This window comes from Oncorhynchus tshawytscha, linkage group LG06 (genome assembly GCF_018296145.1).
Source record: "Oncorhynchus tshawytscha isolate Ot180627B linkage group LG06, Otsh_v2.0, whole genome shotgun sequence".
Taxonomy (NCBI): domain Eukaryota; kingdom Metazoa; phylum Chordata; class Actinopteri; order Salmoniformes; family Salmonidae; genus Oncorhynchus; species Oncorhynchus tshawytscha.
The window spans coordinates 68,503,941-68,575,032 of NC_056434.1; the positions used below are offsets into that span (position 1 = coordinate 68,503,941).

The following is a 71,092-nucleotide window of genomic DNA, read 5'->3' on the forward strand; positions in this document are numbered from 1 at the left end:
CATGTTGGGTTTATATTTTTGTTCAGTGTACTTATTACCTTGATCAAAATGCCCATCTTTGTGTTCCAAAAATGTACTACCTTGATGGATTATTTTGGGGTTATGATATTTAAAATATAAGCGATAACACATTTAAATAAGTTTTACAGGAATCTTATGAACCATACGCTGTTCGTACCCATTTCCCATATCTTTCATATTTCACTATTATGTGTAAATCTGCTCGATACTGTGTTTCAATACTGTTGTCCTGCTCCATCTTGTCGACCATGTGCTATGGGTTGATTTGCCAATTCTGTCTTCGCTAGGCATATATTTGTTGTATCTTCACTGGGGAGCACCATGCCATAAAGATAAACAGCTGTAAACTGTTTACACTTTAAACTGCCAAATAAAAAAGATAATCCTGTTTATCAGACTCTTTGTACACAAGGCCATTGGGGCATTGCCGACATTTCTATTTCATAGAAACAGAAAGATATTTTATCTTTTTAAGGAGAATGGAGTACCAGTATTTATTTATGACTTATTGATCCTGTGGGAAGTAGAGAAGGAAGATGGAGTGACATGTCCACAACAGGATGTCTCCCACAGAGAGCAGGTACAGGTGCATTTATATCTAATTTATCTTGAAGATATTTATCTTTAGTCTTCAAAGAATAAAGGGTAGATAACATCTGGAAAAATACCTTTCGTGTTCTATTTAGATAGATATCTGAAACCACTGACATCTGAAGTGAAAGATGAAACCTTTCTCTAAACATGGAAATATGTTATCAAACACCACCCCCTAGTGGCGGTCAAATGGCACAGACCAACTACAGTTTACCATTGCCTGGTGAGGATAGGTTGGATAGCTGACCATAAGTACTTCAGGGACTTCACAAAGACTGAACATAAATATTTATCAAATTTAAATAGACCCCATTGATAGCTAGATTTATATCACATATTGCAGACGAAAGCTATCTCTGTATGCCTGTAAATTAATTGTATTTTTTCTCCAGTGCATGTCAAATGATTCGATTTGTACGGAAGAGTTTTAGGGCCAAGTGAAGAGAAGAAAAAAATGGCAAAGGGTGGTGGAACTTGGATTAAAAGTGGCAATATTTCGAGAATAAACTCGAAATGTTTTTCGAGAATAAAGTAAAAATGTTGAGAATAATGTCGCAGTTATATTTCAAGATTAAAGTATGGGATTTGGTTAACAGCATGTCTCCCTGGCTTCTTGTTGCTTTGCGCGCCACCATTGAAATTGCCTGCAGTTATACGACCTGGTGAAACTATACTTAGGAAATCCTTTCTCTTTTAACACATAATAAACATATCATTATAAAATAGGCCTATTAGGACCTGGAAGAGGTTGTGCCACATATTATTTTCAGAAGGAGAAACCACACGGATTTGGATGAGGTATGCTGGTTTGCGCATGCAGGAGTTGAGAGTTGGTCCTTTAGTTTCCTCTCCTCCCACAGACACTTGATTAAAATCCTTGCTGCTTCATTGTTCATTACTCCCTCAAGCGTTGGATAAACCTATAATTTACTTTCACTTGCCCAATGTAATGTACGATTTGCCTACAGGTTAGGGTACTCAATCTAGTGGGCAGCTATAGTTTTATAATTGGCTGCAAAATAGAGGTGTAGTAGCGAATTTGGAGAGCAGCTTGACATGGGACATACACACGCATAACCCCCGGTCTCCAGCATCCTAAAATAAATCGTTTTATTGGGTGTGCTCACGTAGCCTACTAGCCGTTAAAAGCATAGTTGTGATAAGAGGGAAAACCTCTGTTAGTAAAGCACCATGGATAAAGTTGTTAATAGTGGCCATTATACATAGATTTTTTGCAAGGTGTTCTGCTACGCAGCAGAACGTTGTTGCGAATTCGGGGGGCAGACTGACAGGGACTCAACTTCAGTTCTCTTCGCATTCAATGACAGCGCCAAGAACGTGTTTCGTTTGTGCTCATAACGCACCATGACCGTTAGAAGAGTGTATTCATATAGTCTGAAACTGACAGGGAGAAACTTGGTATGTGTGTTTGCGAGTTAGATCATTAGATTGATTCGCGTGAGTGCGTGTATTAGATCACTAGATTGATGGCCATGTGTTTGTTTTCCCCCCTACTTGTTATCGCCCCCCCCCCTCCCCACACACACACACACCTGCATACCACAGGAGGTTGGTGGCACCTTCATTGGGGAGGACTGGTTCGTGGTAATGTCTGAAGTAGAATGGTATCAAACAGGTATTATTTGGTCTGTTCCGGCCATTATTATGAGCCGTACTCCGCTCAGCAGCCTCCACTGCTAATAACACTTATGTATGTAACCACGGTAAAATAATCCGAATACATAATAATAGGGTTATTATGTGCTAAAAGAGCAAAGATTTCCCTCTAACTAAAGCCAATTCTCAAGTATTGTTTCACCAGGTCCTGAGTGGCACATGGGTCTAAGGCACTGCATTACTAGAGGCGTCTTTACAGACCCTGGTTTGATCCCGGGCTGTATCAGGGGGTCCTGTGATCGGGGTCCCATATGGCGGCGCACAATTGGCCCAGCGTCGTCCAGGTTAGGGGAGGGTTTGGCCGGGGTAGGCCGTAATTGTAAATAAGAATTTGTTCTTAACTGGCTTGCCTAAGTAATTTTACTCAGGCATTTCAACGGTGGTGGCGCACAGTAATAGGGAGCCAGGCAGATATGCGTTTCACCAAATCCCCAATGTTAATCTTGAAATATAGCCAAACTGCTACCTTATTCTCGAAATTAAATGTCGAGTTTACTTTCGAAATATTGTCACTTTATTTAACTACATTTAATTTCGACTTTATTCTCGAAATATTGCCACTTTTTTAAAGGACTATCATGCAAAAAAATATCCAAGTTTCACCCCATGTCGCAGTTTTTTAAATGTTTATCTTCACTTGGATTTGATACTCTTCCGTAGATTAGAGCACACCTCTAATACTTTGAAATTGAAATCTTACTCCGTGAGGCATTGGCATTACTATGTGAGGTACAGGCATTGTATCGGGCAGCCCTATCACCGGTAAGAGGTTGAGTTAGGACCCAGCATGCCAACCCAGCAGAAGTGTTGTTCTTTAGTGATATTAGATTATTCTTGCGGTTTAATCAATTGAAGTTTCATCACAGAAATGGAGACAGATATTATTGACTCACTGGAAGATCTGGGGTAGGTTTAAAAAGTTTTCTATGAGAATAGTCTTTATTTAGCTTATCTGATTATATTTTAACTAGCTAGCTCAACTGGTTAATTTAGCTAACGTTAGCTGATACGTTGACTGCCTGTCATCGGACTACTGTCACAGCCAGAGACAGCTGAGCAGTAATCTAAACTCTGCAGGCTCTTTCATACATTGTGGCTAGCTACTATACATACGGCTTTGACTTACTTTAGATTATATTGTGAATGTTAAAGTGACCTAAATATATCTATTTAGTCTGACATTACCTATCATGCCAACCGTTTGATGTTTATTCAGCCGGCACAAACAGAGGACAGGCACCGCCTTAGTGTTATGAATACACTGAAGCTGGAAAGGTCCCACTTATCTCATGACTGGTTGCTATTCACAGTAAAAATCAGTTCAATAGAGCTCGCCGGTTTGTAGTCGTAAAACCGGAAATCAATTAGCTACGGCTGTTTCGTTCAGCCATTCCTATGGGGGAAAAGAATGGGGTTTTGGGATAAACGCCGAAAATAAGGTCTGAGATTAACAGAGGATATTTTGTACGTTTTGTTCTATGAGATAATATCAGTCCTTTAACATGACCTTTATCAATTCTGAAGACGTTAGTTGTGCTTTATGTACCTATTTTTCTTATTTTATTATGTGCTTCAAAATTCACAGTGACGTTAGTTGATGCAGTGATGCAGATTATCTCATAGAACAAAACGTATACGATCTCATAAACCTGAGTTTACCACAGATCTTATTTAAAAAATTAAAAAACATTTATCAAAAAAACAAACATTCATTTTCCCATAGGCTTTGTCCAACGAACCACGACGGAGATAGTGCCTACAAAAATACGCCATTACTTGTCAATTGAAACAGGGCATTTCCATAGAAAAGGACCCATGAGCACCAACATGTGAAGTTCATTTAAGTGTATAAAATTGGGTGTCAAATGAAAGATAAGAGTCGCTATATTTTTGGGAAAAGAAGGCATAGATACATTTAGTCATAAGTAAAATACTATGCTTTCAGGCTAAACAGATGGAAAGGGGGTCTTAGAAAACATCTACCAGAAAGTCTTAAAAGGTATCAGAAATACATCAAATCACAGAATTGTTGATGTAAAGACCCATGCCAACTAATATCAACACTTATATTTAGTTTGGGAAAATTGTATTCTATTGTACTGTGCTCTGCTCTGTAACGCTGTGATGTTAAACTTGTGAAAAATGAGAATGACATTCATATAATTATACATTTATGTGTATGTAACAGTATAACTTTAGTCCGTCCCCTTGCCCCGACCCCACCCACGAAGCATCTTTACCCATCGCTCCACGAAAGCCGCGGCCCTTGCAGAGCAAGGGGAACCACTACTTTAAGGTCTCAGAGCAAGTGACGTCACCGAATGAAACGCTATTAGCGCGCACCACCGCTAACTAGCTAGCCATTTCACATCGGTTACACTCACCTCCTGTTTGACCTCCTCCTTTTCCGCAGCAACCAGTGATCCGGGTCACGGCACCAATGTAACAGTATAACTTTAGTCCGTCCCCTCGCCCCGACCCGGGCGCGAACTAGGGACCCTCTGCACACATCAACAACAGTCACCCACGAAGCATCGTTACCCATCGCTCCACAAAAGCTGCGGCCCTTGCAGAGCAAGGAGACTTCTTTGAATCTTAATTCGGAGCAGATATTTAAGAATTTTGGGATAAACCTAGTAGCATAAAAATCTGAGGGACATTTTACTATTATCCTGTTACCAAAGTTTTAATTTACACAATTCCTTCATTATATTCGCTTTTGTACAATTTTCAGGGGAAATTGTTAAAAGTAATCTTTGTGCATAGAATTGTATGGTTTGTTGAACTTTGAAATCAATCGTTTTTTGTTTGGCATACATTTTTAAAGTGAAAAAATGGAGTCAGAGTAATTCTGTTATCGTGGAATTGCCCAGCATGCACAGCTCCTTTTGATAAGTACATTTTTGGACTTGTATGTTAATAATAATATCTGATGGGGTATGACAGTTGAACTAAGCTCATTATGTATCCAATGATTCTTGAAGAATATAACTTGAACTAAGCTCATGCGGCATTTACAACTGTTGTACCCCCTCAGAACTCCAAATATAACTTGTTTTACTCCCAATGTTTCTAACAAAGTAAATGTAAACAAATAATAAATACCCTCAAAAATGATTTGTTGGTCTGATGTGATTTAATGAGGAGCATTCAGACGCTGCACTTGATGAATTTATGAAATTGCTTCTTACAACTATTGATAAACATGCACATGTTAACAAACTGACTGTAAGACCTGTTAAGGCTCCATGGATTGATGAGGAATTGCAAAACTGTATGGTTGAAAGAGATAGGGCAAAATGAGTGGCTAATAAGTCTGGCTGCACATCTGACTGGCTTACTTACTGCAAATTGAGAAATTATGTGGCTAAACTCAACAAAAAGAAGAATGAACTGTATTATGAAGCCAATATCAATGATTTAAAGAATGATGGGAAAAAACTTTGGAGTACTTTAAATGAAATTATGGGCAGAAAGACATTCAACTCCATCTTACATTGAATGAGAGCTTATTCATCACAAAACCATTTGATGTTGCCAATTATTTGAATGATTATTTCATTGGAAAAGTGGGAAAACTTAGGCAGGAAATGCCAACAACAAACAGTGAGCAATTGTATTCATGCATAACAAAACAAATAATGAAAGAAAAGCATTGCAAGTTAGAATTTTGTAAAGTTAGTGTGGGATAGGTGGAAAAATTGTTATTGATCAATAAGGACAAACCTCCTGGCATTGACAACTTAGACGGAAAGCTACTGAGGATTGTAGCTGACTCTATAGCCACTTATCTGTCATATTTCTATTCTGAGCCTAGAGGAAAGTCTTTGTTAGGCCTAAAGGGAAGCCAAAGTAATTCCACTACCCAAGAGTGGTAAAGCGGCCTTTGCTGTTTCTAACAGCAGACCTATAAACTTGCTGCCAGCTCTTAGCAAACTGTTGGAAAAAATGGTGTTTGATCAAATACAATGCTATTTCTCTGTAAACAAATTAACAACAGACTTTCAGCATGCTTATAGAGAAGGGCACTCAACATGTACTGCACTGACACAAATGACTGATGATTGGTTGAAAGAAATTGATAAGAAGAAGATTGTGGGAGCCGTACTGTTAGATTTCAGTGCAGATTTTGATATTATTGACCATAACCTGTTGTTGAAATTACTTATGCGTTATGGCTTTTCAACCTCTGCCATATTGTGGATTCAGAGCTATCTATGTAATAGAACTGAGGGTTTTCTTTAAGGGAAGCTTCTCTAATGTCAAACATGTAAAGAGTGGAGTACCGCAAGGCAGCTGTCTAGGCCCTCTACTCTTTTTTTTCTATTTTTACCAATGACCTGCCAGTGGCATTAAACAAAGCATGTGTGTCCATGTATGCTGATGATTCAACCATATATGCATCAGCAACCACAGCTAATGAAGTCACTGAAACCCTTAACAAAGAGTTGCAGTCTGTTTTGGAATGGGTGGCCAGTAATAAACTAGTCCCGAACATCTCTAAAACCAAGAGCACTGTATTTGGTACAAATCTATCCTTACGTTCTAGACCTCATCTGAATCTGGTAATGAATCATGTGGCTGTTGAACAAGTTGAGGAGACTAAATAACTTGGCCTTGCCTTAGATTGTAAACTGTCATGGTCAAAACATATAGATTCAATGGTTGTAAAGATGGGAAGAGGTCTGGCCGTAATAGAGATGCTCTGCTTTTTTGACACCACACTCCAAAAAGCTAGTTCTGCATGCTCTAGTTTTGTCTTATCATGATTATTGTCCAGTTGTGTGGTCCAGTGTGGCAAGGAAAGACCTAGTTAAGCTGCTGCTGTCACAGAACAGAGTGGCACATTTTGCTCTTAATTGTAATCAGAGGGCTGATATAAATATTATGCATGCCAGTGGCTAAGAGTTGAGGAGAGACTGACTGCATCACTTCTTCTTTTTTTATAAGAAACATTAATGTGTTGAAAATCCCAAATTGTTTGCATAGTCAACTTACACACACACTTGTCCCACCAGACATACCACCAGGGGTCTTTTCACAGTCCCCAATTCCAGAACAAATTCAAGAAAGCATACAGTATTATATAGAGCCCTTATTGCATGGAACTTCCTTACATCTCATATTGCTCAAATAAACCGTAATAAACCTGGTTTAAAAAAACCCAGATAAAGCAACATCTCGCGGCGCAACGCCTCTCCCCTATTTGACCTAGATAGTTTGTGTGTATGTATTGATATGTAGGCTACGTGTGCCTTTAAAAAAAACTATGTAGTTCTGTCCTTGAGCTGTTCTTGTCTATTGATGTTCTGTATTATGTCATTTTGTATTAAGTTTTGTGTGGACCCCAGGAAGAGTAGATGCTGCTTTTGCAACAGCTAATGGGGATCCTAATAAAATACCTAAGCATGGTTAAAACTATAATTTTTATATCAATGTTTATATCATTGATGGTCAGTCCTTGCACCATAGCTCTATGAATTTGAGTGGTTACATTTTTCCAGCTCCATCCCTCAGCTTTTTACCAAAACAGGGGTGGGGAGGGGGCTTTATTCTTTCAACTGTTGATTGCTGCTTTAATGACTAGCTAGATTAACTGGTAAGTATAGGTTTTTAGTGAAAGTCTTATGAGGTTACTGTCTTTGTTTTCTCAGGTACCAAGGCCCTCTGTTGGAGGATGGAGCACTGGAGGCTGCGGTGAGCGGGGGAGCAGCAGCACCAGAGTTCACCAAGGTGTGTGCCTGGATCGTCTCAGAGCTCAAGCTCTACTGTCACCTGGAGGAGAATGTCCATGCCACCAACTGTGAGTCGGTTTTATTCTTAACTCATCTCAGTGCTTGTGAATTGAATAATAAAAGAAAATTGTATTTCTCTGGGTTGTCATTGCACCAACTCTCCATCTACCCCACCCAGGTCCCAGTGAGGCAGAGGGGTTCCAGCTCGAGATGAGTGGTCTTCTGTCTGAGCTGGCCTGTCCTTACAATGTCCTCACCACAGGAGATGTCACCCAGAGGCTGCTCAACAAGACAAACTGCCTACTGCTCATCAGTATGTGAACAGCATAAGTCAACCTTCTCCCTGTGTTGTCAGTTTCCCTATCATTTATAGAATTCATATTAATACAGTATGATGATTGCCGTTTGAATGATATGCTCTCTCTCTCAGCCTTTCTGATCTCGGAGCTGGAGGCCTCCAGGATGATCCTGGTCAACAAGCCTCAGAAGGCAGCCCAGGAGGCCGGAGGCAGTGTTGTCTTTATGGAGCTGAAGGGAATCTGTGTGTCCCTGGGCATGTCCAAACCCCCAGCCAACATCACCATGTTCCAGTTCTTCAGTGGGATCGAGAAGAAGGTCAGTCCATGTCACACCAGGCTATGTCAGTATTATGTTATGATAGGTATGTGTCTTTTTGTTGAATGCAGCTATACTTTAGCTAAGGTTTGGTTCTCTCAACATTAATATTCTCTCCTTTTTTCCTCAGCTGAAAGAAGCTCTAGCCAAAGTGCCATCAACTCATGTTGGGGGTCCTCTGATGAAGAAGGCACTTGGACCAGTTCACTTTGTAATACCCTTAAAAACAATAAAGATGTGCATAGCGGAATAAATTTCCCACTGCAAACCAAAATATATGTTACATTCTTAAGCAGCGTACTATACTGCAGTCCACTTTGTCCTGCATTGTTGGAGCTCGAATCTCCAAGAATTTCACTGTACCCTGTAATTACATCTGCAACCCTGTACATGTGACTATTAAACGTTCTCATCTAATTTACATTTCTCTTTTACAGGAAAAAATCGAAGCCATCAATCAAGCACTTGTGAATGAGTATGAAGTCCGAAGGAAGATGTTGTTGAAACGTCTTGACGTGACAGTTCAGTCCTTTGGTTGGTCTGACAAAGCTAAGGTGAGAACTCTGTACTGGGAAGATTGTTATAATTATTCAAAGTGTAACTGGTTGTGGTTGTAGTCTGTGTTATTCATTTACAGCATATTTGCAATCACAATGCGTTTGTACTGTAAACAATTGAGTACTGTATGTAGAAATTGAATTTCTTTTGGTCCACAGAAACATGCTGAAAAGCTGGCCAATGTATACCCGCCTTTGCGTTCAACCCTCGCCACAAAGAGCAAAGTCTCGGTGGCTCACCTCTTTGCTGCACGAGAGGACCTCTCCAAGATTATGCGCACAAGTAGTGGCAGGATAAGGGAGAAGACTGCTTGTGCCATTAACAAGGTAGGGAGCAGATTTGTAATTCTCCACTTGCTAACTTTTAACGTTTATCTCAATACTACCTTGAGAGCTGCTGTCACATTCTGTTTTTTCATACTTCATGTCAAGAAAATATTTAAAAACTATTTTGGCTACTTTGGCTGTGCTGTCAGAAAACACCCCTTGGCTTGTACACATTCTGTTGATGAACTTAAATTTTTTTTTTATTTTTTTTGTGCAGGTTCTAATGGGTCGTGTGCCAGACAGAGGTGGGCGACCCACTGAGATTGAGGCCCCCCCACCAGAGATGCCCACCTGGCAGAAGAGGCAAGACGGTCCACAGGGAGGTGGACACTATGGCAGTGGTGGACGAGGAGGCAGCAGGGGGGGCTACGACCAACACTCTCAGGGGGGCCGAGGGGGTTACGAGCGAGGAGGAGGGGGTTATGAAAGGGGCGGGAGGGGTGGAGGAGGAGGGGGTGGCAGAGGGGGCAAGGTGCAGGGAGGCTGGTCGGACGGAGGAGGAGGAGGAGGAGGAGGTGGTGGTGGTGGTGGTGGTGGTGGTGGTTACCAGGGTCATAACCAGGAAGGAGGTGGCCACCAAGGGGGTGGGGGAGAGGAGGTTACGGGGGTGGAAAATTTCAAGGGGGCTTCCAGGGCCCTGGTTACCCTGCAGGTGGGCATCAAGGTGGAGGAAGTGGTTACCAACATGACAACCACAATCAAGAAGGAGGTCGCCACCAGGACAGGGGTGGCAGAGGGGGTCGCGGGGGTAGGGGAAGAGGTGATAGTAGAGGAAGAGGTGATGGTAGGGGAAGAGGACAGGGGGGAGGTTGGCGAGGGGGTCAGAATTTGAACCAAGGAGGACAGTTTGAACAGTTCTTCCAGCAGGGTGGCCAGCAGTACAATCAAGCAGGCTTTAGCCAGGGGAGCAAAAACTACACTAGTTGAAAAGAAAGTGCAGGCCACTGAAGCAGAGATCATGCAAGAGCCATGAAGTGAAAACGCCTTATTTTCTAAATGTGAATATTAATATAAAGCATGGTTATTATAATTTCTTCCCTAAACCGAATAAGAATGTGGAGAGTGACCATGTCTCCAACAGAAGAGAAAAAGTCCAAGTCATGCATGACATGAGAGCTCAAACAAACCAGACTTTTCCACAATTCCATGGCTGTTAACAAATGACTGTTCCCATGTGTTCTTTTGCATATGTGAGTGCTTTTGTGTTTATGCTGTGTTCCACTATCTTGCCACATGAAAGTTGAAGCCAATGTTTGCCATTGTAACACCTAAATTATAAAGCCTTATTTTGAAGATTATTTGAAAAAGGAGTTGAATGTCATGTAACTGCATATGATAAGGTGACAATTGTGGAAGTATTGTAGTCCATCCTTAGTTAATTTAATTAATACTTGAAAAGAAACAAGCTTTATTTCTCCAGTGGTTTTTTTTGTAAGCTTTGGTTTACATTATTGTTACTAGGAATGGGTTAAAAATAAGCTTGAGCCTCAAAAATGTTTTGCTGTTGCAAATAGTTTTGACTGGTATCTCCTCTATTACTTATTTAAAATATGCCACCTAATGATGCTTATAAACAAAATTGTGTACATACTTGGATGTAAGAAAGACTACTTGGAAGTGTGAATGAATGAGAGGTGAGCAATAAAATCTAATTGATTTAACATGCCTGTCATCTTTATTTGGTCATACTTTCAGCTTAATTGTGACCACCAGTATTTTGTACACAATTTGAAAACCAGTGGACCCACATTAGCTCCGCATATCAATTAATGCTTGATCATAATGTAATCAAAGATTATAGTTTAAAAACGTGCTGTAATGCTACTGCTAATCCTTGGTGGGCTTTTATTTTGAAATGCAGGATACCGGATGTTGTACACTTTACAGCTTGAAGTTCTTCCGCTTTCATTCACCCGCCAGCTACTTCAAAGCAAGCGAACTAATGAGTAAATGTTTGTTTTGACATTCGGGGTTTCCCTGATAAGTCTTGATAGCTAGCATTAATGTAATTGCCGTCATCATTTGACGGCTACAATGTTTCGTGGTTTTCACCATCCCGGAGAACTTCCTCGGGGCCCTGCTCCCTTAGGCCACCCATCCCATGTACAGCCACCCGGTCCCAGCTACGGAGGGCCCTTTGGCCCGCCACCCCACGTTCCAATGCCTGGACACTTACCTCCTGGATCTTGTCATCCTTTCTTACCTCCCGGATCGGGAAGTGAATACCTCCACAGGCCCATGAGGGAACATTATATCAATGTACGTAGCTAACGTTGTCAGCTAATGTGCTTCACAACAAATCCATAGCTAGTCGATATATTCTTTAGTTTGTTCCTTGATAAAATGTAATAATGCTTAAACTAGGATACTGGTAGACATGGTGCACTCAGCCAAAACACCATAATGTTAATGATTACAATGGTCAGCTATCTAGTATGCTGATGTTTACATGTTGTTTGTACCTCAACCAGACTCCACACTGCAGCAGTTACTCCATTGACCGCAGCACAGTGATCAGTCTGGGTGGTCAACAGATTCTCCCACCAGACACACAGCATCTTCAGATGCCACAGTGGCCCGCCAATCCTTTGGAATCATGTCAAAGAGACGAGAGGTGGGGAAATGTCAAGATTCAAGGATTTTGTGACATATAGCCTAGTTCACAACCTCTTTCAGCTATGGCTAATCTAAACAGTTTTTACTTATATTTCAGTGAGAACTTGACAGCTGGGGAAGAATTCCTCAGATGCCTTGCAGCTAATAAGCCAGTCCCTGACTTCCTCAAAGGAGTCAACCTGTTGGACGCAGGGAAGGCAGTCAAGGCTCCAGGTGTACCAGAAAACCGGGGTTATGAGAGGCAGAGACTCCGGAGCAAATCTCGCAGTCCAGCGAAGGAAAGCAGGGGCAGGAGTAAGAGCCGAGCAAAGAGCCAGGTAAGAAGCAAGAGCCGGGCAAGAAGCAAGAGCTGTCCTCGCAGCAGAAGTCGTACCCGAGGGAAAAGCCGGGCAAGAAGCAAAAGCCGACCACGAAGCAGGAGTCGCAGTCGTGGAAAGAGCCAGGTCAGAAGCAAGAGCAAGGCTCGTAGTAGGAGCCGGAGCCGAGGGAAAAGTCGGGTGAGAAGCAAAAGCAGATCAAGGAGTAGGAGTCGCAGCTATGGAAAGAGCCGGGGCAGAGTGGACCATCATTCCGACCACAGGGACAAAAGGAGCCCCATTCGGAGCTGTAGCAGCAGGATCAGTAATCACTCCTCCGTACACAATGACCTGCTCGAGGGCCTGAAACGGGTTATGAACAGCAAGCAACTGGAGGACAGTATGCCTTCCATCAAGAATGCCATTCTCACAATACAGGTATAGTATGAGAAAGTCATGGGTTGTTATGGGGTATGTTTAGTTAATGATGTTCTACAAACATGGCGAGACCCATTTTTAATTTATATCTGCAGTGAAGACTAGACAATCTAACAAATGTAAAATCAAACCTCAATAAAACCCATTGATGTCTTTTCTGTTTGTTCCATAGGCCAATAACTTTAGCAGAGATATCCAGAGCAGCAGAGCAATCCAGAGCAACTGTCTTCCATGTGGACCAGTCTTGGCCAGCAGACAGGAATTTCTTCAAGCCTCAGATGGGCCCAAGCCAGTCAGCAGACAGGAGGAGACCGACAGCAATCTTCTCCCCCACGAGAGAGTGGGCTGTGACTTCTCCTGGCTGCAGGGCACCAGGGAGGTCTCGCCAGTTCAGAAGCTGGAGGAGGTTGAGGATGAGGAGAACTTCCTCTATGGGAATGAGGATAACCAGTCAAAACAACACCCTGCCACCCTGCCTTTTGCACCGTCCACATCCATTACCCAGCAGAGCGATGCAGAGATCTCCCCAGCAGGCCCACCCTACTATCAAAGCCAGCCTCTGTTCGGGAACCATGGTGAAGTCCTGGAGTTCAAGATGCCTCCTCAACCGGTCCAGTCCAGTGTGAGGCCTGAGCAGAGGGTGCAGCCTGTTCCTGATGTGAAGCCCGCCCCCACTGTGAAGGAATGTGAGGAGTTTAAGACCATGTTGAAGAACATTGGACTGAATCTGTGCACATCAGAGATCAGTAAGATGATGGTCAAGCTGCAGCAACAGAAGGAGGGGAAGATGCCAGAGCAGAAGAGGGAGGAGAAAGTGCCATCACCATCACCAGCACCAGTGCTGCCTCTTCCTCTTGTAATTGGGGCATCACAGGAGCCCAGACTGGCCTCACCAGCACTCGGGACAGCACCAATACGACAAGCATTGGAGTCATTACAGTTCATTATTAAAGGTTAGAGCAGTCATATATAAATACATTTGATTTGATGTATGTACTTTATTTTTTAAATAAGCATTTTGTGCATATGGAACATTTTTGGGATCTTTTATCTCAATTCATGAATATATATATATATATATATATTACACACACACACAAAACCCATTCACTCTTGCAGGAAAAATGTGAATCTATACTGAACAAAATATAAATGCAACAATTTCAATGATTTTACTGAGTTGAAGTTCATATAAGGAAATATGTCAATTAAAATAAATTCATTAGGCCCTAATCTATGGATTTCACATGACTGGCCAGGGGCACAATCATGGCTGGGCCCGGGAGGGCATAGGCCCACCCACTTGGGAGCCAAGCCCACCCACTGGGGAGCCAGCCAATCAAAAAGTGTTTTTCCCCACTGAAGGGCTTTATTACAGACAGAAATACTCCTCAGTTTCATCAGCTGTCCGGGTGGCTGGTCTCAGACGACCCCGCAGGTGAAGAAGCCGGGTGTAGAGGTCCTGGATTGGCGTGGTTGCATGTGGTCTGCGATTGTGAGGCCCGTTGGCACAAATTCTCTAAAATGACATTGGAGGCAGCTTATGGCAGAGAAATTAACATTCAATTTTCTGGCAACAGCTCTCGTGGACATTCCTGCAGTCAACATGCCAATTGCAAGCTCCCTCAAAACTTGAGACATCTGTGGTATTCTGTTATAATCTCCACCCGGCACAGCCAGAAGAGGACTGGCCACCTCACATAGCCTGGTTCCTCTCTAGGTTTCTTCCTAGGTTTTGGCCTTTCTAGGGAGTTTTTCCTAGCCACCGTGCTTCTACACCTGCATTGCTTGCTGTTTGGGGTTTTAGGCTGGGTTTCTGTACAGCACTTTGAGATATCAGCTGATGTACGAAGGGCTATATAACTATATAAATAAATTTGATTTGATTTGTTGCGACAAAACTGCACATTTTAGTGGCCTTTCATTGTCCCCAGCATCTGTGTAATGATCATGGCTTTTAATCAGCTTCCTGATATGCCACACCTGTCAAGTGGATGGATTATCTTGGCAATGGAGAAATGCTCACTAATAGGGATGCTTCTACACCTGCATTGCTTTCTGTTTGGGGTTTCAGGCTGGGTTTCTGTACAGCCCTTTGAGATATCAGCTGATGTAAGAAGGGCTATATAAATACATTTGATTTGATGTATGTACTTAATTTTTTTAAGTAAGCATTTTGTGCATATGGAACATTTCTGGGATCTTTTATCTCAATTCATGAAACTTGGGACCAACACTACATTTTTGTTCAGTGTATATTAAGGATGCGACTAATTACAATTTTCTTCCTTTCTTTAGCAACAAGGGAGAAAAGGGCCAATAGTGATCCACATGATGGCAACCATTCCCAAAGGAATTCAGACAAACAGAAGGTAACATTTACTCGGCAGTGTCATTCCAATCACACTCTTTTTTTTCCTCTGAGACAAACCTCACTATTACTGATCATAATTACTCCTGATGTTTGTTGTGTCACAGCATGTTGTGATGTCTAAATTATAAAACACTGCATTTTAACATTGTGATGAAATGGGACTTTCTAGAGCAAAGATGACGAGGAGAGTCAGAGGAGATCGAGACATGACCAAATGAAAAGGAAAGAAACTCTTGTGAAGGAACTGGAGGAATTGCTAAAGCAGGATGGTATAGTATTGTTCATTATAGACCTGTCTTTCTACCCAGTCTTTCTCTATCTACATAATATAAATGACTGGTAGGCCGCCATTGTAAATAAGAATTTGTTCTTAACTGACTTGCCTTGTTAAATATAAATAAATATAAGCGTTATTTTTGTTGCCATCATTACTTGGTAATAGAATGACACCTAAATGCCTTTTCATTCGTATATTCAGGGTCTACCTTTTTGATTCCGGTCATCGGGTTCTACTGTCAGAGGTGTGAGGAGTTCTTCGGAGACCTGACCACTGCTGAGGGCCATGCAGCAACCCACCGGCGGAATGAGCCTAGCATGGCATGTACTTAGCTACATTCTCTCGCCCCACACAGTAACCCAACTGTATACACTGCATTGACCAAAGAAACAGCATAGTTAAACCATTGCGTTGTTCAACCTAGATCACCCCTCAGTATAAACTTTAGGTTCCTTTCCAGTCCACTTGTCTTCAGCATCCATAGAAAAGTCAAATTCCCCAAAAGATTTGTGGTATTATAATCCCAAACTGTAGCTACTTGTTTCACCTTGTCTATAGCAGCAGCATGGAGACAGACGACCTGGAGAGGACCGAAGACACCCTAGCCATTACATCGGGCACCCCCTGGGTCCAGAGTGGAGGGACCAGGGAGACCCAAGAGATCAGAGGTATCACAAACTAGACGAGGGCCCAAAGGGTTACAGGGAGAAGATCTACGTGAAAGAGGAACGCCCTGGAAGCCCCAGGATAAAGATGCCGATGGTCCGCGGGCACACCCCACCAGGTCTGCAGAAGGCCAGGGGGAGAGAGGAGGGGAGGGTGGATAAGGGCTCTTGTGCTGCTTCCTCTGGCCATGCCAGTGGGAAATATGGTAGGGTCAAACTGGAGGTGGTGGAGACCAAAGGAAAGCCCAACGTGGAAGTATGTGACAAAAAGGACAAAGATAAAGGAGAAAGCAGTTCTAACAGTGATGACGAGAAAGACAAATCTCCTAAAGGCAACAAAAAGAAAAAGAAGAAGGAGAAAAAGAAGAAGGAAAAGAAGAAGAAGAAGAAGGAAAAGGGTTAGAATTAATAGCTGCTGTACTACATGTCCTGGTTTGATTGTACTGTCTCTCTGGAGGACCTGGCCTTGGGTCATTGTTTGGCATCATTGCAGCTGTTTTCAGAAGTTGGTGCTTTTAATGTTAAAAAGAAGCAGTATTCCTCTGATTCGTTCTCTCCTTTTGGGGTTGTCTTGTTTTTCAACAAACTGTGTTGTAGTGGATAACAGCACATTTTCATTGAATGCTGTTGGAGGACAGGCTGTTCCAGGGTGCATATGCAGCATTTATGATGTCCAGAATTGTTTTGCTGCCAGCTACTGATCCTATTGTTCAGACCTTTAGTTACTGTAGATGTTTATTAAATAACCCTCTTTATATTGGGCCATGTTTGTGTATATTTCACCCGGTACAACCTTGATTTAGTGCTTTGAGTGTTATCAAATGTACTTTTTCCATTTAAAGGTCAACTGCCATTTGAAGCATGTGCTGTCTTATTGTTAAACCGATGAGATGGAATTATTCTGTAATGAAGAAATTCTTATACATTGTCCTCTAATAATCTAGGTCTCGGCAATTGATGGTGCAAGGCTATTTGCAAGCGCACATGATCTTGCCAAAGTCATTGGCTCCTATCAGGATAGGAACAGTTGACATGTTTTTGTAAGGTGATCACTTTTTTTTCTGATTATATATGTTGTTTTTGTCTGCTGTTGCTTACTCTGACTTCCTCTTTCTCACATATTAGGCATTTCCACTGATCCAGGTTTATTTGACAAAAGCAGGGGGGGAAAAATGTTCTGACGTGTAATAGAAACGGCAGATATAGGAGACATTTTAAAGCTCGATAACATTTTTATCCGTTCAATAGGGTTCTATTTTTCTTTAGTTGAACTTTCTTTACTGCAACTAATGAGGGGAAACTGATTTTGAATAAATGTTGATTGTAAAATACTTTAAGGTATGCTGGGCATGTGATGTCATCACATAACTATAGGCTGCACTCCTAAATGCCTACTGCTTGCAAAATAAGTTTTCATTTTAAGCTAACATGGAATTGTTTTAAGATGGTCATACCATGGATCATTTAGCTATTTGATTTTGAATTATGACCCCTTTGGGTATCAAAAATATTTAGTGATTTGATAAAATATTTAATTTCACCTCTATTACTATAGCGCATAGAAACGCATTGAATAAGACATTAATAAATGTCATAAAAGACAAAAATTTAGATCACATGGAATAAGGTTTTAAAGTGTCTGTCCTAGATATACGAAAGCCCAAGAAATAGTTTAGCTTAGAAAGTATCCATTCCCCTTGACTTATTCCACATTTCGTTGTGCCTGAATTAAACAAAACTAAAAATTCTCACCCATCTACACACAATAACCTATAATGACAAAGTGAAAACATGTTTTTAGAAATGTGCAAATTTATTGAAAATGAAATACAGAAATGTCTCATTTACATACACTACCGTTCAAATGTTTAGGGTCACTTAGAAATGTCCTTGTTTTTGAAAGAAAAGCACTTTTTTGTCCATTAAAATAACATCAAATTGATCTGAAATACAATGTAAACATTGTTCATGTTGTAAATGACTATTGTAGCTGGAAACGGCAGATTTTTAATGAAATATCTACATAGGCGCACAGAGGCCCATTATCAGCAGCCATCACTCCTGTGTTCAAATTGCACGACTCCAGGATGCTGGCCTTCTAGGCAGAGTTCCTCTGCACAGTGTCTTGTTTTTCCTATCTTAATCTTTTCTTTTTATTTGCCAGTCTGAGATATGGATTTTTCCTTGCATCTCTGCCTAGGCCAGCATCCCTGAGTCGCCTCTTCACTGTTGACATTGAGACTGGTGTTTTGCGGGTACTATTTAATGAAGCTGCTAGTTGAGGACTTGTGAGGTGTCTGTTTCTCAAACTAGACACTAATGTACTTGTCCTCTTGCTCAGTTGTGCACCAGGGCCTCCCACTCCTCTTTATATTCTGGTTAGAGCCCGTTTGCGCTGTTCTGTGAAGGGAGTAGTACACAGCGTTGTACGAGATCTTCAGTTTCTTGGCAATTTCTCGCATGGAATAGCCTTCATTTCTCAGAACAAGAATAGACTGACGAGTTTCAGAAGAAAGTACTTTGTTTCTGGCCATTTTGAGCCTGTAATCGAACCCACAAATGCTGATGCTCCAGATACTCAACTAGTCTAAAGAAGGCCAGTTTTATTGCTTCTTTAATCAGAACAACCATTTTCAGCTGTGCTAATATAATTGCAAAAGGGTTTTCTAATGATCAATTAGCCTTTTAAAATGATAAACTTGAAGTGACTCATCTGTTCTTTTTCCTGCAGTCTGAACAGCCAAAAAGCACATGGAATTGGATATTTCAAGCCACACAAGGGTAGTATTAAGTCAGAGAAAAAACTGATTCTTGGCCATGTGACTTGTCTGAATGGTCAAATCTGATTCATTTCTGGTTTTTAGACTGCTATTCAGCATATCTTGTTGCTTGTTTGCTACTCTGTTGACAGTTTGACAAGAAATGTGGTAGCTAACTAGCTTGATAATTGTTTACAACAAATTAGTGAATGTGCTTTTATAGCTAAACCGCTGGCTAGCTAGTTTACTACTGTGGCTAACCAAAAAGGACTTGTTTTGAAAGTTGGATCATCTTATCCTGTGTGGCTTTAAAAATGTTCTTACCCTATGATTTTGAAGATTCAAAGCAACTGGGAAATGTCCATGGCAGGCATTGTTGTCATGTTAACTTGCTGCATAACTTTTGAGTGACAGGAAGCAAAAGCACCACCACCAATCAGCCTGCACCACTGCACACCTGGCTAACTATGATAACTAGCGTAGCCTTGTTTTTATTTTTCAAATTGTTTCTATTTAACCTTTATTTAACTAGGCAAGTCAATTAAGAACAAATTCGTATTTACAATGATGGCATAGCAAAAGGCATCCTGCGGGGACGGGGCTGGGATTCAAATAAGAAATGTAGTACGAAACACAAGAGACACCACAACACTACATAAAAAGATACCTAAGACAACACGGTAGCAGCACAACATGGTAGCAACACAAACATTGTTAGGCACAGACAACAGGGCAAAAAGGTAGAGACAACAATACATCACGTGAAGCAGCGACACGTGTCAGTAAGTGTGTCCATGATTGAGTCTTTGAATGAGATAAAACTGTCCAGTTTGAGTGTTTTTTTGCAGCTTGATCCAGTCGCTAGCTTGCAGTGAACTGAAAAGAGGAGGGACCCAGGGATGTGTGTGCTTTGGGGAACTTTAACACAATGTGACTGGCAGAACGGTTGTTGTATGTGGAGGATGAGGATTGCAGTATGTATCTCAGATAGGGGGGAGTTTTATAAATAAGCATCAACCATTTGGTCTTGCGTCAGGAATACAGAGATAGCCAGTTTAGAGTATAGAGTGCAGTGATGTGTCCTATAAGGAACATTGGTGGCAAATCTGATGGCCGAATGGTAAAGAACATCTACCACCTTTACCTGCCTTGAGAGCACCCTTACTTGCCGATCTATAAATTACATCTCCGTAATCTAGCATGGGTAGGATGGTCATCTGAATCAGGGTTAGTTTGGCAGCTGGGGTGAAAGATGAGCAATTACGATAGAGGAAACAAAGTCTAGATTTAACCTTAGCCTGCAACTTGGATGTTTGCTGAGAGAAGGACACTACCGTTTAGCCATACTCCCAAATGCTTGTATGAGGAGACTACATTAAGCTCTAACCCCTCAGAGGTTGTAATCACACCAGTGGAGGGAGGGGCGGGGGCATTCTTCTCACCAAACCACATAATCTTTGTTTTGGAGGTGATCAGAACAAGGTTAGGCGGATGCATTGAAATTGCGATGCAGCCCATACAAAAAACAGATAGCTCTATCTTAAACCAAAGATTGTGGATATACTGACAAGATACATGTCTCTCCACCCTAACAATGAGAGTCCTTGTACACAAAGCGACACGGCGGGCTGTTTAACTCCCACCTATCCTTTCTTTAGATTGGTGGATACATCTCATTATTGTAAACCTTTTTGAATTTTCGATGAGGATTGTTGACGTCAACCGCCTGTAATTCAAAGGAGAGAGATGCTATGCTACTAGCCTCGTACCATGAATATGCACAGCCATCTCAAAACAACTCCAATATAAAGTGTTTTTTTCTCAAAGTTGGCGGGTTGTCACGTGTCCTACTTATGTCAGTACACTCATAACTTAAGCATTCCGAAACTTCTATTCGATCAAATAAACCTCACGTAGCAAATAAACCACAAATGTATGTTGTTGACCAAATTCAACACTCATTGACCTCCATACAAATACTCTTTGCTTTGGTGAGTGAAACAACAACAAAAAACACCTGCTGGAGGAAGACAGATTTTCAGAAGAGTTGGGTGTCTCTACCTCTGCTTAAACTGAATTATTTAAATTAATGTTCATTAGATTGATGCACGGGTGAGTCAATAGACTCATAAGGATGAATTATTTTGTGTCGATAAAAACAGCTGGATGTAATGGCGTCACACCTATAAAATATACATTTTTCGCATAAACCTACAGTCAAATAAAAATGTTGTGTTTGAAGTGTTTCCATGACTCATTTAGGCAAATTGCACATGAATAAATTGATGACAGTCTGTATGCCCTCCCACCTATCTGTTTCATGTCTCAGGTAGCCTGTAAAAGCCAACATGTATAGAATGCAATAATTTACTAATATTTGCCAAATTCGAATAATTCTCATGTGCCAATGTACTGCCATGGACCGTGCCCTGGTGAAACTTGCACTCCTGTATTTCTGAAATAATTGGATAGTAAAACTTGCAGTGGTGTGTATTCATGGATGCCAAGGGAAGCCAGGCTTCCCCTCCAAATGTACCAATAAAAAAATACAAATCTCTGGGTTTCATAGTTTTTCTTCAATTCCCAAGTGGCTGAATGTATCTCACTGGAGAAAGCATCCGAGCGAGCGAAACAGCGTCCCTCTGTCTCTGTATGTGTAGGCAATCTAGCTGATGCTTTTTGGTCAAAAAGAATATGATATTGTTGCCGCCCGTAGCATTTGGCCTCCCTTGATTAAAAAATTATACATTAGTAGCCAATCAACGTTGAGCTAAACTGAGTGAGCTCAACTGTGAATGGTCCTGGCACATCCAAAAAAGTGTCAAGGGAAGACAGTTTGGATTTGGCTTCACACCAAAAAATAAAATTGTTGCATCTAGTAGTAGTGTTGTCCTCCGGTGACTAGCTAGCATACATTGTGCCGCTGGCCTGAGAGGATGGAAGTTCTAAATGTAGTAGGCTAATGTTAACTAGCAGGCTAATCGTTGCCCAAGAAAGGAAGTTAGGCTAGCGAGCAAGCATTTTAGCCAAGTAGCCTAGGACAACTAAAACTAAAAGCTTGTACTGTATGACAGTCATAGACTATTTCGGCAACATGAAAGTGAGGGTGGCATTGGCGTTTCTCTCCAAGTAAGTTGAGTCAACACATTATTTCTATTTATGCACAAACACACACACACACAGAAATCCGTACCATGCAGTGGCGATTTTAGCATGTAAATCTTGATGGTGCTAACTCTCACTTTTTTTGAAGCATGCCAGCTATGCCACTACACAACGTAACACTAAACAATACATTAATTGTACTATAATGGTGACAAATGGTGCCCACAAACTGTTAGGGCCTACATAAAGCTGTCCCAAAAGCAGAGCTTTCATTCAGAACCATGGAGTGAATCCTTACCACCGCTACACCTGACTATCAGCGGAGCCTTGTCTGGCAGAAAAACAGTTCATTGAGCCTCATTTACTGCCTTTAAAAAAAACAAAGCTCACAGTATTCTCCCGGTACACCAAGTTAGAACTGTAGGATAAATAAAGGTGGCACATAAGCAGACAATATTCAATGATTACGTTTCTCTCAAGACAACTGGGAACACGGAAAAAAACAAGGTTGAATCATGACGTCAGTGATCTTCAGGTTGGAGCTCTAGAAAGAGGCATGAGTACCTGACTTGGAATTCAAAGTTGGATGACCTTCAAAACGTAATTTTCCCAGTCAGAGCTCGTTTTTTCAGAGTTCCAAGTTGTCTTGAACGCCCTGAAGTCTGAGATATCCCACTTCCGAGTTTCAGTTATTTTGAACGTGGCAAAAGTCATGCTGGATTGACAGCATGGCCAATGAATTCAATCTTTTCTAGCCCATGGCATGTGAATGTTTATCATTTTAAGCTTGGAAAAGAGACCCATAAACCCAGACTTGGACCACACACCCACTCCACTGAATTGCAGGCTAGTGATTGCTTTGCAACGCTTGCAGTTAGCCGCAGATTCCTTCCAAAACCCCTCATTTTTGATTTGGGATTTCCAACTTGTGTAATGTTTATGTTCAATGCTATTGTTAAAAAGAGAATAGTCTTACATTTGGAACAGTGCTAAGGTTGTCTATCAACTATAGAAATGTAGCGCAACAGAACAAGTTACAACTGAAGTATCTGCTCATCAATGAATTCGAAAAAAAAAATCAATTTGTTTAACACAGTAGCCGCATATCATCGGTAGGCCTTTATGCACTTGTAACCTTTTTTCATTTGGGAAACTATCATTTTCTAATTTATTCTATTTTATGATATTCCATGATATTGTTGTTAAAAAAAAAGTATTTGTGTTGACTGTGATTAGGGCATGGGAATATAAGAGCATCTGCTAGGCTAAATGAACAAACTTGGTATGCATAGCTCACCGTATGATCTTCAAACTAAAGACTGGCCAAACTCGTGTTTCTAAAATTGAATTCAAAGGCACTGTATAGCCTAATAAGGTACATTTCATTTCATTATGAAATTACTTTTTAAATGTCATTTTTTACAGCCCAAATGCAATGTTGATGTGTTGTTGAGCGCTCCTGACAGCCTGTAACTTGTCACAAAGCTTCACAATGTATTTCTTAAATTGCAGGCTATAGCATTGAAATACTAATATAGCCTAATTAATTTTAGGTTACTTGGCTTACTCGTGACTGATTATGTTGAGTTATGAGTTATGTTGTTAAATAGCCTGTTGAAATGTATAACGTCATAGTGACAGAATCACACATTACTTTCCAAACATTGTGTCCTCGGCTATAGAAGGTGGTAGCGCATCCTCTGAATGTGGTGGTAGCGCAGCCTCACAGTGACAAACCAAAGATATCCCATATGCATCGGAGTTACATCGTTCACCGGCAATTTACAACTTCTTTCTAGCATAAAGCATTGCGGTCAAAAGCGTCGTTATAGATATCTTTATATAATCAGGTCCATTAGATTTGTTTCAATCTTAATAAGCTAACAAGGGGTTGGCCTATGCTTTTAAATAATTTTCTTTAACAAAAGCAACAGTTAACTCATCTACCACCTCAATTCGAGCCCCGATTTTAACTTAACACACTGACACTAAGATATTTAAGGAGTGCATGGTGACATGGCTAACAAAATCTATGGATAGTAGATTATAAAGTCAAAGAGGTAGGACTACCTCTTATTTCTTGAATAGGAAGAAATATGCTCCAACACAAAGCCCTCTTAGTGTTAGTAGCCTAAAGTCAAATGAAAATGAACTGTTTAAATGAATTAGACATTATCGAAATAGCCTACTTTCAGCACCCATGCGCTGTCCATCTCCGCGGCCGCCGTGTCATAATAAAGTAGGTTATGTAAATTTCTCGAATATGACTTATTGTGAGGTCAATAACTCTGATAAATAGCTTCATTATGGGCAACAAAACATTGTTTTTATTGAAATCAATTGAAGCAGAAGCAAGTTTAACTCCGGTCCTCATCTTCACGCTCTCCCTCTCAAACTGAACATGACATCATTAGGCGCGTACAGATATTGCATTTTCTTTTTACAAATATTTAGATTTTTTCAGAAGAAGCCTTTGACTTTCCTCTTGAAGTTCCACTGTGAGGCCGTCGGTAAAATTGAATAAAGGCGCAGGACACAGTTCTGAGTAATAATCCACGATTTACTCAATAAATGGTAAGATTCCAACAAGGACCATATACAATAAACTAAAGCACAAACAATTACCACATGACAAACAATAACGCACAAAACAGAGAAGGAAATCAGAGGGTTAAATAATGAACATAATTAATGGAATGGAAACCAGGTGTAAATAATCAAGACAAAACGAAAATTAACGCCACGTTGCACCACAGACTGTCCAGGAGTTGGCGGATGCTTTAGTCCAGGTCTGGGAGGAGATCCCTCAGGAGACCATCCGCCACCTCATCAGGAGCATGCCCAGGGCGTTGTATGGAGGTCATACAGGCACGTGGAGGCCACACAGGACATTACATCAAAGTTGGATCAGCCTGTAGTGTGGTTTTCCACTTTAATTTTGAGTGTGACTCCAAATCCAGACCTCCATGGGTTGATAAATTTGATTTCCATTGATCATTTTTGTGTGATTTTGTTGTCAGCACATTCAACTATGTAAAGAAAAAAGTATTTAATAATAATATTTAATTCATTCAGATCTAGGATGTGTTATTTTAGTGTTCCCTTTATTCTTTTGAGCAGTATATATATATATATATATATATATATACACCCACACACTGATTTTAGCGTTGGCAAATTGGCTTCGTCTCATTGTGAGAAGCCTATAAAACGTTGCTAGATTCACAAACATTTTTTGCAATTCTGAAATGTATTGGAATAAATTACCAAACTATAAAACTAGCTAGCCAGCTACGGGCAACTGTAGCTAGATACTGTAATGACCTGACTAGATCATAAAGGAACAATTGTCCAGACAGAGGATTGAGTTTACGAATTGACGGTTTATTAAACCAACTTTATACAGGTTACTGTTTGGCCGTAACCCACGCCAAATACATGAAAGATAACCCACAAGCCAATCGTGACCTTCTCTTGTGAAGCCCAGACGTAAGAAAAAGAACAAAGGCTAAACCTGGTCTTAACTTCCAATGCTCCATCCCCCCTCCACGCCACTCCGCCAACCGCAAGGATGCCCGGCATCAGAACATTCCGTGATTGGCAGATAACAGGTTGATTGGCATGTCGGACCCCGCGAACACTGGGTACTGGTAAGTACAACACAACCACCTACTAGCCTAACACATTACACACAGCTGTCTGTGCGGGTCGCTACAATACGTTAGCTTACTAGGTACATTAATCGCTTTAGGTTGGTTGTTTTTAAACCCAACTTCAAGATTTCCGCCAAGGACGTTGCCTCTGACCATCACTCTCCCTCGCTTGGGCAAGGGACATTTAAGGTACACTCGGATGTGACGATGTCAAACGTATTTCAAGTGGGCTAAGGGTTTAGGGCTGAGAACTTGTCTACTTTGAGTTTGAAACGCAGCCAATGAGTGAATAGCAGTCAATTGGGCACTAGCTAAAAATTCAAAATTAATTGTCAACAATAAGCACAACATTACAAATATTTTCCAATACATAATTAACTTGCTATCTATAATATTGCATCGTTTTGGAATCGTGACTTTACATACGTTGGCATTCCCTGACTTTGAGAAGAGATTACGTGACGATAGGCTTAGCAACCACGTGACGCTGCATTACAACGTGAAAGCCATTGGTCGACAGTGTGCTGGGGGATGTTATACGTTCGTACGTCAATTGTCCATTGGGATTTCTATCTCCTCCTTTCTCTAATATCTCTGACTCTATTTCTGTCACGAAGGTCCCAGTCAGAAATTCATTGCTGTCCCGATAAAATCATTATAATGTCATTTTTTTTTCTAGGTAAATGCAATTGCACTTTTACATTTTTTTGTATGTATTTAAAATATTTATTGTTTTACCTGTGTTTTGTTTTAGACATGTTTGACGTAGTGGTGTAAATTGTTGATTGCTGATCATTTGTATAATACATATTTGTGCCTGATATTTGTCATTTGTACTTAAAATAAAATAGCTGTTCTGATGTTAACTTGCAAGTAGTCCACCCATATTTCTTATGATTATAAAACATGCGTGATTTCTACCAGTATGAGATATCAATTGTATAAAGTTGAATAAATTGAAAAATCCTCTGCTTCTGGCATTTGTCCACAATTTCGAACAGGCAACATCTTGGACAGCTCAGTATAAAAATCTGTAGTTTCACGTGGAGTACAAACTCGTGCTAACTTTAAATACTTTTGATCTGTTATCTACAATCGTCGTTGCTTGTTCATCAACTGCTATGTACGATTATTACAAAAGGTACGTGCCTAGAATTAAATGTTATCTGTTTAGAGTACATACGCATAGACAATCCTATGGTATAGCGACACTGTTAGCTAACATCGTACTGCTAGAGACATTAACGTCTGCACATACTTCCCCTTTCATCCCACTGAGGTAAATATATCGGTTTCATTTAGCTGTACTACTTTAGCTACTGGTAAATATATATTTTTCCCGAGATAAACTAATGCTAGTTAATGTTGCAGGTGACAGGAGACATGAATAACAGACGTTGCGGAGTGGACAACCGACTCAAACAGAGAGTTGAGCAGGTACATTTTTAGACTAGTTATTGACAGTATCCACCAACTGTCGTCTGTCATATTGACTGATTTCTATTTTGTAACACGCTAGCTAACATAGTAACACATTACTGTACATTTTTTGGGATCTGTTCAAATTTGTCTGATAGTATTTGAGTAACCAGAGTGGCCAGTATGTTGACATTACTTCAATGGCACATGATCTTCAGAGACTCTACAGGTGAGTTTGATTTATCATAATTTCCCCCTGTATTCTTTCTACAGCCTTTCTGAAATCCTTCAGGGTTTATGCACGCAGCTTAATATTGTATCTTCCTCAGAATGGACTATGGCAGGCGAAACAAGACTGCATTCAGAATTCAGGTTGAAAAAGGTGAGTAAAAACTGATACAAGTACCTCATTTATCATTTGACTGCACATGGCATTTTGGGTAGTTCAGCAACAATGCATCTGCCGATCATTTCACTTGTTATTAAAGCATGTTAGCCGGTTTCTCCAAGAGCAAACCAGATCCTACAATTCCTTGTGCATTTTTACACCTTCAGTCCATGGAGTGATATGCGATGAATCTGGACTGAATGATCTGGAGAACAAGCACTTGGCCAAGAGAGCCAGACACAGTGAGAAGGATGCTGGGTAAGGGCCACGCCATCTGCTCATAATCTTTTGTTTTGATTTGTAAATGCCCCTGAGTTGAGTGATTATACAGTGCATATTCTGGTATTTTACAGGGATGGCAGCAGTAACATGGATGACACTACTGATAGTGATGAGGACCTTCCTGAACAACCGGTACATCATTCTCTACTACCTCTTTCCACATATTAATTTGTCAGGTTTACCATCCTTATGTGTTGCTTATTACCATGTGAGTCATTGTAATATAATACATGCCACAGAGATTCAGAACAATAAGCTAATAGATTAAACTTGTTTTTCCTTCTGATTATCCCTTAACAGCCCATCAACCTCATGAATAACTCCCTGATGTCCCTGTACAAGAAGGGGAACCCAGAGAGTGGGGCATCTCCCAGGAGGGACAAGTCTGCATCAGACAGCCCTGCCCCTGAGGCTCACTCCACCCCTCAGAGTGTTGGTACCAAGGTGTCTGCGGGGGGCTGGTTCATAGACAAGGGCAGAGGCCTGGAGCATGACAGCATCCTCATTGACCTGTGTGAAGAGGAGGCAGCCAGTCCTGCAGGAAATGTATGTCTCACATTTTCTATGTTGTCTTTTGTCAGTGGTGGATGACTACATCTCTCTTTGTCTAACAATTCACTACAACAATTTGAATGCTTATATTGACTTCACTAGAAGCAGACAGATGCCTCAATGCTTGAGCCTGAGAAGACACCAAAAAAAGGCAAATTAAAAAAATCTAAACGTCGGAAAGGGGGAGCGTCAAAGGGCAATGATGGTGCCATCGAGGCCAGTATCATGAACAAGAAAGGTAAACGCTGCTTCCCACCTTGCTTTGCTGATGTTTAAGAAGTTTAACATTGTAGCCAGTCAAGGACACAAACAATATAAATTAAACAGCCCTCACATTCAAATCTGGACCACAAAGCCAGTTCCACTGCTTTTTTTGTCTAATCGGGGACTGATTTACATGTAGGACACCAGGTGGGTGCAATTAAATATCAAGTTGATCAGAAAACCAGCAGTAGTCCTGACCTCGTAGGGTAAGATTTGAATACCCTGTTTTACAGTATCACTTGAAGTCAGAATGGTTTGTGTTTTGTAAACTATAAGTTTTCCTCTGATCGTTCTAGCGAGGACTAAATCCATTGAACTACAGTATTCAACATTAAAGTTTGAAGATGTTGGAGGCAATGAGGACACATTGACGGTACGCTTGTTACATTTACATTTCTGTTTGGTCAATTTTAGTGTTGTCAGTGTTCTTAGCTGTCAAACCTCATTTAGATATATTCGGTATGCACGAAACCTGAGAAAGCAGACGAGCTCATACCTGAACTTGTCCAATAAGAATACTCCTATTCATTTCCTGTTTTTGAAAATGTTTATTTTTATTTTTACATTGTATCCTGCTGAACATGACCTATGCACTGAACTGTAATGGCTTGTAGATTGAATTCTTATCTGGCTCTCTGTCACTGAAGGAGGTGTGTAAGCTGCTGATACATATGCGTCACCCAGAGGTGTACCAGCAGTTGGGGGTGGTCCCTCCACGGGGGTTCCTGCTCCATGGCCCCCCTGGCTGTGGAAAAACCCTGCTGGCCCAAGCTGTGGCTGGGGTGAGTCTGGATGGTGTCCATATGATGGTATCCCACTTTACATATAGAGATTGTTTTTCCTCACTAATCTTATTCCACATTTTTCCTCACTGACATTTTTCCACCTTTCCTAATTTAGACAAGTTTTTTTTCTAGGTGAAAAATACTTTATTAATTTCCCTCTGTATGTTAAGGAGATGGAGCTGCCCATGCTGAAGGTGTCGGCGCCAGAGCTGGTGTCTGGGGTGTCAGGGGAGTCTGAGCAGAAGCTGAGAGAGCTGTTTGAGCAGGCTGTGGTAAGTGTCACTCCTACACAGTTCGCTGTGAAATGAAATGAAGAACATTTTATAAGAATGCCCCCTCAAGGACAGCTCGCTCAAATGAACCATTCTGGTCCTGTTACCCTTGCAGACTAGCTCCCCTTGCATCCTGTTCATTGATGAGATTGATGCCATCACTCCTAAGCGAGAGGTGGCCTCCAAGGACATGGAGAGACGGATTGTTGCTCAGCTGCTCACCTGCATGGATGGTAAGAGATGTCGTTTTAGCAGACTCTCTTGTCCAGAGCAACTGAGCGCGCACATTTTTCATTCGTCCTGGTCCCCCATGGGAATCGAACCCACAACCCTGGCATTGCAAGTGAGCCATACAGGACCCACGGGATGTATGCTAGTGCAACACATCTGGTTGATTTCATGACTTTTGCGTTGATGATTACGATACATCTATTTTTTTTTTATAGGAAGATCTCATTTGAGTACTTAAGATGAAGAAATCAATTGACTATATTTTGTTGGCAGGGTTGGGAGATTATCAATTCACCTGCTCTGGTACTATTGGATGATGTTAATCTTCCCTTCACTCTGTCATCTATGATTCTCTAGACCTGAACTCATTAGCGGTCACAGCCCAGGTGATGGTTATTGGTGCCACCAACCGGCCAGACTCTCTGGACCCAGCGCTGCGCCGGGCTGGACGCTTTGACAAAGAAATCTGTCTGGGGATACCTGATGAAGCAGCTCGTCTCAGGTGAGTGGGCTTGTCTCCTATAATAATAGTGGTGTTGACATTAATGTGGTTGCTAGCTCTGGTGTTGCGACCGTGTGTTGATTCCTGCTCTCAGAATTCTGAAGACCCTGTGTCGGAAGCTGAAGCTCCCTGAGGACTTTGACTACCGGCAGCTGGCGCGTCTTACCCCGGGGTACGTGGGAGCTGACCTAATGGCGCTGTGCCGCGAGGCCGCCATGAGCGCCGTCAACCGGGTCCTGCTGGAGAAGCAGGACAAGAACCAGGGGCTGGTCCCCATGGCGGAAGAGAGAGCAGAGTCCGAGGGGCCTCAGGGCGCAGGTCCTCTCCCACAGGGCCCAGAGAGATTCCAGGCCTCAGCAGACACAGTGATCCAGGAGATGACAGACCTTAGCCACGTACCACAGGGAGACAAGCAGCAGCTGCCTCTGGCTACTGAGACAACCTTCAGGGTGATATATTTGATTCCATCAATGTATGCTAGCTATGTTTTTCACTAGGGAAGTATGCTGTACATGGTCTTGGATCCACTGTTCCCTCTGAATCTGGTGAACATCCCACCTTGATGGTCAGTGGTGTGACAATGCTCCACTTCTGTCTTTACCACCAGGGGGAGCTTTGTCGCCTGCTGTCCCTGCTAAAGAGCAGTGAGTCGCTGTCTGAGGAGCAGCTTGCTGGCTTGTGCATCCTCATGTCAGACTTCCAGGGTTCCCTGGCCAGCGTACAACCCTCTGCAAAGCGTGAAGGCTTCGCCACGGTGCCAGACGTCACCTGGGAGGACGTGGGGGCCCTGCATGACATCCGCGAAGAGCTCACCATGGCCATCCTGGTGGGTATCGCCTCAACACAGCTGATGTTCTATCTGATATGTTGGGCTCAGTGTTAGCCACTGCATAACAACATAAGGATTTGGACTTGTTGTATTATAATTTGGGCCAGGAGTTTCTTCTGTTCAGGTCACGTGGTCAGGAAAATTATAATTGACCAGTTCCTTTTCTCTCGTAGCATTTAAGCTCGTAGAATAAAATATCCACCTCTATCACGGTTAAGACATTAACTATTTATTCCAAAAACGTAACACCAAACAACAATTGTTCCCACCCTAAATGTATTTTGTCATAAGAAAATGGGACATATACTGTACCTGTTGTGTGATTTGGAGCATGTCATTCAGAACAACAGTGGTTGATTGTAGGAACGTAACCATATATAATAGACTACCATGTTGTTGGTAAGGAAACCTGACTCGACTGCTATGGTTGAATAAGTAGCAACACAAGGAACCATAGGTTTTCTTCAGGTTAATTTAACAACCGCATGATGTGTCAGTCAATGTACACTGTCAATGGCCACAGAGTTACTCTATAACATTTACAATGTGCCATTAACGTTGTATTTCTGTCGGCTCTATCTAACTCCAAACTCATCCAGATTCAAACTGGATCGTAGGGTGTACTTTGTTGACTTCAGAATGAATACTGCCATTGTGCAGCTTAGATGAATAAGGGCAGTGTGTGTGTGTCCTCAGGCCCCTGTGCGTTCTCCTGAGCAGTTCAAAGCTCTGGGTCTCAGTGCTCCTGCAGGGGTGTTGCTAGCTGGGCCTCCCGGTTGTGGAAAGACCCTGCTGGCCAAGGTACTATTTGCCAGCTGCTAAAATCAGTGGAATGTTGAAGACTTGTGGTGGGTTTTAGTAATTCATCAGTTACAACCGTATACCATGCTGTGTGTCTCCGATTTCAGGCTGTTGCCAATGAGTCAGGACTTAACTTCATCTCTGTCAAGGGGCCAGAGCTGCTGAACATGGTGAGTCAGCTATACAGATTCCTGGAATGCCTCGACATGACTTTGCCCTGTGACACGTTGCCCAGTAATATTAACTCTGTGTTGGTAGATCTGCTGAAATTATATTTGTAACTGAAGTGCCCCACTGAAATCATTGCGTTCTCATAGACGGTAAGCACAAGGGATCCAACAGCCCTGTGCATTATTTACTTGGCGAGGGCTCAGTTACCTTTAGTCACAGCTATCTATACCCTTAGTAGGCATTATATCAGACCCTTCACACTGTGAGGTAACACTCCTAAATCACCTGGATGCATTTTAATGGCCTAACTCATGCCCACAGACTTTATATAACTTAAAACACAAAAGAAACAGACTTTGATTCTGGGGGCCTGAATTATTAATTTAGCATTATGTAGGTTAGACATATGTGTGTCTGTTTTTCGAGCTGTGCGTTTCGACATGTTACACAGCTTCGTGTCTCTTGTTCCTCAGTATGTGGGAGAGAGCGAGCGGGCCGTGCGACAGGTGTTCCAGAGAGGACGGAACTCTGCCCCTTGTGTCATCTTTTTCGACGAGATCGATGCACTGTGCCCCCGCCGCTCTGGGCATGAGGTGAGAAGGGCTAATAATCCGCGATCTGAGGGCCACCATCCGAGTGAAATGGAGGTGAATGATGATGATGATGAGAATAGTATTGTTGACATGAGGTTAATGGTGGCGGTGTGTCCTCAGTCTGGAGCCAGTGTTCGTGTGGTCAACCAGCTGCTTACTGAGATGGACGGACTGGAGACCCGGCGGCAGGTCTTCATCATGGCGGCTACCAATAGACCAGGTGGGCTCCTCGCATCATTTCACTCCCTCGTTGACATAGATATTCACCAATCGCAAAACTTGAGGGAGATTATTTTTCAATGTTATGGTTTATGTTGACGCATACAAATCTGTGAAGTTATTCACCATGGTTGACGCTGTCCCTGTAGATATCATTGATCCTGCTGTGCTGAGACCAGGTCGTCTGGACAAGACCCTGTATGTGGGCCTCCCACCTCCATCAGACCGGCACGCCATCTTACTCACCATCACCAAGGTAATGTGGAATGCCATGGATGGAAGCTCACAATTCAACAGTCCATGAGCCTCGTATAATGTCTTAGTGGCTGGTGTTGCTGTGAGAAGGGTTGTTTCATGATTGTGTCTCATAGGGGGGCAGCAGGCCTCATCTGGAGCAGGATGTGAGTCTGGAGGAGATGGCCCATGACGTGCGCAGTGACTGCTTCACGTGAGTGTCCCAGAGAAGGAAGGAGCAGAATCAATCTTAACCTACAGAGCTCCAGACTAACCCTTTACCCTTGTCCCATTGTTGCCACTAACATTTTCAGTTGGTGGCACCAGCCCATGATATGGTCACACCCAAATGCTGCTGAGGGGTCACGCAATAGAAAAAACGAGTAATCATCTTATATAATCATTCCCAGTGCTACTGAGATAGATAAAACAACTTTATTTCTTTAATCATACTAACATGTCCAAGCAGCAGGATTATTCATACATTTTGGGATGACAATTAGGTTATTGTTGCTAAATCAAAATGTGGCTCCAGAATTAGTCTCTAGTTCAATATAGATTAATTAGCTTACATCTTTGTGTACTAGCATCACATAGGCTAATTCATTTGGGGCTAATTTGAGTTACAAGTTTTTATTGTCACATGCATAGGATACAGCACAGTGAAATGCTTAACTTGCAAGCTCTTTCCCAACGATGCACAATGGAGGTAGTAATATAAGTAAGAAATAAAACACTTGAAGTGTGAGAGAATAAATCAAATGAACAAGGGGGGGGGGAGTACACGCGTGGCTCGCTCATCACAGCTCGAAACAACCACAGGGGCAGGGCAGACCCTTTGATTGCAGAACTGTACTCTTTGACCAAATCAAAAACCTTACAGATGTTCCCGTAGAGCCTTCAACACAGTGGATATTGTGTTTGTTGTTTCATGCAGTGGGGCAGACCTGTCTGCGTTGGTGAGGGAAGCCTCTGTCAATGCTCTGAGAGCCTACCTCCTGACCCAACCCAACCCATCTTACACAGGTAATACTGGCCTAAAGACTTCTAGGTCTTCTCTGCCTCTTGACTCTTTAACAGAACACTGCAACGTTGGTTGATTGCTCCCATACATTTCATTTATCAAGATGGATTTCTGTTTACACTTTCTAAGGCAAGATAAGTACCATACTCAAGGTCGTAGTAATTGTACAGTATCCTCCACCAGGGTTGTCAGTCCACTTCCTCTCCATCTGAGTCTGTACTTACTAACCCCTCAGGTCACAGCTACTCCAACGGCCCTGTGGCCGACATCCGGGTCAGCAAGCAGAACTTTGAGGACGCCTTCAAGAAAGTACGGCCGTCTGTGTCTAAAAAGGTGAGATGCATTGGGACGTGGACAAATTAATGACTGCATGTAACCAAACCCTGAATCCCTGTAGACAGTCTGACACGTATCATTTACCCAGTGAGTGACTCGCCTCAAATCCAAATGGTTAGGAATTAGACAAGTCTTAAGTATTTCGGTATGTTCCCAGAATCCAGAGTGTCTGGTAATGGCTTGTTTTGATTTGCCTCAGTTGTCATTGGGAGCAGCATTTTTGTATGTGTTAATTTAATAATGACGTAGGTTAGCACATGATTGCCCCCCTCCCTCCCAGCTGTCTTTAATCTCTCCCAGGTGAACCAGTCTTTCTTGTCCCCGTCAGTAACCAATGCATTGTCAAAAATAAAATCTTTAATTTATTTGTTGCGTACACCGATCTTGCAGGTGTTACAGCGAAATGCTTATGTTAAACATGTAGGTTCCCACACAGCCTCAGGGGTTTATGGTCACTGGGCACTAACTGTTCCACCATTACTATTTCCATCCATATTTATTATTTCCATCCATATTTGCATGCTGATGTAATCATAAATTAAGCCTAAAGTAAACCGGGTCTAGTCATAGACAGATAATGAAGTTGTGTGCTTTTACTTGCTCATTCGCCGTTTGTGTGATTGGTTGTAGATAGGAGCAGGGTCCCTTTTTTAGGCTTCAATACAAAGAGGAAGAGACTGAACAACAAACAAAGCATGTAAGGATTTTGAATGACTCACACAAATGCTCTTCATTTCCCCCTCTACAGGACCAGCGTATGTACGAGCAGCTAAAGGAATCTCTTACAGGGTGAGAGGATTTGACCAGTCCTTCAGAATGAAGGATATCAATGCTGATAAGAAGACCAATATCTCAATCTACAATAAACATTTATCAGACAAGAGTCCAAATTCCGAGTGATGTTTCAAAGGGTAACTCGGCAAAGATATACCAGCGGAATACATGTATGCATTCAATACAGTGCGGTGTCCACTTACACCCTTGGCTCTCACCCCCTCCCTTCCACAAAGATGTACTCATTACCAATGATCTCTCTGTGCGTATCACAGGACTTCATATCAGTCAGGAGAGGTGAGTTATTGGGAGTAGACATTAAGACATTGACTATTTTGGATTGTTTTGTAATCCAAACCACATTAAGACATGTTTATATTCGTATGTAAGCCTTGTGAATTAAGTAAAAAATGTATTACTGTATGTATTGACTGTTTTATTAAAAACATGGAGATGTATGATTTGATTACAATTTGTTCTCATTGATATGGGATTATAATGACTTGAGTTTGAATGTTGTGGTTGCACATTGAGATTAGTGGTTGCAAGTACCATTCTTCAAATGTGTCATTTAATTTTGCAAGTTTGTGTTGTGAGATTTAACTGTTGCAAACATAACTTGACATGAATACATTCAATGTGATCTGCAAGTATAATTTATTTTCAGAATAATTGGAATAAGTCCACTTACGAGTGAATGTCCTGCTGTGATTCAAAAATACTTAAGATATTGAATCTGCGCGTGCTTGGAGTTCTCACTTTACCAAGAGATTTGTAAAATTTTATAGCTAGAGATCCTGTTTGTTGAACATCTCATTCCAAAATCATGGGCATTAATATGGAGATGGTTCCCCCCCCTTTGCTGCTATATCAGCCCCAACGCTATCATGGGGGACTCTGTTCACAACATCAAACCACACAATGCCATACATGCGGTCCGCCATCTGCCCGGTACAGTTGAAACTGGGATTCATCCGTGTCTCAGTTATGACACCGAACTGCAGTCAGGCCAAGACCCTGGTGAGGACTTTTTTTCTTCTAATGCCTTAAAGTAATCAAAGTAACAATGTAATCAGATCGTTAGTTTGGGTAATCTGTTACATTAATGATTACACATGACAGGTAACTAACGGATTACATAAAAGTAACCTACCCAACCCCAGCCTGAATGCAATTACCAGTACAGCTCTAGCCTATACCCAATAGATCTGACCTGCTATTCCATTTGATGACAGGACCATATAGTTAACCATCAAAAAGGATGAGACAAAACAAGGTCAATTAGTTTAATAAAATCATATTGGATGCAGTTATACAATCATGACTCTTGCTGCAGAATATTCCAAATTAAAATGTTTGAGTTGAGAATATAAACATTATTCTTTCACCCTTAGCATGAGTTCAGTTTGTTTAATACTGATGTAGATATAACCAACAACCCCTCTACATTGTTTCAGAGGCCCCCTGAATCGCAAATCAACCCTAGGTACATCTGTAATAGATTGGATAAGTGTGGCCATATCGAATAGACCTAATCTCCCTCCATACCTATCAGAGGGCAAGATGGAACTATTACCATTCCAGGTCTACATGGAGAGTATAAGGGTCAATTTGTGATTCAGCACCAATGTCAGCAAGTTTCCAATCCACTTTGGACAATATCTATCCACATCATGGTTTGGCTGTGATACACCAATTGGCTTTCTCTCCCTCAGTGGTAGCTACTTTAAAGTGACATATTTGAGAGGCTTTCAAACTCAATGACTAAGGGTGTGGCCCGGTTCTTGAGGTCAATCATCTTAAAATAAGCTATTTTGTCTTTCTCACAAATTAGGCTACTTACGTCATTGCAAATGTTAAGGACACAATTGGAAATAATCAAGACCTTCAGAATCTAGTGGAATTGTAACAACAATCATACTGTACATGGAACAAAGGACAGACTTAAGAGTTACTCTTATCTAGATTTGTTTTCAATTAATTTGGCCTTTGATTGGGTTTCCATTAGACTGTCAGAATAGTGATTGTTGAAAGACTCATTGTCTAAAAACAACATTTGCTATAACATTCAGTAGATTTTAGATGTGCATTTTGAGTTTTTATAAAAGGAGAACCATCACACTAAGTCCTGACAAGTTGGTGTTTAGAGCATACATAAGCTAGAGGCTAGTCCTTTTGTATTTCCACCATCTGACAAGATATGAACGCAGCATCTGCATTACAGTAATTTACACATTTAAGGCCACATTGTCTTTCCATAAAAGGGCAAACATAAATTAAACAAAACAAGGGAATGTTTGATCTAATGCCATTCTTTCTCCCCATTGTGTCAAATTAAATGTAAAATTCAGACAATCAGCTATTGAACAGAGGTGTTGGCAAGCACAATACAAAATGGCACTCCAATCTAAAAAGAGCTAAAAAATAAGCTCAACTTTAGCCAATATGTTCATTCTACACACACTGTGATATGGTAAGTGTAGTAGTCTACAAGAAAGGACAGAACTCAATATTTTACGAGTGAAATGAGAACATAACATTTCTAGCATGGAATTTGCAACTCGCCTCAGTAGACACGTAAGAGAAGTGATAAGCTAGGCTTCTCACCCCCCCAAAGCAGCAAAAAACTGTTTAGGTGGCCTGATCTCCTAACTGGTGCAAGAGTATCCTCCACCCTTTCCAATAAAACATTTTCACAATAAGATATGGTTGTATATTGCTACACCTCTTTCAAAGAGATTAAATAAAACTGATCATAAAATAAACTATACAAACAGGATCTCAAATATTCAACACATTCAGCAACTGATGCTGAACTCCTAAGTAATCTAGAGTTAAATTCTTCATATAAATAAAAAATAAAAATTTGTGAATAGAAAAATATTCAGACTTGCCGTCATCCCTATTACAGGTTTCTAAAATGACCACAACTGCAATAAATGGGCTTTTCAGGAAAAACAAATAGGAGAAATGACAATCTTGTGTAATAAGGACTAATTGGAATGCAAGCAGTAATGGTTGTAATTCTGCTAGAGAAGACTATATAACCATGTTCCATCACCCCTTTCAGTTGTTCCTTAGGAGGAAAACATTAACACATACATGTCACACATACTTTCCACAGACACTACACATTCTGTTCAAATGTCTATTAATATGCAAAAGCTGTTAAGTCTTGGTGGTTAATTGGGGCTGGTGTCAATATACTTCAGTTTTTTTGTTAAGAGTAAGAGAGAGGGAGGGGAAGGATTTACTCCAGCTTGACATCTCCCGTTAGCCTCCTCTTCACACGAGAGTAGGGGCTGAGCCGGTCGTCCATAATGAAGTCATACAGGACCTTCACCCATGATGTGTACTGGGGCAGGTCATCGTAGTACTCCGATGCGATTTTCTTCACCTAGGTGAAGGGAGAAAACAAACAGTGTCTTCAGCATAAGGGGCGGCAGGGTAGCCTAGTGGTTAGAGCGTTGGACTAGTAACCAAAAGGTTGCAAGTTCAAATCCCTGAGCTGACAAGGTATAAATCTGTCGTTCTGCCCCTGAACAGGCAGTTAACCCACTGTTCCTAGGCCATCATTGAAAATAAGAATTTGTTCTTAACTGACTTGCCTAGTAAAATAAAGGTAAAATAAAAAGCTGCAATATGTACCTTTTTGGGTCGACTAGACAAAATCCACATAAATTGAGTTCTAGAGCTGTCAATTCTCAATGAAAGCAAGTCTAATTAGGTACATTTGTTCTGTCTGTGCTATTTCTATGCTGCCCATTCTTAAGTGTAGTTTTTGCATCTTTTACTTTTGGTTTTGTACAGCTGCTTTAAACAGCTGAAAATACAATCTTTTTGGTTATATAAAATATATTTCAGTGATTTAGATGGTACAGGGATTCTCTACACAATGACTGCTTGTTTTGTCACAAACTGAAATTAGGAAAACTATTAGAATTTTTTGCAACAAGGAAATGGTGGGGCGATTGATGCATATTGCATCATCAAGTGTTTCTCTTAAGCTCCAATCAAAGCAAACTTGCAGCATCCTGAAGAATACTCAATGCAACAGTTTTCCCCACAAACCAACATAGGCTAGACGTTCTTTGTACAATGGTAATCTTTTAAATCATTTACATCTCCAAACATAGAATGTGCAATGAAATAAAGCTAGAGGTTAAAGTCAAATGCTTTTCTGCTGAGCCTAGACGTTGGAACAGTCTGCCTAAACATATTTGGAGGAATATGGTTGTTTTACAGATGTCCTTATTTTTTATTACCCTTTTCTTTATTACTTAACCTGTTTCACCATGCACTTCTGGCTGCAAATGTAAGCTGTATACAAATAAAAGTTCATTACTAAGCACTTCATTAAAGGAGCTATGGAACTGTCACTAAGACAATTACAACTACTGCCCCTGCCCCCAAATACCAATGGCCTATTGTTTATTTAACAGTTAGAATGCTAAAATTGGCTCGATAACATGTCTTTCCTCTCCATAAAGCCCCAATGTTTTCAACAGCTATACCGTACCAGAGGTAGCCTACGTCCTGGGATGCTGGGGAAGTCGTGGTGCTCGTTGTGGTAGCCCACGTTGAAGGTGAGCAGGTTGAGGGAGCCATAGTATGAGTACGTCTCATGGCCCTTGAGGAACATGTAGTGCTCAGCGATGAAGTGTCCAGAGATGGGGTGCAAGCCCATTCCCAGCAAGGAACCTGCCATCATGTAGACCACAGGCTTGGCTCCACACAGCCAGTAGAGGGCCACATTGAAGGACAGCTGCACAGCCACGTTGGCCACCTCCAGCCTGGTGATGGGCTTGGGGTTGATGCAGAGAGGGCGGATGGCATAGAACAGAGGCTGAAGGATGATCCAGACAAACTTACGGAAGCGTGTGCAGAAGAACCAGCCCTCAAATTCAGTGGGGATGTCCACGTCCACGCCATCTCCTCCCAGGTAGCGGTGGTGGTCCAGGTGGTAGCGCTTAAAGGAGGCAGAATACGGCAGCCCGATGGGCAGGTTGGCAAACATGGCGAACCAGCGGTTCCACATGGCCCTGCTGTTGCCAAACGCTGTGTTGTGGGAGATCTCATGAATGGCCAGGGTCATGGAGTGGTTGATACAGCTGCCAAAGGCATAAGTCCAGAACAAGACCCATTTCCAGTCTAGGTCTTTGACCAGATAGAATGCTAAAAACTGGATGAGTACCATCATGCAAACAATCCACTTCAGCCTGGGATCAGGCCCCATTAGGGTCTTTATTTCTGGGTACTTTGCTGTTAGAGAAGAGAAAGAATACCATTTTGGTTAATTTATTTTTTAAACGTCTACTTATTTGGCAAAGCACTAATAAAAAAAACACTGATACACAACTCCTTACATCATGTCATTCTAATTCATAACTTTAAATTGTTACAATCATAATATAAAGACTATCAGCCATTTCCTACAATTTGTAACTGTTTGCAAGCCCTCAAGCCCTAGAGTTTTGCATCATTGCTACTTCTGTCAAATGGTCCCTTAAAAAGCTCAGTCAGGACAGGCCCAGAGGTACCAAACTGTCAACCACAAACACCATTGATAAAAAAGTGCCTGCAGGAATAGTCTGGCAATTGCCATTCAAAACAGCACTAAATTATACTGGTATCTTATTTGACTGGCAGCCACAGCAGGACGAGAGACCACAATGATTCATGTACTTTTAAAGAATAAGGGCAATGCAAATAAGATTACCAAATCCACCCTCCATTTGCAAATAAATCAGTCTGCAAGTCACAATTTACATTTTGTGACAATGTCATGTCACCTTGAGAACTTATCTTAAATCTCTTGTAAGTCCCTGTAGGCCTAGAGTAATTATTGCCAACTACATTAAGCGGGCTAATTGGCCTTCAAATGACATAGGCCCGAAAAACATGCCATATTCATGAGAACAAACCATACAGGAGGTCAAGTCTGGGACATGGGTGGAAGGTTGATGCAGGCCTATTAGGTTATGTACCACCTAACTAGATTTTCACCAATATGGGTTAAGGTAAGCAACACCAAAAAAACACACACACAAAAAAAAACTGTCATCCTTATTACCACCTTGATTTCTCAGCCGATGGAGAGTGGGTGAAACTTACCACCCTCTCTTCCAAACCAGTTAGAAAAGTTTTGGACGGGGCCTCCCGAGTGGCGCAGCGGTCTAAGGCACTGCATCGCAGTGCTAGAGGCATCACTACAGACTCGGGTTTGATCCCAGGCTGTATCACAACCTGCCTTGATCGGGAGTCCCATAGGGCGGCGCACAATTGGCCCAGCGTCGTCTGGGTTAGGGAAGGGTTTGGCCGGGGGGGGCTTTACTTGGCTCATCGCGCTCTGGCGACTCCTTGTGGCGGGCTGCGCGCCTGCAGGCTGACCTCGGTCGACAGTTGAATGGTGTTTCTGCCGGCACGTTGGTGCGGCTGGCTTACAGGTTAAGCGAGTGGGTGGGTGTTGGCGGGTCATTTTCGGAGGATGCATGACTCACCCTTCGCCTACAAGGCCATTGGGGAGGTACAGCAATGAGACAAGATCAAAATTGGGGAGAAATAATAAAATAAAAAACACGTTTTGGACACACAAACATGGGGGTGTACAAAGTAATAGGGAAACATTTATCAGGTAGGTGGAACAGTCAATTGTAACAATGCACATGGTGATATAGCCTGATCCACTCACAATTGCTGGGTCCCATACAACATTACCAGCTTGTAGTGGTCTACTTTAAAATGTTTGTTTAAGTGTTAGTAGCACCTGCAGTGGGCAGAAGTTTTGATTATTGTGTGTGTGTAGGCCTATATTAAAATCACTGGGATTTATTAAACTAGGCTATAAGCTAGAAAGTGAAAACCAGGCCATGTTGACCTTGAGTTTACTGTGTTACTTGTAATGGATGTGTGGACAGACAGGACTCATGTGGACAGACTGTTTAGCCTGCGACTCACTGAATGCTTTTTGACTAATGACCATTCACCTTTCTAACCATGGGAGTGGGTGGTTTATCAAGGCACTGTTATAACCAAATCATACTCAACAATTGAAGTTGTTGGCTTTCTGTCCTATCACAGCATAACACACTTTGGTTAGTTTCATCAATGCTACTGATATATAAGGATGATAAAGGCTGACAGAGAGGGAAAAAATAAAATCAGGTGGAAGGTGGCTATAGCTGACAATAGTCCAGCACTCTCATCCAATTGCACAACTTATCACTTTGTGGAGTGATCAAATCAATAGTTAGATTTTGGAGTGATGTCTGGAGTAATTATTATAAAGTCGGCTTAATTAATTTTACAGACAAAGAGCCCACCTTTTGTAGCATATTTTGTTTTGTCAACATTTGTGAAGTTTACCGACAAATGTGCTGTTTTCATCAGGCTTGTCGATACATTTTTCTATCCGACATGTACATCCCTTGCATTAAAAGTTTGGATGGAAACCTGGTTAGTGACAAAGGAATCGTATCCTGTCTGAATAACTTGTAAGCTATGGGAGTACAGTCGTAACCAAAGGTTTTTACACAAATTACACAAATATTAATTTCCACGAAGTTTGCTGCTTCAGTGTCTTTAGATAGTTTTGTCAGATGTTACTATGGAATACTGAAGTATAATTACAAGCATTTCATAAGTGTCAAAGGCTTTTATTGACAATTACATGAAGTTGATGCAAAGAGTCAATATTTGCAGTGTTGACCCTTCTTTTTCAAGACCTCTGCAATCCGCCCTGGCATGCTGTCAATTAACTTCTGGGCCACATCCTGACTGATGGCAGCCCATTCTTGCATAATCAATGCTTGGAGTTTGTCAGAATTTGTGGGTTTTTGTATGTCCACCTGCCTCTTGAGGAATGACCACAAGTTCTCAATGGGATTAAGGTCTGGGGAGTTTCCTGGCCATGGACCCAAAATATTGATGTTTTGTTCCCCGAGCCACTTAGTTATCACTTTTGCCTTATGGCAAGGTGCTCCATCATGCTGGAAAAGGCCTTGTTTGTCACCAAACTGTTCCTGGATGGTTGGGAGAAGTTGCTCTCAGAGGATGTGTTGGTACCATTCTTTATTCATGGCTGTGTTCTTAGTCAAAATTGTGAGTGAGCACACTCCCTTGGCTGAGAAGCAACCCCACACATGAATGGTCTCGGGATGCTTTACTGTAGGCATGACACAGAACTGATGGTAGCGCTCACCTTGTCTTCTCTGGACAAGCTTTTTTCCGGATGCCCCAAACAATCGGAAAGGGGATTCATCAGAGAAAATGACTTTACCCCAGTCCTCAGCAGTCCAATCCCTGTACTTTTTGTAGAATATCAGTCTGTCCCTGATGTTTTTCTTGGAGAGAAGTGGCTTCTTTGCTGCCCTTCTTGACACCAGGCCATCCTACAAAAGTCTTTGCCTCACTGTGTGTGCAGATGCACTCACCTGCCTGCTGCCATTCCTGAGCAAGCTCTGTACTGGTGGTGCCCCGATCCCGCAGCTGAATCAACTTTAGGAGATGGTCCTGGCGCTTGCTGGACTTTCTTGGGCACCCTGAAGCCTTCTTCACAACAATTGAACCGCTCTCCTTGAAGTTCTTGATGATCCGATAAATGGTTGATTTAGGTGCAATCTTACTGGCAGCAATATCCTTGCCTGTGATGCCCTTTTTGTGCAAAGCAATGATGACGGCACGCATTTCCTTCCTTCCAGGTAACCATGGTTGACAGAGGAAGAACAATGATTCCAAGCACCACCCTCCTTTTGAAGCTTCCAGTCTGTTATTCGAACTCCATCAGCATGACAGAGCGATCTCCAACCTTGTCCTTGTCAACACTCACACCTGTGTTAACGAGAGAATCACTGACATGATGTCAGCTGGTCCTTTTGTGGCAGGGCTGAAATGCAGTGGAAATGTTTTTGGGGGATTCAGTTCATTTGCATTGCAAAGAGGGACTTTGCAACTCATCTGATCACTCTTCATAACATTCTAGAGTATATGCAAATTGCCATCATCCAAACTGAGGCAGCAGACTGTGAAAATTAATATTTGTGTCATTCTCAAAACTTTTGGCCATGACTGTACAGCAGCACCAGGAGGCACAGAGGGACACAGCTAGTTACTACTGTTGAGACGGGGTGGACTGGCTAGTATTGCAGTCTGGTGACGTATTTTAGGGTTTATCAGTGCCATCATTGTTGTTGTCCCCTATATTAACTGCAATCCTTATGGCTTCGCCTTCTCAGTAAGTAATACAACAATACAAACCTAAGCACTCTTGAAATATGAATAAAAGCACAGCATGATTTCCTAGAAGTGAAAATGAAACTGTTTCCCAGCACTGGCAGAAATAGCCCTAAGGTAAATATTTTGTAAAGGTGGCTCTGTTTTGTCTTGGAGATTCCTCAAATTTCTCACACATTCTCTCTCCCTGGAGGAATTGTGAATTCCCAGATCTGGTCAGGTGAACAGGTAAAGCAGACTTCATAATCATTACTCCAGAAGTGAAAACAAAACTCGGTTTCCCGGGAACTGTCAGAAATAGCCCTATGGTAAATATTTTGCAAATATGGCTCTGTTTTGTCTTGGAGACTACTCAGATTTCTCGCAGATTCTCTCTCCCCAGAGGAATTGTGAATTCCCAAGAAGCGGTCAGGTGAATAGGTTAGCGAGAAATAGTGGTGTAAATGTTTATGCGCAAATATTTATATAATAACCATCATATTGAAGTAAACTTCAGAGTCACACAATGATATGTTGTGTGGTCGTTCCACATGCAGTTTATTCCGGATGCAGTTGATTAGGCTACAGCTGAAATAATTTATGATGAACTTCACAGGGTGGGGAAAGTGTTCCGTATTTTTTCTAACGGGTGTTATCCATAAATCTAAATTACATTGCACAACCTTCAATGTTATGTCATAATTACGTAAAATTCTGGCAAATTAGTTTGCAACGAGCCAGGCTGCCCAAACTGTTGCATATACGCTGACTCTGCGTGCAATGAACGCAAGTGACACAATTTCCCTAGTTTAATATTGCCTGCTAACATGAATTTCTTTTAATTAAATATGCAGGTTTAAAAATATATACTTCTGTGTATTGATTTTAAGAAAGGCATTGATGTTTATGGATAGGTATATTCGTGCAACGATTGTGCTTTTTTCACAAATGCGCTTTTGTTAAATCATTCCCCGTTTGGTGTAGTAGGCTGTCTTTGTTAGCAAGAAATAGTCTTCTCACAGTACGCAACGAGCCAGGCGGCCCAAACTGCTGCATATACCCTGACTCTGTTGCACAGAACGCAAGAGAAGTGACACAATTTCCCTAGTTAAAATAAATTAATGTTAGCAGGCAATATTAACTAAATATGCAGGTTTAAAAATATATACTTGTGTATTGATTTTAAGAAAGGCGTTGATGTTAATGGTTAGGTACACATTGGTGCAACGACAGTGCTTTTTTCGCGAATGCGCTTGTTAAAAATCTGGAGCTGTCATTTTGTGACTGATGCTTGTAAACGTGTTGATTGCTAGGCATACAAATACGATTATTTCTTGATGCATTTGAAACGAGGTCTAGGTGTGGCCGCAATCGGACTAGATCGTGCACAACTCTTGGCGAAATGCATTGCTTGACTGCCGTGAAGGTGATAAGCACAATATCGTTTGTGAACTGTATCCCCCCCAAACGATGTGTATGTTTTGGTTCTACAATGCTGTGTCCATTATAACATTCAATTTCTGGCATTCATTCTTACAATTAATTACCAGTTCTAAACATGTTGTTCTCCTCCATGCTGCCTGCAGCGTGATCTACTTTCCTTTGTGCATATATAACATACAGTTGTTGGTCGGAGCATGTCTCATTGGAGCCACTGAGCCGAGAAGTGTGCAATTGCGACCCGCAATTTGGGTGTTCCTGCATGTGGGCATTCCTTTTATCTGCAGGAACCCCTCTAAATACTTCCAGGCGGGTGAGCTCCAGCACAGTAGGTGGCATTAATGCACAATAACGGTGGATGCCAGCCACCAATAAGCCCCACAGAAGAAGCGGTGACAACTTATGACTATGGCGTCTTATGTAAATGAGTTCATTCGCTTTCCATTAGAGGAACTGTTAGAATTATGTACTAAAGAACAGCTGTTGAAGATCGCTGAACTCTACAAAGTTGAATGATTGAAAATAGTGAAATTCTGTTACGTTGGGAAGTGACTATGAATTGTTGGGAGTTGTTGAAAAATTAAGAAGGACCCTGATGTTCTTTTCATTGGAATTTCTAGCTGATTCAGTCTCTTATGCCCTGTTCCTGATTGTTTACGTGACTGGCCATTGTTTGGTGTTGTCATGTTCTATCTTTCCTGTATGTTCCCTCCTGGTCTTGTGTTCTTCTTTCCTCTTAAATATTGCTTCCTGTACGCAAAGTTTGCTGAGGTCTGGGGAGGAGGTTGGCTGGGGCAAGTAGAGGTGTGAACACGTAACCCTTCATCAATTTGGGGACACAGAGGCCGGTATGTTGTTCCGGGGTTATTGTTCGTCCCCAGTTTTATGGGGGGGATGTGACGACCCTCCCACTCTGTCTGCCGTATTCTCTCTTTGTTCTTGTTTCTTTATTAGGATGCCGGTGGGCGGAGTTGGGAGGGTCGTCAGCTACATGGGAAACACCTGGGCCCGGTGTGTCCCAGGATAAATACACCACTTCCCCATTCATGGAAGAGACTCTCTCCACGCAGACACCTTTACAGATTGTGTATCTTGGTGGTTTTTGGTTGTTTGCTTTGGCACCTTTCAACACCCTGCATTATCACATTCATGCATGCAAAACACTCACACTACTGACTACTACTGACTATTCTGATATGTCAGATGAGTTATACTAGAAAGTCAGCGCCATTAAGGCGAGGATGCCCCATGGGGGCTTTAGAATGGTCAAAGGAAGTCTCAGAGCAATGGCCCATTGTGTACAATGGCGAAGAGTCTTTGCAGCGTGTAGATGGTGCAGGTATCATTGCCAGAATGATCGAGCTTCGTTACATTGCTCGGCAAAAATACTCTGCACCCGTCTCTCGTCCACATTGATACAAATCATAAATTGATAAGGTACTAAGATGTATAATGTCTCCATCAAATCTAAAAAGTTAACTTTTTCATTCCTAGACAAATTTTCAATGTATGAAACTGGAGTGTTTCTTCAACTGGTAATACATAACTAATGAAGCAGGTTAATAGGTTAAACATTTCACTTTTCATTCCAATGCTGGTAACTATACATGTTGCATATTTCCCCATCCCCCTAATGAACCACAATACCAGTCTGGTGTTAAGCTTTGTGCTGTATTGACGTCTCCTGAAAATTACATTGCTGCTTTAGATTGAACAGTCATCTCAGTTATTGTTTTCATATCTACAAAAAAATAAGCTATTTTCTTTACTTTCAGAGTGCGAGCTGATCAAGGGGTCGAAAATGTAGATAATGCCAGATGTTCACTGTCTGAGGATCAGGCCGTGGAAGCTTTATTGCTGGGAAAAGAGTCCATAATCAGAGGTAATTAAACTGTTCGGTGTTCTTTTTCCTGTCTTGTTGTACAGGGAACCTGTCTCACATGCACAGTTTGGAGGAAGAAGGATGCCTTGACCTGTCAAATTCTACCCACTTCTTCTATGTGGGATATGTGTTCCTACCTCGTCTGCGGGTAGATCTGCAACATTTCAGAGTTAGAATAATCACCCTCTGTACTTAGAGGCGAACCTGACACCTCACCAGCTGTGGCATATCAGAATGCTCCAAACACCTGTGTACATAGTTTTTGCCTTAGCACTACACAGCTGATTCAAATGATCAAGTCATCAAGCTTCAAGTGGTATTTATGCCTAATAATGACATTATCTTCTATTGTTTGTCTGCATGTGTCTGTTTTTCAGCATAAAGTACTCTAACCACAGTGTGGACACCAAGTGAGACCACACACACACCATCCCTCTCCCCCTTCTCCCTAAACCCTCTAGGTTATATCAGCTGTGTCGGTGAACCCCTCCCTCAACTGAACTGGCTGACAGAGGGCACAGCATGATCATAGGTGAGAGGTCAGGTCAACAGGAAGCATTATTAAAGAGGTGCTTTATATTGAAAAACTACTGCCTCATCTGCAGGTATGTTTTGATGTGAGAGAGGAAGCCAGTCCCATCAGCCACCTCACCCGCTCTGAAGATAACCTTCGGTCCAACTGGGGGCACAAGGCTGGTTAGGAGACACCGATAGACACTAATTGTGATGAACTGAGAGAATATTCGGGTAGCACTGTAATTCATTAATCATATGCTGTCTGCCTCTGTTCGTACCCCTTTGTCTTCTATACCTCTCTCCCCACCTCATCTTTCTTCTACATTTTATAATGCACACCATATGTGCATTGAAGTACAGATTGAACTTCTATTTATAACACCTGGATAATGAACTTTCAATAAAGCGTTTCACATTCTCCACTGGTTGAAATGAAGTATCTCATTGAAATACTATCCTGTGTCCTCAGATTAACGCAGATGAAGGGTTAGATATGCATAGTTTTTTGAAGTGTACATGCAAACACAGCATCATTCAAAGAATGGAGTTTGATACACCTGCTATTGGATATGACTAAAAAAGAATGTCTCACATTCCTACCTGAACCACATGATCAATGAATATATTCAATGTACAGGCTACAATGTGGGGATCTCATTAACGCCATTCAGACTTGAAGGTGATACAACTATGATAGCTGAGGATCATTGGTATGAATATTAGTTCAGAACCTAATGTTTTACACAGATCGGCTACATACTGTAGCTAGCTACACAGCCGTAGTTATTTTTATCCTCCACTACACAATAAGCAAGTAAATAGCTAGCTATGTTACTTAAGCTGCATTGCAAGGCAAGCTTACACAATTGTACATTCAATTTGCAGTAAATGCTTTAGCTAGCTAGATTCTCTACATCCACTGTTTCCCAAGACGACAGCCTGTTTTGCTGGTTCTCAGGAGTCCCTAAAACATTAAACACGAATTACAATGTCATACTGTACTCGTGTCATAACACCAGCTAGCTGGCTAATATTAGCTAGTCAGTCAATTGCGATTTAGGAAGTTTGTCAATTAATTAAACAAAAAAATGTGCACAATCGTTTGTCTCTATATTAACGAACATACAGTGCCTTGCGAAAGTATTCGGCTCCCTTGAACTTTGCGACCTTTTGCCACATTTCAGGCTTCAAACATAAAGATATAAAACTATTTTTTTGTGAAGAATCAACAACAAGTGGAACGACATTTATTGGATATTTCAAACTTAACAAATCAAAAACTGAATTGGGCGTGCAAAATTATTCAGCCCCTTTACTTTCAGTGCAGCAAACTCTCTCCAGAAGTTCAGTGAGGATCTCTGAATGATCCAATGTTGACCTAAATGACTAATGATGATAAATACAATCCACCTGTGTGTAATCAAGTCTCTGTATAAATGCACCTGCACTGTGATAGTCTCAGAGGTCCGTTAAAAGCGCAGAGAGCATCATGAAGAACAAGGAACACACCAGGCAGGTCCGAGATACTGTTGTGAAGAAGTTTAAAGCCGGATTTGGATACAAAAAGATTTCCCAAGCTTTAAACATCCCAAGGAGCACTGTGCAAGCGATAATATTGAAATGGAAGGTTTATCAGACCACTGCAAATCTACCAAGACCTGGCCGTCCCTCTAAACTTTCAGCTCATACAAGGAGAAGACTGATCAGAGATGCAGCCAAGAGGCCCATGATCACTCTGGATGAACTGCAGAGATCTACAGCTGAGGTGGGAGACTCTGTCCATAGGACAACAATCAGTCGTATATTGCACAAATCTGGCCTTTATGGAAGAGTGGCAAAAAGAAAGCCATTTCTTAAAGATATCCATAAAAAGTGTCGTTTAAAAAGTTTGCCACAAGCCACCTGGGAGACACACCAAACATGTGGAAGAAGGTGCTCTGGTCAGATGAAACCAAAATTGAACTTTTTGGCAACAATGCAAAACGTTATGTTTGGCGTAAAAGCAACACAGCTCATCACCCTGAACACATCATCCCCACTGTCAAACATGGTGGTGGCAGCATCATGGTTTGGGCCTGCTTTTCTTCAGCAGGGACAGGGAAGATGGTTAAAATTGATGGGAAGATGGATGGAGCCAAATACAGGACCATTCTGGAAGAAAACCTGATGGAGTCTGCAAAAGACCTGAGACTGAGACGGAGATTTGTCTTCCAACAAGACAATGATCCAAAACATAAAGCAAAATCTACAATGGAATGGTTCAAAAATAAACATATCCAGGTGTTAGAATGGCCAAGTCAAATTCCAGACCTGAATCCAATCGAGAATCTGTGGAAAGAACTGAAAACTGCTGTTCACAAATGCTCTCCATCCAACCTCACTGAGCTCGAGCTGTTTTGCAAGGAGGAATGGGAAAAAATTTCAGTCTCTCGATGTGCAAAACTGATAGAGACATACCCCAAGTGACTTACAGCTGTAATCGCAGCAAAAGGTGGCGCTACAAAGTATTAACTTAAGGGGGCTGAATAATTTTGCACGCCCAATTTTTCAGTTTTTGATTTGTTAAAAAAGTTTGAAATATCCAATAAATGTCGTTCCACTTCATGATTGTGTCCCACTTGTTGTTGATTCTTCACAAAAAAATACAGTTTTATATCTTTATGTTTGAAGCCTGAAATGTGGCAAAAGGTCGCAAAGTTCAAGGGGGCCGAATACTTTCGCAAGGCACTGTATTTCTCAATTGTACATTTTTAGCTTGACTCGTTATTACATTTGCTTCCCCCGTAATGTTTTGTCAGCCAACTTTGTTGAAAACCACCAGGGACCAGCTGGCTAGTGTCAAATTCATCCTTGGAATCACTTGATATGATTGGTCATATAAAAACCTTGGGACCCAAATGCATAACGAGTGCTCTAACTCCCCCTTGTGGTGGTCTGGAGCTGTGACGCTGGGTACATCTAGGCCCCGCGGTGTATGCTCGCAACTTTAAAAAGGAGGAACCACTGTAGTACAAAGTGTCAACACAGACCGAACAATGTGCCAAATATTTCACTGGATGAATACATTTGTAGTATCCGGTTGGCGTTTCCACTCACTACCAAATATGGAAATGAGATGTGGCCAGCAGTGGGAGAAGGCTGGAGAGAAATGGATGTTGGTCGACATTCTGCTAATTTTCTCATCGATTAAACATTTGATCTCCATACACTTTCTTTCCAAAGCTAGAATCTGTAAAAAACAGTGGAGTGCATTTTGTAGACTTTACCCTTTGCCAAAGTTAATTTTATTTTTTAGGTGTGCAAGGGCAAATTGTACATTCACACTTCAGAGTAGGCGTGCCTTAACAGAAATATGCAAATAAATGCTAGAACGTGCCAATCAGACCTCACTAGCTTGAGCTTGGCTCTGCACACCTCTTGCTTGCTCTACGCACTATGATTAATTTGCTCCCATTGGAAATAACAGGCTCTTGTCTATCTTGGGTTCGTTATAAAAAAAAAATCCTTGGCATTGGACCGGTAGACAGTTTCCTCCGCCCCCGCCTGTTGGGCACGGTTTCCTCCGGTACACTGGAGGCGGGAGCGACACCGTGTGCTTGCTATCTAGCAAGCTAGCACAGTGTCGCAGGCAGGTGCGACCGGTATAGAATTGTCTTTCGCCCTGCCTGTCGGGAACCGTTTTCCCCGCAGTTCTGTTGACCTCTAGGGTAGGGGGCAGCATTTGGAATTTTGGATGAAAAGCATGCCCAAATTAAACTGCCTGCTACTCGGGCCCAGAAGATATGATATGCATATAACTGGTAGATTTGGATAGATAACACTCTAAAGTTTCCAAAACTGTTAAAATAGTGTCTGATTATAACAGAACTGATTTGGCAGGCAAAAACCTGAGAAAAATCCATTCAGGAAGTTGTTTTTGTAGTTTTCTATTCAATGCCATTACAGTATCCAGTGACTTAGGACTCAATTTGCTGTTCCTATGCCTTCCACTAGATGTCCACAGTCCTTAGAAATTGTTTCAGGCTTGTATTCTCATAAATGAGGGAGTAAGACCAGTCTGAATGAGTGGACCCTGACATGTCACAGAGCTTTTTTTCATGCACAATCCCGAGAGAGTGCATTTCTTGTTTACCTTTTATATTGACGTTATTGTCCGGTTGAAATATTATAGATCATTTAGGCTAAAAACAACCCGAGGATTGAATATAAACATCGTTTGACATGTTTCTATGAACTTTACGGATACAATTTGGATTTTTTGTCTGCCTGTTTTGACTGCATTTGAGCCTGTGGATTACTGAAGAAAATGCACAAACAAAACTGAGGTTTTTGGATATAAAGAGACTTTATCAAACAAAAGGAACATTTTTTGAGGAAATGAATGTCTTCTGAGTGCCACCATATGAAGATCATCAAAGGTAAGGGATTAATTTTATCTCTATTTCTGAGTTTTGTAACGCTTCTGCTTGGCTGGTTACTGTTTGTAATAACTTGTCAACTGGGCTATGTTCTCAAATAATCGTACGGTATGCTTTCGCCATAAAGCATTTTTAAATTCTGACACCGTGGTTGGATTCACAAGAAGTTAATATTTAAACCTATGTAAAATATGTTTTGTTTTCTGAATTTTTATAATGAGTATTTCTGTATTTGAATTTGGCGCTCTGCAATCTCACTGGATGTTGGCCAGATGGGACGCTAGCATCCCACATATCCTAGAGAGGTTAATGACGGTGAGGACAGGTGTTCGGCAGGTGAGAGTGAAGGACACGGAATATCGGTGTCGCTCCTGCTAGCAAGCAAGGAGGACTCCGGGAGGTGGGTGCGGAAACTCTAGTTTTATTTCCCTTTTGTCCCACATTTAAAAAAAATTGTGTCACAGCCATGAAGATGTCAAACTCTACTGAATGCCTAAATGAAGGAACACCCTGAATTGCGGAACGCAGTTGCACACTATTGGATGAGCTGGAGAAGTGTGTATCAATCCTGTTATATAGGATTCATAGCGACCAGTATTGGGAATTTTCCAGCACGTGTGACATCTTAGAGTAAAATAAGTGCACTCTGTGAGTGTCTAGGTCATCCCAAGACATGCACCTGTCTTGGGAGTGGGCATGTCTGTTTATTTTTGCACCATTGCTATGGCATAATGTTTCTAAGCCCTAATGGGAAACCAAGCTAAAATTAGTGCAAGGCAAAAAGATAATGGTGGCTAAATGCCAGAAGGGATGAATCATTATCATAAAGAGGAGTTACTATGTGTGTGACGTAAGGATGAAACCTGTATAAAAAGTGTGTGCCAAGGCTGGAAAGGGAGTTGCTTCATGAACCAGCTCGGCTTCTGTTACTTTGTATTTAAAGTCTATTTGAACTCACAAGCTCCAATATTTGAGAAATATTATTGACTGAATATTTCCATGACACCAGCAGGTCAAAAGGAACGACTGAAATTAACGAGTCACTCAGAAAAAAACTAAAATCGTAGTTAAAGAACGAAGCAGTTAAACTTTGGCATGGTGCTTTCCATCTCGTGGTCACTAACTTTTCAGATGTAACTATTTTTAAAACATTATCCTCATCACCATTTTTCAATCCTAAACTTTCAACTTGTGCTGAATTCGGATATTACACACGTCAGTGTTTCCGCTGAAAAAATAGTTACGTATGAGTTTCATAAAGGCCTGGTTATTTATGTAATAAGGTATCTGTTTTACATTTTTGCAAAAATTTCAAACCCTGTTTTCGCTTTGTCATTATGGGGTATTGTGTGTAGATGAGGGGAAAAAAAATATTGAATCAATTTTAGAATAAGGCTGTAACATAACAAAATGTGGAAAAAGTCAAGGGGTCTGAATACTTTCCAAATGCACTGTACTTGAGGCACTGTTCGTTCAGATAGGAGAGAAGGGCCATTGCCTGTTGCGCACTGCAACATCACCCACCTTTGAAACCATTTAACCATAAACATAATTGTCATCATTGTGTCCCAACCATAGGAATGTTAAGGGGATTCTTTTATAAACACTTCCTCATATGCCATTGAAACCAGTATCTCTCTCATGTTCTCAACTTTCTTTCATTATCCAGCAGCCAAAGATACAATCCTAGTCATATTAACAACCCATGTTTGTTGTTGCGTCATTAGATCCTCCTCACTTTTAAAGGATATTTTCATCTCTGTCATAATATGAAACCACTTGCAAGGACACCGTCTACCGGTCACCCCTTGCTAGCTAGTACACACTGAGGTAGAGTGTACTTCGCCCCCGCCTCCCACCCACTGTGTACCGGAGAAAACCGTGCTTGACAGGCGGGAAACCAGTGCCCGACCAGTGGGAGCGAAGGACGCTCTACCCCGGTGTGTACTAGCTATAGCTAGCTAACGTTGTTCCCCACTCCCCTCTTCTGGTGGGGTTTATCGGAAAAGCTGACAACGACTCCATTTTGTTGCTCCCTGCCTATAGACAGAGACTAAAACAGGAAGCTCCCGCGCTCAGGTCTGTTCAACGCTGGTCCGACCAATCTGATTCCACGCTTCAAGATTGCTTCAATCACGTGGATTGGGATATGTTCCGCATTGCGTCAAACATTGACGAATACGCTGATTCGGTGAGCGAATTTATTAGTAAGTGCATCGGCGATGTTGTACCCACAGCAACGATTAAAAAATGTCCAAACCAGAAACCGTGGATTGATGACAGCATTCGTGCGAAACTGAAAGCGCGAACCACTGCTTTTAACCAGGGCAAGGTGACCGGAAACATGACCGAATACAAACAGTGTAGCTATTCCCTCCGCAAGGCAATCAAACAAGCTAAGCATCAGTATAGAGACAAAGTAGAGTCGCAATTCAACGGCTCAGACACAAGAGGTATGTGGCAGGGTCTACAGTCAATCACGGATTACAAAATGAAAACCAGCCCCGTTGCGGACCAGGAGGTCTTGCTACCTGACAGACTAAACAACTTCTTTGCTCACTTTGAGGACAATACAGTGCCACTGACACGGCCCGTTACCAAACCTGTGGACTCACCTTTACTGCAGCCGACGTGAGTAAAACATTTAAACGTGTTAACCCTCGCAAGGCTGTAGGCCCAGACGGCATCCCCAGCCGCGTCCTCAGAGCTTGCGCAGACCAGTTGGCTGATGTGTTTACGGACATATTCAATTAAGCCTCATCCCAGTCTGCTGTTCCCACATGCTTCAAGAGGGCCACCATTGTTCCTGTTGTTCCTTCCGTCATCATGAAGTGCTTTGAGAGACGAGTCAAGGACCATATCACCTCCACCCTACCTGACACCCTAGACCCACTCCAATTTGCTTACCGCCCCAATAGGTCCACAGACGACGCAATCGCAACCACACTGCCCTAACCCATCTGGACAAGAGGAATACCTATGTGAGAATGCCTTTCATCGACTACAGCTCAGCATTTAACACCATAGTACCCTCCAAACTCGTCATCAAGCTCGAGACCCTGGGTCTCGATCCCGCCCTATGCAACTGGGTACTGGACTTCCTGACGGGCCACCCCCAGGTGGTTAGGGTAGGTAACAACATCTCCACCCCGCTGATCCTCAACACTGGGGCCCCACAAGGGTGCGTTCTGAGCCCTCTCCTGTACACCCTGTTCACCCATGACTGCGTGGCCATGCACGCCTCCAACTCAATCATCAAGTTTGCAGACGACACTACAGTGGTAGGCTTGATTCCCAACAACGACGAGGCGGCCTACAGGGAGGAGGTGAGGGCCCTGGGAGTGTGGTGTCAAGAAAATAACCTCATACTCAATGTCAACAAAACAAAGGAGATGATCGTAGACTTCAGGAAAAAGAAGAGGGAGCACCCCCCTATCCACATCGAAGGAACAGTAGTGGAGAGGGTAGTAAGTTTTATGTTCCTCGGCATACAATCACAGACAAACTGACTTGGTCCACCCACACAGACAGCGTGGTGAAGAAGGCGCAGCAGCACCTCTTCAACCTCAGGAGGCTGAAGAAATTTGGCTCGTCACCAAAAGCACTCACAAACTTTTACAGATGCACAATCGAGAGCATCCTGTCGGGCTGTATCACCGCCTGGTAGGGAAACTGCTCCGTCCACAACCGTAAGGCTCTCCAGAGGGTAGTGAGGTCTGCACAACACATCACCGGGGGCAAACTACCTGCCCTCCAGGACACCTACACCACCCGATGTCCCGGGAAGGCCATAAAGATAATCAAGGACAACAACCACCCGAGCCACTGCCTGTTCACCCCGCTGTACTGACCTCATCCAGAAGGCGAGGTCAGTACAGGTGCATCAAAGCAGGAACCGAGAGACTGAAAAACAGCTTCTATCTCAAGGCCATCAGACTGTTAAACAGGCACCACTAACATTGAGTGGCTGCTGCCAACATACTGACTCAACTCCAGCCACTTTAATAATGGAAAAATTGTAGTAAAAAATGTATCAAGAACCACTTTAAACAATGTCACTTAATATAATGTTTACATACCCTACATTACTCATCTCATATGTATATGCTGTACTCTATACCATTACTGCATCTTGCCATCTTTATGTAATACATGTATCACTAGCCACTTTAAACAATGCCACTTTTATATGTTTACATACATTACTCATCTCATATGTATATACTGTACTCGATACCATCTACTGCATCTTGCCTATGCCGTCCTGTACCATCACTCATTGATCTTTGTATGTACATATTCTTCATCCTTTACACTTGTGTGTATAAGGTAGTTGTGAAATTGTTAGGTTAGATTACTCGTTGGTTATTACTGCATTGTCGAACTAGAAGCACAAGCATTTCGCTACACTCGCATTAACATCCGCTAACCATGTATATGTGACGAATAAAATTTGATTTGATTTATCAGTGGTTGGTGTGGGATTCTGTATTTTACATTATAGCCATTACCATATATATGATTAAATATTATCTGATGTTGGTTGTGTGAGGTGTCTGCATTTGTGCACTGGAGCATCATTATGAGATTAAACAACTGCTTGTTTAATCCAATGTTATGGTGCATTACGGCCATCTACTGTACTGGAGCGCCTCCCGCCTATGTACTGAGTCATACCTTTATAATGGACGATATAAGTATAAAGAGGGGTTCCTGTAGAATCGTTTTACATAATAATTGGTTTGGCTAGCTAGCTAGATGACGAATAGTGTAGGTAACAACAGCAATGGTTGCAATTAGATCAGATGCTATCCAACTCTCCTCTCCCTGCCTGCCTCACAAGGAAACTAGCCAGCCACCCATACGAAAAATGTATGCACGCATGACTAAATCGCTTTGGATTATATATTATTTAGCTATCTATCTATCTATCTATCTATCTATCTATCTATCATTAGCTAGATAATTATATATTAATCCGTGGCTGCAGTGAGGAACTACTAGTTACATAGCATATCTGAAAGGGGATTATAGTTAGTTAGCTAGCCAATTTTAGCTAGTTAGCAGCCAGTTTTGATGAAAGACAAGAGGAACACTTACAGCTAACAAGCGAAATAATTCATGACCAGCAATACAAACTGACAAGCTAATGTTAGCTTCTATTGCGGTCTATGAGGAGAAAGGAAAATACTCACCCAAAATGTCTTTCCTCCTGTCTGCGTGTGGCTGATCTGTATAAACCCATTCGTAATCCTCACGAGGGACACGGTTCCCCATATTTATTTGGTGTAAGTAACAGGTAATGAATCTCAAACCATTTATATTACTAGCTAAAAGTATTAAATTGACTCCAACTTCTCGGTTACCTAACGGACTCAAGCCACCCTGCCTGGTGTCAACGCAGGATCTGATTGAAATAGAGATCTCATACACCGATCTGCGTCACAAACAAACGTTTTGGATGCTGATTCGCAGATTCTCTCACATAGTGAGCTCAGAGCACACGTTGGAAGGTATGGTCGACGAGTAGGGTTGATCCGAGCGTTCTGACCTCACAACAACGGTAGTCAAGCAAGCTAACTGGCCAAAGTTGGCTAATTACTTCCAGATACAAATGAAAGAACACCTCACTCTGACCATTTTACTCGCCCTAGCAGAGGTGGTTAGGAAGTTTTCATGTTGTCTAGAGCGTTGGTGACTGTAGTAGATGTGAGTTTGAATTCCATGAAAATAGATATCATTGTGGGTGCGGCAGAACGGTTCCTGGGACTGAAATAATTCTCTGCGGAGGAGTTGCATGGAGTATTGTCACAAGCCGTACCACCCTCTGAGGTCATATAGCCTGAGAAGGGAGATATAGAGATTTGAAGGAATACGTGGGAGTTTTGGGGTTTAGGTTTTGTCAATGTGGTGTTAATTGTTTTATTTTAGGTGGATTAAGTTATTGTTATTTTTAGCTTTTTTTCAACCTAGTCCAGTTGGTGGCAGTAATGCACATTTTGTGGTTGTAGTCTACCGTAAAAGCCACAGAAGAAGAAGAGTTTGACTCAAGCGGTGCTTCTAGCGAAGTTGGTGAAGATGAATGTCCTAAATGGACAACAGCAGTGTCAAAAACTGGAACAAAAAAAAGGAAAGCAAAGGATACATCTATGAATGATAATGAATTACTTTTTGTTGGGATGCGTTGGTTGAGTAAAGATGCGCTGGGAAAAGTGGATTCGGTCAGAGGGGTATTATTTAGATGAATTACATTTCTGAAGAACAGGAAGATTGCAGTGGGCCTCAAAATAATCCTGACAACAGAAGTTTCTTTCTTTGAATTTGGGAGTAGAGCACCCTTCAAAGGGGTCATCTCAGGGGTGACGACAGATGTTCAGGTTGAATACCTGAAGAGAATTCCTGGTGTGGTTGGTGCTTGAAAAGGCTAACTATGTATATGAAGCTTGGTTATGTAAGATAGGCTTTAAGAGCTTTCTTTCCATAACCACTGCGGTGTAAGAACTGTAAAGGATGTGGCGATGTTTCAAGTATGCTCACATGGACGCATACTTTTTTTGTAGAGAATCATTTTACCATCTAAACCGCTGTGAAATACATTTTCCATAACCAAAAATATTGCATAGTCAGCTGTTTGAAGTTGATGTACAAAGTCGAAAGTTAAAGATGCAAAAATGACACTTCAGAACGGGAAGCATAGAAATTGCACACATGGAACAGATCTACCGCTTCTTAGACTTGCTTTCAACAGGAATGAAAGATCTATAACTCACATTTATATGTGAATTTGGCAGGTCGCCCAAAAAGTTACATATTGTCACGTTAACGGCCTAAACATTACAAAACTTGCATTTGATCAAATAAGCCTCACATAATTCGACATTCTCAGATAGGTGGGTTTTGTTGCTAAACGTTTAGCAACAAAAACTATGGGCTTAGATTACATGTTTTCAACAAACTATACTGAACAAAAATATAAGTACAAAAATATAAGCGCAACATATGTCGATCCCATGTTTCATGAGCTGAAATAAAACATTCCAGACATTTTCATTAAAATTTCTTTAAAATTTTGTGCAGAAGTTTGTTAGCGAGAATTTCTCTTTGCCAAGATACTCCATCCACCTGACATGTGTTGCATATCAAGAAGCTGATTAAACAGCATGATCATTACACAAGGTGCACCTTGTGCTGAGGACAATAAAAGGCCACTCTAAAATGTGCAGTTTTGTCACACATCACAATGCCATAGATGTCTCATCCGGCCTCACAACCGCAGACCACGTGTAACCACTTCAACCCAGGACCTCCATATCCGGCTTCTTCACCTACGGGATCGTCTGAGACCAGCCACCTGGACAGCTGTTGAAACTGAGGATTATTTCTGTCTGTAATAAAGCCCTTTTGTGGGGAAAAACTCATTCTGATTGTTAGTAAGACAATCATGCAGTACAGTGTACAGCAAGCAGTTTAGCAGTTACACCGGCAGGCAATAAATTAACAAAACCAAAAGCTTACCGTGACTTGGAAGAGTTCCAGTGTTGGATAGCCTTAGCCAGCTAGCTAACATAGCACCCCTCTCTGTTTGAGTCGAGTGTTTGAGTAGGCTAAATTAGCTAGCTGCATTCACTAAGTGAACATGAAACAAATACAACCAAAAATATAGCTAGCTCTCTCTCCCTCTTGCTTCTCCTAAATGTTTGTATAATGAAATTTGTTCAAAACTGTTCAACTACTGTTTTTCTCTTTGAGTCAACTACTCACCACATTTTATACACTGCAATGCTAGCTAATTGTAGTGTATGCTTTCAGTACTAGATCAATTCTGTGATCTTTTAATTGGGTGTACAACATGTCAGTTCATGCTGCTCTGATAGGTTGGAGGACATCCTCCGGGTAGTCGTCATAATTACTGTGTCATTTTATGGAAGGGGGTGAGAACCATGAGCCTCCTAGGTTTTGTATTTAAGTCAGTGTACCCACAGGAGAATGGAACTAGCTGTCTTCTGGCTACACCATGGTGCTACCCCAGAGTGCTGTTTCGTCTACTGTAGACCTTTATTGCAAAACAATGTGTCCACTGTTCCCGGGCGCCAAAGACAGGGATGTAGATTAAGGCAGCCCCCTGCACCCCTCTGATTCAGAGGGGTTAGGTTAAATGCGGAAGACACATTTCAGTTGAAGGCATTCAGTTGTACAACTGACTAGGTATCCCCCTTTCCTTAATCAATTATTTGGTGACATTCCCCTCTTTTATACCCAGAACAGCCTCAATTCACAAGGGCAAGGGCACAAGGTGTCAAAAGCATTCCACAGGGATGCTGGGCCATGTTGATTCCAATGCTACCCACAGCAGTGTCATGTTGGCTGGATGTTGTTTGGGTGGTGGACTATTCTTGATACATATGGGAAACCGTTGAACATGAAAAATCCAGCAGTGTTGCAGTTTTTGACACAAACTGGTGTGCCTGGCACCGATCCTACTCAGTTCAAAGGCCCTTACATTTTTGTGTCTTGCTCATTCACCCTTTGAATGGCACGGGTACACAATCCATGTTTCAATTGTCTCAAGGATTAAAACTCCCTTCTTTAACCTGTCTCCTCCCCTTCATCTAAACTGATTGAAGTGGATTTAACAAGTGACATCAGTAAGGGATCATAGCTTTCACCTGGATTCACCTGGTCAGTCTCCGTCATGGAAAGAGCAGGTGTTCTTAAATGTCTTGTATACTCTGCGTATGTCATACAGTACATTTCCATAATTCTTCCTGCATACGGCTGTGTAAACTCAACTCAGTCTTCAAAGCAAATAAACTTGGTCTTGAATACAAGACATGTCTACTTATTTGCTACATTGACAGACTAATCTACTATTTCATTGAAACATGTTTACTTGACAACAAATTAAAGTTAAAATGATACACCAACTGCCATATAATTTTGTTTTGCAGTAGTTACATCCAAAAAACATTTTAAGAGTATCACAAACACTTTATTGATTTCTGATGCAGCTAGAATCATTTAGTCACTTGTCAATACACTTGTTAAAAATATTATATAAAACATCTAATATGAAAGATATGTACAAGAGCAATATACACTACCGTTCAAAAGTTTGGGTCACTTACAGTTGAAGTCGGAAGTTTACATACACTTAGGTTGGAGTCATTAAAACTTGGTTTTCAACCACTCCACAAATTTCTTGTTAACAAACTATAGTTTTGGCAAGTCCGTTAGGACATCTACTTTGTGCATGACACAAGTAATTTTTCCAACAATTGTTTACAGACAGATTATTTCACTTATAATTAACTGTATCACAATTCCAGTGGGTCAGAAGTTTACATACACTAAGTTGACCGTGCCTTTAAACAGCTTGGAAAATTCCTAAAAATTATGTAATGGCTTTAGAAGATTCTGATAAGCTAATTGACATCATTTGAGTCAATTGGTGCTTTACCTGTGGATGTATTTCAAGGCCTACCTTCAAACTCAGTGCCTCTTTGCTTGACATCATGGGAAAATCTAAAGAAATCAGCCAAGACCTCAGAATAAAATTGTAGACCACAAGTATGGTTCATCCTTGGGAGCAATTTCCAAATGCCTGAAGGTACCACGTTCGTCTTTACAAACAATAGTATGTGTATAAACACCACAGGACCACGCAGCCGTCATACCGCTCAGGAAGGAGATGCGTTCTGTCTCCTAGAGATTAACGTACTTTGGTGCAAAAAGTGCAAATCAATCCCAGAAAAACAGCAAAGGACCTTGTGAAGATGCTGGAGGAAACAGGTACAAAAGTATCTATATCCACAGTAAAACAAGTCCTATATCGACATAACCTGAAAGGCCACTCAGCAAGGAAGAAGCCACTGCTCAAAAACCACCATAAAAAAATCCAGACTACGGTTTGCAACTGCACATGGGAACAAAGATCGTACTTTTTGGAGAAATGTCCTCTGGCCTGATGAAACAAAAATAGAACTGTTTGTCCATAATGACCATCGTTATGTTTGGAGGAAAAAGGGGGAGGCTTGCAAGCCGAAGAACACCATCTCAACCGTGAAGCACAGTGGTGGAAACATCATGTTGTGGGGATGCTTTGCTGCAGGAGGGACTGGTGCACTTCACAAAATAGATGGCATCATGAGCCAGGAAAATTATGTGGATATATTGAAGCAACATCTCAAGACATCAGTCAGGAAGTTACTGAAATTTACTTGGATTAAATGTCAGAAATTGTGAAAAACTTGAGTTTAAATGTATTTGGCTAAAGTGTATGTAAACTTCCGACTTCAACTGTACATCTGCATCAGATAAAATGCCTGATACTAGTTCTCATACTACAGCTACCCTTTATGAAAATGTTATGGATATGAAGAACTATACCCGAGGAAAATGTCACATACAATACCAGTCAAAAGTTTGGACACACCCACTCATTCAAGGGTTTTTCTTTAATTGTACTATTTTCTACATTGTAGAATAATAGTGAAGACATCAAAACTATGAAATAACACACATGGAATAATGTAGTAAGAAAAAGTGTTAAACAAATCAAAATATATTTTATATTTGAGATTCTTCAAAGTAGCCACCCTTCTCCTTGATGACAGCTTTGCACACTCTTGGCAGTCTCTCAACCAGCTTCATGAGTTAGTCACCTGGAATACATTTCAATTAACAGGTGTGCCTTGTCAAAAGTTAATTTGTGGAATTTTTGTCCTTCTTAGTGCATTTTAGCCAATTAGTTATGTTGTGCTATGGTAGGGGTGGTATACAGAATAGCCCTATTTGGTAAAATACCATATTATGGCAAGAACAGCTCAAATAAGCAAAGCGAAATGACAGTCCATCATTACTTTAAGACATGAAGGTCAGTCAATCTGGAAAATTTCAAGAACTTTGAAAGTTTCTTCAAGTGCAGTCGCAAAAACCATCAAGCTCTATGATGAAACTGGCTCTCATGAGGACCGCCACAGGAAAGGAAGACCCAGAGTTACCTCTGCTGCAGAGGATAAGTTCATTAGAGGTAACTGCACCTCAGATTGTGGCCCAAATAAATGCTTCACAGAGTTCAAGTAACAGAAACATCTCAACATTAACTGTTCAGAGGAGAATGTGTGAATCAGGCCTTCATGGTCGAATTGCCGCAGAGTAGGTGAACGGATGATCTCATTATGTGTGGTTCCCATCGTAAAGCATGGAGGAGGAAGTGTGATGGTGCTTTGCTGGTGACACTGTGATTTATTTAGAATTCAAGGCACACTTAACAAGCATGGCTACCAGTTTTCTGCAGTGACACGCCATCCCATCTGGTTTGCGCTTAGTGGGACTATCATTTGTTTTTCAACAGGACAATGACCCAACACACCTCCAGGCTGTGTAAGGGCTATTTGACCAAGAAGTGATGGAGTGCTACATCAGATGACTTGGCCTCCACAAGCCCCCGACCTCAACCCAATTGAGATGGTTTGGGATGAGTTGGACCACAGAGTGAAGGAAAAGCAGCCAACAAGTGCTCAGCATATGTGGGAACTCCTTCAAGACTGTGGTAAAGCATTCCAGATTAAGCTGATTGAGAGAATGCCAAGAGTGTACAACGCTGTCATCAAGGTAAAGACTGGATACTTGAAGAATCAAAAATATATTTTGATTTGTTTAACACTTTTTTGGTTACTAGATGTGTTATGTCATAGTTGAGATCTTCACTATTATTCCTCAATAAAAGAAAAGCCTTCGAATGAGTAATGTCCAAACTTTTGAATGGTACTATATGTTCCTCATATGGATCGTGCTTTGTCACAATGCAGTCAGGAATTAGCACATTTTAATTACAGTAAATAAATAAGTTATACAAAACTAAACACAACGTTATCTGGATATGTTAACTTCTTTTAATGCTTCATTTGTAACGGTAATGTGTGTAACAACCCATACAGTTAACCCCAAATAGGCCAATTTACAAGATTTGTCTTAATACATACAATAATGCAATCTACACTTTTGAAGTACATGAATTTTACAGTACACTCATTTCTAAACTGAGACGCAGTCTCAAATTAAGCCACTAGATAAGTGTTTCCTGCCCAGTGCATTTATAATACACACTTGAGTCCACTCAGTTGTGAACTGCATTACCCAGTATGCCTCAAAAGTTTCATGCCACAAGTAGTGGTCACTAACTAATTTCCAGCCGCAATATGGGCTCACAAGCTAGCCTCACAAAAAATGAAAACCTTTTCACTCCACTTCGATACAGCTACGACCAGAAGTTACTTTTTCGTAGCAGGTTAAGAGAACTTACGCAGGTTAGGATAATTAAGGTAGAATGTTAGGTCACTGAGGTTAAGGGTAGGGGGGTTTGGTGTTAGCAAAAATGTCCTAATCGGCTGCGAATTACAATACCGGTCGTAGCTGTATCAAAGTGGTATGAAAAGAGTGTCCCCAAACCTCACGAGGCAAAAGAGAACCGTGAGTGCAAAAATATCTTAACATGGGATGGGTGATGTTGTGCAAGAGAAATGTACTTTTTGTAGCAATTAAGGAGAAAACTAAGACTTAAAATCCTTGTCACTTTTAGTTGAACTCCTTTCACAATTTCTTTAGTAGGGCTTAAAACATCATTGGTAAACCTCAACTGTAGTTTTTTGGCAAATCTGAATGCTTCTTAAACAGATTCATCTTGGTGTTACATAGGACTCAACGTTTTTGGTGTACAAAGATGGCATAACAATAAGTTTAATATACAGACGCTGACCTAGATGACAACTGCAAATGACACACTGGAGTGGAGACATTTTGTGCCAAATTTACCTTTGACCACTAAGACAGAACCACCAGTCTGGTCAATTGATTCAGGTGGCAATTTCAACTCCTTACATAAAGCTTTGATTCATCTTCCCCAAAGAGAGCCGATACTTGACTGCATACAATTCCCCTTTTACACAGACTAGTATAAACATGGGGTTAGCATTTGAGCTAGCATAATTTCAGCCATTTGATCGATGAATGTAATCTCAAAAAACATAGTCAATGGTGGAGCAAAATTACTGTAGCACTGAAGGAAAAATGATCTCTGAAACGTATAAGTCTTGTGGGCTCCTATAGCAGTCCTTCCATTGCCTAATGTAAAAAAAAAAAAAAAAAAGTGTCCCTTTCCTCCATTTCCCAGGCACCATGGCTTTAGAGACGCTACCTCGGCTGCATGATCAATCTACACATTAGCCTGCCTGTCTTCAACTCAACAGGGCGTGCTGAAGACAGCATGTTCATGTGGAACACAGGAATGCATTTCAAATCAACGGCGTTTTCCTTTCACTAACTGAACACTTACAACAGGAACCCCTCAAAAAAACCTCTCCAAAACCAGACTAAAATAAACTATTTGCTCTGGGCAAAATGATATTTTTTGGGGAGGGTTAACTTAAGTATTAAAAATAGAGAATAACTTCCTTAAAATTAAAAACAAAAAAAACATTATTGCACCAAATGTTCGATGGGAAGGGCAAGTAATGTAATATCTCCCCAAGGCAGGAATCAAATCCTTTTTTAAAGGGATGGTGTAAGATTTGTCCCTGCGTGCAGTTTGAAGTTAAAGATAGTTTCTCGAGCCATTGCAAAGTAGCGTTAGCGTAATGACGAAGTCTAACAGAACAGCTAGCTTGTAAACTACTTTAAAACTGCACACACAAAAAATGGTAACTGCCAAAATCTCACAATCTACTAATTTAGCCGGTCTCAGAAAATAAAGAAATAATATGGTATTCCTATCAGGGGACAGTAAAAGGTCAACATTGAGCAAAGATATTTTGAAGCAATCCAACCTGGCAAAGACAGAACAAAACAATTAGAATCTTAAACTAAAAAATGTTATTTGAGTCAACAAAATTGGTTCAGAGGCAGAACACCCCCACGAAGTGATCTCGTCTAGACAATATTTTCAATGCATTTTTCCCACCCAAAGTCAACCTCTACAGTGGTTATTCAATGCACATTAGAAAACTCTCATTACTTCTCATCTTCACAGCAAAGACTTCTCCTGACTAGGAGCCAAAACCCTAATGTGGATTGACTTTTGTTGCTGGACAAGCAAGAGTGAACACAACGATTGAGTGTTTTAGACTTTAACCTAACCCTCACCCTTTAACTAATGTGCAAATTCTTAGTGGCTTTAGAGTCGGTGGTTAAACTGTGGAGACTACAAGCACTCTTGCCCAAATATGCTGGTCTAATCAGCATAAAACATGTCCATGGTGTAGTTTGTGTGAATTTGAGAGGGCAATGGACAAGGGGGATACAACACCAGGGACACAGTGACTCTAGACTTCTTTACCATGACCCCGCTTTCTTAAAGACATTCCAAACAATAAGAATTAAAATCATGTCACAGGACATGGGAGGTCCAATCAGACTGAACCCCAAATCACATTGAGCGTCCTATTTCTTGCTACGCAGACGTTTGGACTGACGCAGGAGGTCTGAGCTCTTCCTGGTGCGTTTCAGGGATGGGCTGCCCTCCGTCTCCACCACTGCGGCCATGGCACTGGCTGCCGTAGTGACAGCAGCAGAAGACGTGGCGACGGCAGCTGAGCCTGTTGAGGAAGAAGCCGAGGAGGTGGAGGCTACGGCTGGCCTGCCCCCTCCCCCCACCGTACTGTCCATCAGTTCCCTGAGCTTGTGCTCCAGCTCAGCCAGCCGGGCATTCTGCTCACCGATAACCTGAGTCTGCTCCAGCAGCTTCTGCTCCTGGTCCTGCAGCTGCTTCTGCTGCTCCAGCTGCTTGACACGCACCTCTTGCATCTCCCGCCGCAGCGCAGTCATGGACACCCCATTCACCTTCACCTGCTGTTGCACCTTGGTCATCTCAGAGCGTGACGGCGTGTTCTTGGCCAGCAGGGACATGGTGGTCAGGGAGGTAGAGGGGCCGGCCACTGAAGGTAGGCAGAGAGAACGATGATCTTAGGTACAATCTTAAAATGGGTAGCCAAGCTAAACAATAAAGATATGACTAAAATTAACATGACTAAGTTACATGGGCGTCTGTACATTACAGGACCTTTATTGGCCATAAAAGGTCAGTGTAGTTGTCCATTACCTGGGGCAGATCCGATGAGGCGCCCTGACAGGTCGGCCCCAGGAAGCCTCTTCTTCAGGATGGGGACAATCTTTTCATCAAAGTACTCCATGGCCATGGAAGAGATGTCCCGCAGCTCCTGCAGCACCTCGTGAGCTCGCTGGGGAGCGCGTGTAGAGTTCACATAGCGCAGCACACGGTAGATCTCATCAATCACCTTAGGGAAAGACAGTCACATGCTGGGAACCTTATACAATTTATCCTAAGCCTCATTTGGCTTAAAATGTTAAGAATTTGTGTTTTATGTTGTTGAGGCCAAGACTTTGCAAGTTTGAGGAAGTAGCTAGTATCATCATATTGGGATAGAACTGGTCTTCTACTTAAAATTGAGATTCTGCTTTCATCATTTACCCAGACCAGATTATTTCCCTAAACTATCGTCAATCTAAGAGCAGGAGTGCCATCTTGTGGCCAAATAGAGCTAAAGCTTGTTGACAATTTTTTAAAATTAAGAATACCACAGAAATACCTGAAATTAACATTTCCTTCTACTAGTTGGCATATATTGTGCCAGGTAGATAGTGACTGGTAGGTTACAGAGGATGTAACTAGGTACCTTGCCAGGGATGAAGCAGCAGAGATTTGAGTCCACATATTTCATGAAGGTCATGTTGAGTAGGGAGAGGCGCGTTTCTACAGCAGCCAGGATGTCAGCATGACGGGCCAGTGAGTGGTTCCTCCGCTCTGACTCCCGCCTGCCACAACACAAAACTCACTAAATATACACACGGGACCAGATAGAGACCTTCATGATCCAAGTAACCTTTATGAGTCAATGATCAGTTTCCAAAGATCCAATAGTCCAATAGTGAAGATAATGAATGATTTGGAATAAAAGAATGAGGTAAAGCAATTCAACAAAAACATACAGTAAATGTGTTTTAGCTTCGAGGAATGAGGTAATCACTTCTGTAATACACTGGTGCCTCTGACAATGGGGTGAGTAGCACATTTAAATGGGCCGTTTGTCCCCAGCACAAGGTGCACCTGTGTAATGATCATGCTGTTTAATCAGCTTCTTGATATGCAAGGTGGATGGATTCTCTTGGCTAAGGAGAAGTGCTTACTAACATAATATAAACAAATGTGTGCACAAAATTTAAGAGAAATAAGCTTTATCCATATGGAACATTGCTGGGATTTTTTATATTTCAGCTCATGAACCACAGGACATGTTGAGTTTCTATTTTTGTTCAGTGTATTTATTATTTCATTATCCCAAAATAATCCACTTGTTACCAGGAGAGAAACACATGGGCCTGGCTTAAAGTTACAGAGTTCACAAATGTGCTTTATACCAATCTGTGGTTCCTACAGAGGTCAAACCATTCAGCACTTCTGGTTTCATTGCCTCTACACAGTAGGCCCATTCAATGATTTGCTTCAGGACATAGGCCGAGCTATAAAAACCACCTGTATTCAAGTAGCATTCTATATAATTCCCTCCCTCCAATGGTGTTGATACTGACCTTGGCAGCTGGGCTTTGACCTGCCTCTGGCACAGGCTGTGGTAGCGCTCCACCTTGAGGAAGCCTTGGTTCAGCATGCGCTGACAGATCATGTCCATGCGCTTGCATACCTGGGAAAATAACAGGGGCGGGAAGGTATGTTTGAATTAGTGGCTATTGGGACTCGTCTTTTACAACACCTCCAACCTCTCCATGCCCTTGCATGACACTTACAGCCGTGATGCTCAAAGTGGCCAGATCAAAAGCATGGAACTTAAAAATAGCCTACTCCTCCACACAGATATAGCTCCAACATCCATCGAGTTCTCTGGTTTCCCTGGAAAATGTACTATTTTGATATCACATTGAAATTCCTTGAAAGTGAAATCAAAATGTTAAATTGGGCTCTTGTACCACTTTCTTTCAGATGCAAGTAAATGAAAGGAAATACTTGATTCACTCCGGATAGCAGAAATGCCAACTTCAATTTGTGTAGCTAACTAACGTTACAGTTACTGTGGTCATACAGAATACACTTTTCCAAAATCTAAAAACATACTAGTGCTAGCTAGGTAACGTTAAAACATTTAGCAAGATAGAAAACAAATACCAATACAGTTCATTAGACAGACAATATTATACCCATGTTAATATACATTTGGTAAGTTTGCCACGAGTTCCATCCAGGAGACCCCTACTAGCGCGCTATAGCAACCTGAAATGGAACAGGTGTGTTGTTGACAAAGCTGGTGCAAATAAACTTAGCTTAGCACGTTCGGCACCATATTATTATTCAGAGTGGGGAAGATAATTTTGTTCAAACATATAAGCAGTGAATCAATGCATTTTACGACTTAACTAGGGAAGGAACTTATTAGCTATCTAATAACCTCACTTGCTACTCACAACTACATAACGATAGCCGACAACGTCTCTGACATAGCTAGCAACTAGAACTAGATTAGCCAGACGCCGCATTGCCATTTGCTTCGTGGTTTGTTTTTGTTCCCTCTCACCAAGCGTATGAGGCTGATTTCGTCGTAAGACAGGAAATTGAAAACCATCTCAATCGCCACAATGGGAAGTCCTAATAGCGGGTTGTTCTGGTGTGGTTGATCCGGAGGTGGTGTAGACAATCTCGGTAACACCGAGTCGCAATCCAGGGCTTCAAAACCTCGCTCTACTCCTTCTACAACGGCAGCCATCTTAATTTGCTACGGATAGGGGAAATGACGTTTTATAGGGAACGTATAGGGAACGTTCTCTCTGAACTGTGCTCGAAGAAAGTCTTGCAATATTGTACACAACCATTTCAATTCACTTGAGCAAAGAAAAGAGCAGTCTATGTCGCTGCTGTCGTCCGTGCAAGGAGCTATGTCCAGCGCTAGGCCTGGTTTCCCAAAGGCATGTTAAGGCTAAATTCATCGTTACATCTCCGAGTTGTTTCCCAAAACCATCTTTATTAACGTTGCACTTGAAAAAGCTTGTAACAATGCAACGATGCACACCTGCAACAGCGTCGTTCGATGCTTTTTTGACCACTTAAAGACAGATTTCCACTAAACATGGAATCACGTGGTTTATGCGTGACCGCTAAATAACAAAGTTGAGTACAAAATAAAAAGTTGCCAACGTCTTTCAATTGATACAAACCAGCGAC

The 71,092-nt window shown here is 41.7% G+C and overlaps 5 protein-coding genes across 8 annotated transcripts; 3 read left to right on the forward strand and 2 right to left on the reverse strand.

Moving 5' to 3' along the window:
* The first annotated feature begins 3,041 nt into the window (after nt 1-3,041).
* On the forward strand, nt 3,042-11,187 carry fam98a (family with sequence similarity 98 member A). Its single transcript, XM_024424768.2, is given in 9 exon segments — nt 3,042-3,198; nt 7,947-8,095; nt 8,206-8,340; nt 8,458-8,642; nt 8,773-8,853; nt 9,080-9,196; nt 9,359-9,526; nt 9,744-10,118; nt 10,121-11,187. Coding segments are annotated over 9 exon segments (1,581 nt in total). The 5' UTR covers nt 3,042-3,160; the 3' UTR covers nt 10,454-11,187.
* Nucleotides 11,188-11,396: 209 nt separating this feature from the next.
* On the forward strand, nt 11,397-17,523 carry si:ch211-195b21.5. 3 transcript variants are annotated; one of them, XM_024424769.2, is made up of 8 exons: nt 11,397-11,785; nt 11,998-12,140; nt 12,240-12,876; nt 13,049-13,829; nt 15,175-15,248; nt 15,420-15,519; nt 15,729-15,847; nt 16,086-17,523. In XM_024424769.2, the coding sequence occupies exons 1-8, from the start codon at nt 11,561-11,563 to the stop codon at nt 16,593-16,595; spliced, it is 2,589 nt and encodes an 862-aa protein (XP_024280537.1). In that variant the 5' UTR covers nt 11,397-11,560; the 3' UTR covers nt 16,596-17,523. The 3 variants fall into 3 exon arrangements, with proteins under 3 accessions (XP_024280537.1, XP_024280538.1, XP_024280539.1); XM_024424770.2 differs by having other exon boundaries at nt 16,089-17,523; XM_024424771.2 differs by having other exon boundaries at nt 15,729-15,851; nt 16,086-16,276.
* Nucleotides 17,524-26,695: 9,172 nt separating this feature from the next.
* nvl (nuclear VCP like) lies at nt 26,696-35,843 on the forward strand. Of its 2 annotated transcripts, XM_024424773.1 has the most exons (24): nt 26,696-26,850; nt 27,081-27,146; nt 27,287-27,357; nt 27,458-27,510; nt 27,684-27,774; nt 27,870-27,930; nt 28,099-28,344; nt 28,453-28,588; nt 28,911-28,987; nt 29,262-29,396; nt 29,570-29,671; nt 29,787-29,904; nt 30,260-30,404; nt 30,499-30,853; nt 31,012-31,230; nt 31,930-32,034; nt 32,142-32,204; nt 32,679-32,798; nt 32,919-33,018; nt 33,167-33,273; nt 33,389-33,465; nt 34,189-34,277; nt 34,511-34,608; nt 35,360-35,843. In XM_024424773.1, the coding sequence occupies exons 2-24, from the start codon at nt 27,093-27,095 to the stop codon at nt 35,402-35,404; spliced, it is 2,667 nt and encodes an 888-aa protein (XP_024280541.1). In that variant the 5' UTR covers nt 26,696-26,850; nt 27,081-27,092; the 3' UTR covers nt 35,405-35,843. The 2 variants fall into 2 exon arrangements, with proteins under 2 accessions (XP_024280541.1, XP_024280542.1); XM_024424774.1 differs by lacking the exons at nt 26,696-26,850; nt 27,287-27,357 and having other exon boundaries at nt 27,402-27,510.
* Nucleotides 35,844-36,657: 814 nt separating this feature from the next.
* Nucleotides 36,658-58,630, reverse strand: LOC112252974 (sphingolipid delta(4)-desaturase DES1). The gene is made up of 3 exons (XM_024424775.2): nt 58,047-58,630; nt 39,905-40,647; nt 36,658-38,782 (listed from the first exon to the last, which is right to left on the reverse strand). Exons 1-3 carry the CDS (start codon nt 58,126-58,128, stop codon nt 38,636-38,638), a joined length of 972 nt encoding a protein of 323 aa, XP_024280543.1. The 5' UTR covers nt 58,129-58,630; the 3' UTR covers nt 36,658-38,635.
* A 6,092-nt stretch (nt 58,631-64,722) lies between these two features.
* Nucleotides 64,723-70,916, reverse strand: LOC112252975 (F-box only protein 28). The gene is made up of 5 exons (XM_024424776.2): nt 70,449-70,916; nt 69,454-69,563; nt 68,541-68,679; nt 67,946-68,141; nt 64,723-67,781 (listed from the first exon to the last, which is right to left on the reverse strand). The coding sequence occupies exons 1-5, from the start codon at nt 70,635-70,637 to the stop codon at nt 67,288-67,290; spliced, it is 1,128 nt and encodes a 375-aa protein (XP_024280544.1). The 5' UTR covers nt 70,638-70,916; the 3' UTR covers nt 64,723-67,287.
* Nucleotides 70,917-71,092: the final 176 nt, after the last annotated feature.

Coding starts and splice junctions, on each gene's coding strand:
- LOC112252975 (XM_024424776.2), bottom strand. CDS start 70,637: ATGGCTGCCGTTGTAGAAGGAGTAGAGCGAGGTTTTGAAGCCCTGGAT. Junction 69,564..70,448: donor AAATCAGCCTCATACGCTTG/GTGAGAGGGAAC, acceptor TTATTTTCCCAG/GTATGCAAGCGCATGGACAT. Junction 68,142..68,540: donor GCTGCTTCATCCCTGGCAAG/GTACCTAGTTAC, acceptor TCTTTCCCTAAG/GTGATTGATGAGATCTACCG.
- si:ch211-195b21.5 (XM_024424769.2), top strand. CDS start 11,561: ATGTTTCGTGGTTTTCACCATCCCGGAGAACTTCCTCGGGGCCCTGCT. Junction 15,249..15,419: donor GGAATTCAGACAAACAGAAG/GTAACATTTACT, acceptor GGGACTTTCTAG/AGCAAAGATGACGAGGAGAG. Junction 15,848..16,085: donor GGCGGAATGAGCCTAGCATG/GCATGTACTTAG, acceptor CCTTGTCTATAG/CAGCAGCATGGAGACAGACG.
- LOC112252974 (XM_024424775.2), bottom strand. CDS start 58,128: ATGGGGAACCGTGTCCCTCGTGAGGATTACGAATGGGTTTATACAGAT. Junction 40,648..58,046: donor CAGGAGGAAAGACATTTTGG/GTGAGTATTTTC, acceptor CTTCTCTAACAG/CAAAGTACCCAGAAATAAAG. Junction 38,783..39,904: donor CAGGACGTAGGCTACCTCTG/GTACGGTATAGC, acceptor CCCTTCACCTAG/GTGAAGAAAATCGCATCGGA.
- nvl (XM_024424773.1), top strand. CDS start 27,093: ATGAATAACAGACGTTGCGGAGTGGACAACCGACTCAAACAGAGAGTT. Junction 28,589..28,910: donor CAGTATCATGAACAAGAAAG/GTAAACGCTGCT, acceptor TGATCGTTCTAG/CGAGGACTAAATCCATTGAA. Junction 30,405..30,498: donor GATGAAGCAGCTCGTCTCAG/GTGAGTGGGCTT, acceptor TCCTGCTCTCAG/AATTCTGAAGACCCTGTGTC.